The sequence below is a fragment of the Microtus pennsylvanicus genome, chromosome 1 (assembly GCF_037038515.1).
Source record: "Microtus pennsylvanicus isolate mMicPen1 chromosome 1, mMicPen1.hap1, whole genome shotgun sequence".
Classification (NCBI taxonomy): Eukaryota; Metazoa; Chordata; class Mammalia; order Rodentia; family Cricetidae; genus Microtus; species Microtus pennsylvanicus.
The window spans coordinates 138,400,010-138,472,098 of NC_134579.1; the positions used below are offsets into that span (position 1 = coordinate 138,400,010).

General features: G+C 42.7%; 1 pseudogene; it reads left to right on the forward strand.

The window, feature by feature from the left end:
* Nucleotides 1–22,565: 22,565 nt before the first annotated feature.
* On the forward strand, nucleotides 22,566–51,031 carry LOC142841489 (cell adhesion molecule CEACAM1-like; annotated as a pseudogene).
* Nucleotides 51,032–72,089: the final 21,058 nt, after the last annotated feature.

Consider the following 72,089-nt stretch of genomic DNA (forward strand, 5'->3'; position numbering starts at 1 on the left):
TACTGGGTATCTTTCTGTACCTTATTGTATTTTAAGATTTATTTTTACTTATATGTGTATGAATGTTTTCCCTGCATGTATGCATGTGTATCACATGCATTCCTCCTGTTTGCAGAAGTCAGAAGATGGTATCATATCTCTGAAACTGGAGAGATGGTTATGAGACATCATGTGGGTGCTGGGAGTCAAACCTGGGTCATCTGCAAAGTAATAAGTCTTTTCATCATGGAGCCATCTCTCCAGCTCCTCCACTTTCCCTTTTGAAGCAAGGTCTTTGAGCGAACCCAGAGGTCACTATTTTAGTCAGATTGTCTCACCAGTGGGTCTATTGGTCTGCCTGTCTTTGCCCCCCTCCCTCCCCCCTGCCGGCATCACAGGTGCACAGGATCTGAACTCAGGACCTTATGCTTGCATGGCAGGCACTTTACAGACTGAGCTGTCTCCCTCAGAATTGAATGTTGTTATCCTAAAAACAATGCTAACTGTTTGAGAATATGAACATGTTTAATTGTGTTTGAACATTGTACAGTGTTTCAAAAGATGGTATGCTACCCCATTATTCTGCACAATTTTATTACTTTGTATTGATTAAAAGTAAATTTTATTTGAAAGAGCCCATGATTTCAAGAGGAAGCTGGGGTATGTGTATTTTATAGGAAGGGCTTGAGGGGAATAGGGAGGGGAGAAATGATTTAAATATATTTTAATTATTTAAAATTCAGTTAAACGATTTAATAAGCAAAGCTATAAGTAAGCAACAAAATTTGCTGACACTTTGATCTAGTATCTCCTGAGCTATAATGAGAATGAACTCAGTTGTTAGGGTTGAGTTCTAACTCACTGTAAGAGCCCTATCATATGTGAGCTCTTGTGTCTCATCTTTAGAATTGTGAGTACAACATGCACTTGTATGTACACAGACTCTCTGTTTCTTAATTCTGCAGTTATTTCTTTGTTTGGGTTTTTTTTTTTGAGACAGTGTCTTGCCATATAGTTCTGGATGACTTGGTCTCACTATGTAGAACTGGATAACCTGGTAATTTTAGTAATTTTCCTGCCTTTGCCTCTCAAGTATTGAGATCATAAATGAATACCACTATACCCAGATGTGTGTACTCTGGCATGACAGAATGTTGGTCTCCTGTTTCATATTACATTACAAAGTTGTTTGGCTTTCTTGACCTGTTTTTTTTAGACCAGGACCCTGAAAGAGCTCCTTCACAGCAGAGCTGTGTATAAGGTGTTGTACTGCATAGAATCCTCAGCTGGCCCCTCTGCCTGAAACTACAATGTGTGCAGATTCCACCTCATGCCCATGATTACATTATCTTGTGGCAATCAGTATTTGGAAAATGTATTTGTAGTCACAAATCAGTAAATTTTAATTTACCTAAAGGAGACTGCCTGTATGGATATAATCTAGAGACATAAGTTCTCCTTTTCTTAAATGTAGGTGACCATAGACAAAACAAGACCTTGGATGTGTCTCCAAGTGTAATCATGGAAAAGTCAACCTCAGTCTATCACTGTAAGGAACTGAATTGGTGAACCAACAAGTGTTGTTTAAGCATCTACAGTTGGTCACATAGTGCTGGCTGTGTAGCTTAGTGGGTAGAGAGTCAGGCTGGCATACTAGAGACCCTGAGTTTGATCCCCAGCACTATCTAAAATAAGACAGTGGAGGTATATAGGCCTGTTATCTTAACTATTCCTGGGTGGTACCTGGATGATAATGAATTCAGGTTCACCTGATCTCTAAATAATAAAAAGAAATTTTTATGTAAATATGATAATTTTTACACAGCAATGGATGTGAGTATTGGTGTTCTATATCTCATAGATTGAATTAGATGCACATTTTATCATTAATAATTGGGCTAGGGGCTGGAGAGTTTGCTTAGCCATTAAGTGTACAGACACAAACTGCTCTTCCAGAAGACTCCAGTTGGTTTTCAGGATGCATATGAAGTAGCTTCCAGTAGCCTGTAACTCCAGATCCAGAGGTATATGATATTTCTAATCTATGAAGGCATCTGCACTCAAGTGCACATAGTCTACAGCCCAAGCTCATTTATACATAAATAATATTGAGACTGAGAACAATCAAGCCTGATGACCTGAGTGGATCACTGGAGCTCACATGGTAGAAGGATAGTGCTGAGTCTCACAGTTGTTCTCTGGCCTGCACATTAATTGTATGGCAATGCACACACATCCCAACTTGAATATGTGTATATAATGAAGAAATGAGATGAAATTCAAATCTATTGCTGTGTACCTGGGCCTTAGTATACGACTTTGCTTGTTTGATGCTGACCTTACTCCCCAAGGCTTCATCATATTAAGCCTGCATTCTGTCTTGGGGATTCTCTCTACTCTGTGGTTTTCCTTCAATTGGGTTAAGGATATTGCTATTTAGCCTATACTGGTCTTAAACTCATGACTCAAGTGATCCTCCTGCAACAGTCTCTGTTGCTGGATCCTAACATATTGCTCAGAGGAGGAAGTGAAAAGGTATGACATCAATGAACACAGACCCTGGGAGTCAGGTAGAAGGCCAACAAGAGACTTGTTAATTTAACAATGGGGGAAAACTTATAAACCTTCCCAGCCCCCAGGCATTCTTATCCATTGACAGTTGATATTGCATGGTCATCACGCATTGTCTTGGGATGATCAGGACCTCTGTTGCTAGGTACTCAAGAAACATCACTTGATTGCCCCTCATTGGCTAGGCACAGTCAGGAACTCTGACAGTGCCAGGCAGACCCTAGGTAGGTTCCTTTTGGCATTATAGGCCTTAACTTATATATCCACCCTTTTATTTATTAGGGCACTCAGATAAAGCCAGAATTATTTGCTCAGGCCTTGTTAACCCCCACCTCAGGAGGGTTCAGTCACTGGAATTGTGTCTGACTTATGTTGGACTGTGCCTGTCTTAGGTTGGCCTTCCAGACAAGCTCTTACCCATCATTGACTAACAGCCCTCAAAGAGCATTCTTTCCTGGAGAGCTGCCAGAGTGTGAGGAAGGGTCTAGGCATTAGCCTTTTGAATTATAAATAATCAGGCATGCATGGCCTCCTGTGGAGGACTGTGAGAAGGATGCCTAAAATGTGAAGAGTCAAATTAGTTGTTATCTGCTGGCATTGGATCTACTGCAGGAGACCTTTAAGAACAATAAGGATTAACAATACCACCCCACCAATTAATTCATATGTGATCATCCATATGCAGGCTGCCATTGGAGGAAGATGGGATCTCTCCATCTTACCAGGGGCAGGGGTGTATTCCTTGACAGAGATGCCCAGTACTTCTAAACTGGGCTGAGCTCCTTGTCATCAAAACAGAGAAAGTTCATTTGGAAAAGGACTTTTGTTAAGGCCAGATAGAATCGCTCCTAGCCTTTGGAGAGATAGTCCTGGCCAATAGCTCCATACGAGCTCTGCTTGTCCTCTCCACAATGGCTTATCCCCATAGATTGCAGGGGATGCTGGTGGTATAGGAAATCTTCCAAGAGTCCAGAAAGTTATTGAATTGTTGAGAGGCATAGGGAGGGCCATTATCAGTCTTAAGTTACCAACATACCCTCATAACTACCATGGCCAACATAAGGGCCTTGAATGCTTTGACAGCTTTCTCTTCAGAAAGGCCAAGAGCATAACTTTTATTGCATGACCATATTTAAGATTGTTAAAGGGGGCATAGTGTGTAACATTCATCTGCCAGTTGGTGTTAGGTAACAAACTCCAGGGATTAACCTCTATGTGTTGAAGTGGTACTAAGGGTCAAGAGGGGAGCAAGTGGCACATGTCCAGGACAAATGTTTACATTGGGAAACTGGTAACTTTGAAAGAAGTCTATGCAAATTCTGTGGAGATAGATGAAACTGTTGCTGAAGAGCCCTGATTTGCTCTAGGAGATCCAATCTGGATGTTAATATAATGGTATCTGTGACTTCATTTTCTCGACTCAATATTCTGAGTAATTTGGAATGAGATCTAATATGTGACAAGTAACAGGGCTCAGTCCTTGGATTTAAGACATCTTTTTATGAGCAACACAGTGCTGGTAATGGGGTGTCAGTGGTCAGAGAGTCTTTGACTCAAGGCCATCACATGAACTGCCTGTACAGCGTATTGTCAGAAAAAAAATTAATGGGCTCTGACACTCCACTAGAACTTTGAGGGGGGGCCAAAAGTTCATCCAATTGAATGAACCAGGGTTAGGGATAGCATATGTAACACTTTTGGAGCCGGGATGCTGGATAAGAATACCATATCTGATTTTATTGGACTCTGAAAAGGCCAGGGTGGCATGAGGGATGGGAGTGGAGGAAGGGGCTGCATGGGGATGTATCTTTATTGGAAGTGTAGGGAGCCCTCCTAAGATTTTGTTTTTTTGGCAAGTGATTGTCAATAGCTCCTGTGAATTCTGCACCATTTCCTCAAATGAGATAGAGTCTGACAGAGGGACTGGGACTTAGAGGTGAATTTTTCACATATCAGGATATACTTGATGTATCCATAATAGGGGCCCAAATTACCACAACATTTCCCAAGCCCCTTGGTGTCCAGATGATCATTGCCAACAAGGGTCTCTGAAGGTCATGGAATTGAAGGCTGGAGGTAGTGAGGATGTCCACAATCTCTTGTAGTAAATCTCTAGCCTCATGAATAAGCCTAACCTTGATGGATGGGCGGTTGGGGCCGTTCAGCAATGAAAAGAGCTGTCTCATCTCTTGATCAAGAATGGGCAGAAATGGCTTAAACCAATTAACTCTGCCATATAATTTTTGTAATTCTGAGAGTGAGTAGAATTCCTCCATTTCCAATTTAAATGAAGGGGGGCAACCTGCTTAGCAAAGGAAAATCCTAAAAAGGCAAAGGAAGGGTACCATTTGAACCTTATCTGGCATCACCATTAGATGTAACGATGTGAGATCTTTTAGCACATTTTCAGCAGTCCTTTGCAGACAGACTGCATCTGTATGTGCCAGGAGATTATCTATGTAATGCATTAAGAGGGCATCTTGGGAATATTCACCAAAACCTGAGAAACATAATTGGCAGAATGTGAGGCTATTTGTCATTCCCTGAAGTAATACAATCCATTGATATTTTTTGTCTGGCTTATGCATATTAGGCTCCCATACTATAAAGGCAAAGTGATCTCTATCCTGTGGTGCTAGGGGAATTTGAAAAAAAAAAAGCAATCCTCAGTATCTAATACTAAAATATAATAAGAACAAGGAATAGGAAATAGGAAGCATGGTTGCATGGACCCTATTTTTTTCCACTTGATCATTAACTGCATGGAGATCCTGCAGGAGGTGGTAGTGTCCCCAATCTCTTGGGAATAATAAATGTTGGGGCATTGTGTTTACTTGTAGCTGGTTCTATGTGCCCCATCTTTAGCTGTTCTGCAAATAATTCCTTTAGGATTGACAACTTTAGTTCAATTGTAGGCCACTGTTCCACCCAGATGTCCTGATTCAAGAGCCGTGTAAATGGAGTGAGGCTAGGAGGCTCAATCGTGGTGGATTTCTGAGGGACAGTGGCCCTTAGAGTTGGGGGTATGACTCATACATAGGATTGCAATTTGCTAAACCTCTTTTTCCATGGATCTTAAGGTTATCAAAGGAAACTGTCTCATCAGTAGTCAGGACAGCAACAGTATCCTCTAGGATGTGTCTGCCCCAGAGGTTTCTCAGTGCTATAGAAAAGATAGGGTGACTGGCTCCCTGGTTGCCATCAATGTCTCTCCAGTGGACTGGATGGGTGATAAGTTTTGAGTCTTGCTGGTGTCCTGCTTCACTAATGGGAGGAAGCAGAGTGCCTCCATTTCTGTTAATATGGTGACCTCCACCCCCATATCCACCAAGCTCTGACAGCTTGCCTAACAAGATATATGATCAGCACAGGGGAGCATGGAAAAATGGGCAGTGTCCAATATACTTTTTGATTTCCAGAGCCTCCTCTTACTGGTGGGACTGAGGAACACCCTGCTGAAGTTTAAAGGAGCAGGCACTTCAGCACATTGTGATCTGTAACCCTTTGCTGAGTGAAATCCCTTATTGCATCTGGGGCATTGGGTCCCAGGTTAGCCCAGAGACAGTCAACTGCAGATGGCCTTGTTTGCCACATCTTCAGCAGGATTTATCTACCTGGGGGCCCTTGGGTATATTGTTGGTCTGCTGCCTGTCCACAAGGAGGGCATCCAGTGAAGCAGTGAGGGCAGCAATGGGACTGCTACAGGGGTCAAAATATCTTGTGGCCAATACCCACTTGTGAATGTCCTCATTTATAGACCACTGTGACCACATTGTGGGTGGAGGCATTGAGCTCATCCAAAGCTGATTGCTTGGTTAACATTTCCCTAGTGGGGTCCAGTTCTACTCTCTGCTCCACTACCTCATTCACACATGTGAGAAAATCAGCAAAAGTTTTCCTGGCTGTTGAATAAGATTGCAGAAATATGCCGAATGGTTCCATGGAGTACATACCTTAGGAGCTTTGAAGGCCAGTTAGAAACCTGTTGGTAATAAGCTTGGTAGCCAATCAGTGCTGGGCCCTAAGGTCTTCCTTGGGGGAGGGGGTGAGAAGGCAGGGCATCAACAAACAGAGACACCAGGAGTCAGGTAGAAAGCTTACAGCAGGCTTGTTTATTTAACAGCAGGGGTGGAGGACTTGCTTATAAACCCTCCCAGCACCCAGGCATTTTGATCCCTGGATACTTTACATTGCATGGTGGTCCTTCATTGGTTAGGCATAATCAGGACCTCTGACCACACCTGTTGCTAGGCACTCAGGAAACACTGCTTGGTTGCTCCAATCTTTCCTTAAAAGACTCATTTTAATTATGTTTAGTGTGTATATGTGTGTGTATGTATTTATGTATGTATGTATGTGTGTGTGTTTGCAATGTATGTGTGCACATGTACACAGAAGGCAGAAGAGGTTGTTTCATCTTATGGTACTGTAGACACAGGTCATTAAGAGCCACTTGACATGTGTGCTGGGAACCAAACTTGGTCCTTAGCTAGAGTAGCAAGTATTCTTAATTCTGAAGATATTACCACTTCCTTGTCTTCTATTTCTTGAGATGGGATTGTGCTCTGTTCAGGATGGCTTAGACCTTCTGGGTTCAAGTGCTTAGGTGTGTGCCACATTACCCAACAGGATTCATATATTTTCTTTGACATAGTTATCTCTTTAAAAGTAGATGAGTATTTTATCCAATGGACACATGATGATCTGTTCAGTTTCCCTGCTAATGAATTTTTTAAATTTTTGGTTGATATGAATTATGAGACTGTGAACAATCATGGACAACTCTTTATGTATATGTTTATGTTTTGTTTTTGAGAAATACCTAGGGATCTGTTCAAATGTCTGGGATGTAGAAGTGTGTGTTTGATTTCCTCTAGAAAGAAACTTTCTACTAGAGTGGTTGTGCATGAGCTAAATCTAGGCTCACACATAAAGGATATTGGGCCCTTATCCTTCATGTGATTGGAATTGTTGCTTGTGATGGACTTGGGTAGCAGTGCAGTGCAGATAAGAAGATTGCCTTGTGGGCTACTTCTGATTCTTGCACAGGCCCCTTTTCACCAGACATAGTCTTTTAATTCCTTGCCAATCCAGATCCTCAAAGAATCAGGGAGGAAGCAAATTACAGGCAGATGGAGTAGCTGAGCTCTCAAAGACAATGGGGCCTCCTGTGTTGTGTATGGGAGAAGCAAGGGCTTTCCCAGGAGTGAATTGAGCTGCAGTGTGTGGTGATGGACAGACTCGAGACTTGGAATCAGAGACCTCATGTTATCTCCTTGCCCTCACTGACACATTGCATGTCTTGGGACACTATGTGTGAGTCCCTCCAGCTGCCCTGACCTCCACTGCTCAGTGAGGACCAGTACCCTCCATGCCTTTGCTGCTCAGGGCTCTCCTACAGATAGGTCATGATTAGTCTTCCCATTGAGCTTCCCTGAGGACCCTGACAGCCTGACAGAGATTGCACACAGATCAGGATCTGGCTGGCATTCAGGTCAGGCTGGGCTTCAGCTGGGCCATACTTGTCAGGAGTTTGATGTTGACTGACATGAATCAGGGGACCCTAATATAACCCCGAGTCTATAAAATGATCTAGAAGACTGAAGGGCAGGTAATAAGATCTCCATGTTTGGGAGACTGAAGATGTGGCTATGGACAGGTAGCTTGTGCCGTCCATGGCCTATGTGACCCTAACTCAGTGACTGTAGCATGAGGGCCTGCTAGTTGGGGTTTCCATAAATTATAAACTAACTGGCCCATTATCTCAGGCTTCACATTAGCTCTTATAACTTATATCAACCCATCATTCCTATATATGTTAACCACATGGCTTGGTACCTTTTCTCAGCGGGGCAGATCGCATCTTGCTTCTTCCATGTTCTGAGCAGGACTGGAAGGAATGGATGTCCTCCTTCCTAGAATTCTCCTGTTCTCATTGCCCCACCTCTACTTCCTGTCTGGTTGACCCACCTATACTTCCTGCCTGACCAATCAGTGTTCATTTAAAACATGATTGACAGAATACAGACAATTCTTCAGCACCAAGTGACTGTGTTTCCTTTCTCAGTTTCCTTAATATAGGACAAAAGGTAAATGATCACTGTCATGCCTCCAAGTTCACCTTAAAGGTGAGCAATGATCTGACCTTCCACCAAGCGGTTTCTCTTACTTTTTTCCTTGCAGAAAATAATCCCAGGGCTAGACCCCCGAAGAACAAGGAGCTGCGACTTGTATAATTTTCCTGCCATCTCTTTAGGGCTCTCCACCTTCCTGCGAGGTCTCAGAAGACCATCAGGACAGCTGGCTGGTTGTCTTTCATACCCCTCCACCTATGCTGAGCACACTGAGTCTCAGGAGGAGATGCCCAGGAGTCCTGCTTCAGACATGGCTCTCACAGGCTGAGGGTCAGCAGGCTACCAGCCTACAATCAATCATTGTCCCCTGCCAGCTCTAACAGGAGGTCAAATTCAAACACAGTCTACAACTGTCTCGGGATTCCTGGTCCATTATGGGATGGAGGTTTGGAGCAAAGTTCCAGGTGCTCATGTCTCTGTGAGAATCTCATGGTTTTTTCAGCCAGGTCCTGTATGAGTCCCGAAGGGTCTTTCTTGAGGCCATGTTCATGATGAGCATCGAAGACCCTCGGCAGAGTCTGACATGGCTGGGCTGAGTTATTTCACCCCCTCTCTTTGAGTGTGGATTCAAGTGAGGCAGCCTGATTTATTGCTGTTTCCTCCACTCCGTGTCCTTTACTAAATGCTTGAACCACAATGTGGGGACCATAACACAGTCATCCAGGACTGACAATTCTATGTGTGAAGTAGGATTAGGTCCACCTATGACCCAGAGTGCTGGACTTCAGGTCCAATGGTGTTCTGTGCCACCCTTGTGTGTGGTGGTAGAGAATGAAGAGTCTGACCCCTGGTTGTCTTTCAAAATGATGCTCCCGAGCAGCTCAGGCTGTCTTTAGTTATACAAGTTCTAATGCATTAAATTATGAGTATTTTCTAACTATTTCTCTTTAATCATTTTTCAAGAATCCTTAGCATTTATTCATTTTAGGTTATCTCCCTAGTCCCTCTCCCTTGGCATCATTGACCTTAACCTCATGTCATTATAGTGCAAGCAAAATGTTTATACCCGGCTACTTTTATATTTTTGAAATCAGATGAGATATTTTCATGCCTAGAATATCATTTTCAGGTATATCCCCATTTCAAAGTATTCTTATATTACTTTTATGTGGACTATAATTATAATCATATTCTCTATAAATTCTCAAGGTAGTAATGATTAATACCTAACTCTTTAACTGCTGGGACTAAATTTATGTTCTTCCTGGCAATTTCTGCATGCACTTTTCTTTTAAGGGTACTGTTAGTTTTAGATTACTTTGTTGATATTTTGGCATTGGAAAAATATCTGAGTGTTTGTGGCCTGGTGCCAGAGAAATATCTCACCTTTCATATCCTATATCTTTTCCTTACAATTCCTATAAGTTTTTAATGTCATCTTTTTTAATTTATTTATTTTTATTGAGAAAAGGAAGAAAAAAAAAACAAGTTTCCACCTCCTCCCAGCCTCCCATTTCCCTCCCCCTCCTCACACCCTTCTCCCCCTCCTCCCACCCTTTTCCCCCTCCTCCCACGCTTCTCCCCCTCCTCCCACCTTTCTCCCCCTCCTCCCACCTTTCTCCCCCTCCTCCCACTCCTCTCCCCCTCCCTCTCCAGTCCAAAGAGCAGTCAGGGTTCCCTGCCCTGTGGTAAGTCCTAGGTCCTCACCCCTCTGTCCATATCTAGGAAGGTGAACATCCAAACTGGCTAGGCTCCCACAAAGCCAGCACATTGCATAGGATCAAAACCCCGTGCCATTGTCCTTGGCGTCTCATCAGCCCTCATTGTTCGCCATGTTCAGAGAGTCCAGTTTTAACCCATGCTTTTTTAGTCACAGTCCAGCTGGCCTTGGTGAGCTCCCAGTAGATCAGCTCCACTGTCTCAGTGGGTGGGTGCACCCCTCGTGGTCCCGACTTCTTTGCTCATGTTCTCCCTCCTTCTGCTCCTCATTGGGACCTTGGGAGCTCAGTCCAGTGCTCCAGTGTGGGTCTCTGTCTCTATCTCCATCCATCACCAGATGAAGGTTCTATGATGATATGCAAGATATTCGTCAGTATTGCTCTAGGCTAGGGTCATTTCATGTTCGCTATCCTCAGCTGCCCAAGGAACTAACTGGGGACCTCGGCTTGGGTACCTGGGAGCCAACTAGGTTCAAGTCTCTTGCCAACCCTAAAGTGGCTCCCTTAACTAAGAATTGTGGTTCCGTGCTCCCCTATCCAACCTTCCTTTATCCCAATCCTCCTGTTTCCCCTAGTTCCCCCATCCTCCCCTTCTACCTTTTCTCTCCCCATCTCCCCTTACCCCCATCCCACCCCACCCCCAAGATCTCAATTTTCTCTCCGGCAGCTTTGTCTACTTCCCATAGCCAAGAGGATAACTATATGTTTTTCCTTTGGTTCACCTTCTTACTTAGCTTCTTCAGGATCACCAATTGTAGGCTCCGTGTCCCTTATTTATGGCTAGAAACCAATTATGAGTGAGTACATCCCATTTTCATCTTTTTGGGTCTGGGATACCTCACTCAGGATAGTGTTTTCTATTTCCATCCATTTGCATGCAAAATTCGAGAAGTCATTGTTTTTTACCGCAGCATAGTACTCTAATGTGTAGATATTCCACACTTTCTTCATCCATTCTTCAATTGAAGGGCTGTTTCCAGGTTCTGGCTATTACAAATAATACTGCTATGAACATAGTTGAACAAATGCTCTTGTCATATGATAGGGTATATTCCCAGGAGTGGTATTGCTGGGTCCAGGGGTAGGTTGATCCCAAATTTCCTGAGAAACCGAAACACTGATTTCCAAAGTGGTTGCACAAGATTGCATTCCCACCAGCAATGGATGAGGGTACCCCGTCCTCCACAGCCTCTCCAGCAAAGGCTATCATTGGAGTTTTTTATTTTAGCCATTCTGACAGGTGTAAGATGATATCTCAAAGTTGTTTTGATTTGCATTTCCCTGATTGCTAAGGAGGTTGAGCATGACCTTAAGTGTCTTTTGGCCATTTGAACTTCCTCTGCTGAGAATTCTCTGTTCAGATCAGTGCCCCATTTTTTAATTGGGTTAATTAGCATTTTAAAGTCTAGTTTCCTGAGTTCTCTATATATTTTGGAGATCAGACCTTTGTCTGTTGCGGGGTTGGTGAAGATCTTCTCCCAGTCAGTAGGTTGCCTTTTTGTCTTGGTGACAGTGTCCTTTGCTTTACAGAAGCTTCTCAGTTTTAGTAGGTCCCATTTATTTAATGTTGCCCTTAATGTCTGAGCTGTTGGGGTTACACATAGGAAGCGATCTCCTGTGCCCATCTGATGTAGGGAACTTCCCACTTTCTCTTCTATCAGGTTCAATGTGTTCAGCCTGATATTGAGGTCTTTAATCCATTTGGACTTGAGTTTTGTGCATGGTGATAGATATGGGTCTATTTTCATTCTTCTACAGGTTGACGTCCAGTTATGCCAGCACCATTTGTTGAAGATGTTTTCTTTCTTCCATTGTATACTTTTGCCTCCTTTATCAAAAATGAGGTGTTCATGGGTTTGTGGGTTAAAATTCGGTTCTTCTATACGATTCCATTGGTCGACTTCTCTGTTTTTATGCCAGTACCACACTGTTTTCATCACTGTAGCTCTGTAATAGAGTTTGAAGTCAGGGATAGTAATGCCTCCAGACAATCCTTTATTGTATAGGATTGTTTTGGCTATCCTGGGTTTTTTTGTTTTTCCATATAAAGTTGATTATTGTCCTCTCAAGATCTGTGAAGAATTTTGATGGGACCTTAATGGGGATTGCATTGAATCTATAAATTGCCTTTGGTAGAATTGCCATTTTTACTATGTTGATCCTCCCAATCCAAGAGCAAGGGAGGTTCTTCCATTTTCTGGTATACTCCTCAGTTTCTTTCTTCAATGCCTTAAAGTTCTTGTCAAATAGATCTTTCACTTCCTTGGTTAGAGTTACCCCAAGATATTTTATGCTGTTTGTGGCTATCGTGAAAGGTGAAGCTTCTCTGATTTCCCTCTCTGCTTCCATATCCTTTGTGTATAAGAGTGCGACTGATTTTTTGGAGTTGATCTTGTATCCTGCCACATTACTAAAGCTGTTTATCAGCTGTAAAAGTTCTTTGGTGGAGTTTTGGGGTCGCTTATGTACACTATCATATCATCTGCAAATAACGAATGTTTAACTTCTTCCTTTCCAATTCTAATCCTCTTGATCCCCTTATGTTGTCTTATTGCTATTGCTAGAACTCCAAGCACTATATTGAAGAGGTATGGCGAGAGTGGACAGCCTTGTCGTGTTCCTGAGTTTAATGGGATGGCTTTGAGTTTCTCTCCATTTAATTTGATGTTAGCTGTCGGCTTGCTGTATATAGCTTTTATTATATTTAGGTATGACCCTTGTATCCCTAATCTCTCCAATACTTTTATCATAAAGGGATGTTGAATTTTGTCAAATGCTTTTTCAGCATCTAATGAGATGATCATATGGTCTTTTTCTTTCAGTTTATTTATATGATGGATTACATTGATAGATTTTCGTATGTTGAACCAGCCCTGCATCCCTGGGATGAAGCCTACTTGATCATAATGGATAATTTTTCTAATGTGTTCTTGGATTCGGTTTGCCAGTATTTTGTTGAGGATTTTTGCATCGATGTTCATGAGTGAGATTGGTCTATAAATCTCTTTCTTGGTTGAGTCTTTGTGCGGTTTTGTTATCAGAGTAACTGTAGCTTCATAAAAGGAATTTGGCAGTGCCTCTTCTGTTTCTATATTGTGAAATACATTAAGGAGTATAGGTATTAGGTCTTCTTGGAAGTTCTGGTAGAATTCCGCATTGAAACCATCTGGTCCTGGGCTTTTTTTGGTAGGGAGGTTTTTGATAACCTCTTCTAATTCTTCGCGACTAACAGGTCTATTTAGATTGTTCACCTGGTCCTGATTTAACTTTGGTAAATGACATTTATCTAAGAAAGTATCCATTTCCTTTACATTTTCCAGTTTTGTGGCATATAGGCTTTTGTAGTAAGATCTAATGATTCTCTGAATTTCCTCTGTGTCTGTGGTTATGTCCCCCTTTTCATTTCTGATCTTATTAATTTGCAAATTCTCTCTCTGCCGTTTGATTAGTTTGGATAGGGGTTTGTCAATCTTCTTGATTTTCTCCAGGAACCAGCTTTTTGTTTCATTGATTCTTTGGATTGTTCTCTGTGTTTCTATTTTGTTGATTTCAGCCCTCAGTTTGATTATTTCCAGTCTTCTACTCCTCCTAGGTGAGTCTGCTTCTTTTTTTTCTAGAGCTTTCAGGTGGGCTGTTAAGTCTCCAATGTGAGCTTTCCCTGTTTTCTTTAAGTGGGCACTTAGTGCTATGAACTTTCCTCTTAGGAATGCTTTCATAGTGTCCCATAAGTTTGAGTATGTTGTTTCTTTCTTTTCATTGAATTCCAGGAAGACTTTAATTTCTTTCTTTATTTCTTCCTTAATCCAGGTATGGTTCAGTAGTTGGCTGTTCAGTTTCCATGACTTTGTAGGCTTTCTGGGGGTAGCATTGTTGTTGAATTCTAACTTTAATCCATGGTGATCTGATAAGACACAGGTGGTTTCTAATATTTTTTTAACTGTGGATGTTTGCTTTGTTACCGACTATGTGGTCGATTTTCGAGAAGGTTCCATGAGCTGCAGAGAAGAAGGTATATTCTTTCCTATTTGGGTGGAATGTTCTATAGATGTCTGTTAAGTCCATTTGCTTCATTACCTCCATTAATTGTCTTATTTCTCTGTTAGGTTTCTGTCTGATTGACCTGTCCATTGGTGAGAGAGGAGTGTTGAAGTCTCCTACTATTAGTGTGTGCGGTTTGATGGCTGCCTTGAATTTTAGCAATGTTTCTTTTATGTACGTGGGTGCTTTTATATTAGGGGCATAGATGTTCAGGATTGAGACTTCATCCTGATGAACTGTTCCTGTTATGAATATAAAATGCCCCTCTCCATCTCTTCTGATTGATTTAAGTTTGAAGTCAACTTTGTTAGAGATTAGTATGGCCACACCTGCTTGTTTCTTAGGTCCATTTGCTTGATAGGCCTTTTCCCAACCCTTTACTCTGAGTAGGTGCCTGTCTTTGTGGTTGAGGTGTGTTTCTTGTAAACAGCAGAATGTTGGATCCTGTTTTCTTATCCTATCTCTTAGCCTGTGCCTTTTTATAGGTGAGTTGAGTCCATTGACATTAAGTGATATTAATGACCAGTGGTTGTTAACTCCGGTCATTTTTTTTTAGTCGTAGAGTTTGTTTGTTTCCCTTCTTTGGTTTGTGTTGATGAAGGGTCTCTAGATGTCTGAGTTATTGTGGTCATTGTTGGACTCCTTGGTTAGTGATTTTCCTTCTATTACTTTCTGTAAGGCTGGATTTGTGGCTGCATATTGTTTCAATTTGATTTTATCCTAGAAACTTTTATTTTCTCCATTTATAGTGAACGAAAGTTTGGCTGGGTATAGTAATCTGGGCTTGCATCCATGGTCTCTCAGTTTCTGCAGTACATCTATCCAGGACCTTCTGGCTTTCATGGTTTCCATGGAAAAGTCAGGTGTAAGTCTGATAGGTTTACCTTTGTAAGTAATTTGGCCTTTTTCCTTTGCCGCTCTTAATATTTTTTCCTTATTCTGTATGCTTTGTGTTTTGATAATTATATGGCAAGGGAATGTTTTTTTTTGATCCAGCCTATTCGGTGTTCTGTATGCTTCTTGCACCTTCATAGGTATATCTTTCTTTAGGTTGGGAAAGTTTTCTTCTATAATTTTATTAAATATATTTTCTGGACCATTGAGCTGCACTTCTTCTCCTTCTTCTACTCCTATTATTCTTAGGTTTGGTCTTTTTTATTGTGTCCCATATTTCCTGAATGTTTTGTGATGAGAGTTTGTTGGACTTGCTGTTTTCTTTGATCATAGTGTTTATTTTCTCTATGGTATCTTCAGAATCTGAGAGTCTTTCTTCTATCTCTTGTATTCTGCTGGTTATGCTTGTTTCTGTAGTCTCTATTCGTTTACCTAGATTTTCCATGTCCAGCCGGCCCTCTGTTTGTGTTTTCTTCTTTGCCTCCATTTCAGTTTTCAAGTCTTGAACTGTTTCCATTATCTGTTTGATTGTTTTTCCTTGGTTTTCTAGGGTATCATTCACTGATTTATTCAATTCTTCAAAGTTTCTGTTATATTTCTCATCCATTTCTATAAGGGCGTTTTTTACATGCTGTTTAAGGGTGTCAATCACTTTCATGAAGTCAATCTTTTCTCCTTCTTGATTAAGGTGTTCATGTCCTTCCGTTGTGAGGTCGCTGGTTTCTGGTGGCTTCATGTTGCTTTTCAGTTTGTTGGGTGAATTCTTGCCTTGGCGTCTGCCCATCTCTTCTTCCAAATGCTCCCTTATGGATCTTCTTTTACCAGATCAGGTCTCCTTGCCTACCCAACGCTGCCTCCCCAATGTTGGCTCTCCTGCCACCAAGGGATCAGGTCTCCGTGCCCAACACTGGCTCGTCTAGCACGGAGAGATCAGGCCTACGTACTGGTTGGGCAGCTCGCAAACAAAGCGCCTACCCTGCTTGGTGCAGGCAGGCCACAGAAACAAAGGAACTGGAGCCCGCCCGGGCACCCAAGGACTGGGAACTAGCGCCCAGACAGGATGGGCTGGGCGATGCCATGCACCGAAAGAGGGCGGTGGGGCCAAAGTGGGGGGGCTCTGGACGGAAGCTGGGTGGGCCAGGCAGAAAGAGGCAGTACCCAGGGAATAGAGGTCCTGCAGAGAGCCCAAGAAGGACAGGAGGCCAAGGAACCCCCGAGCTCCCCGTCCCTGGCTGGCACCGCGGGCCAGAAACTCACCCCATCACTGGTTCTCCTGGGGCCGAGAGATCAGGCCTCCGTGCTGGTTGGGCAGCTCGCAAACAAAGCGCCTACCCTGCTTGGTGCAGGCAGGCCACAGAAACAAAGGAACTGGAGCCCGCCCGGGCGCCCCAAGGACTGGGACCCAGCGCCCAATGCCACGCGCCGAAAGCGGGCGGTGGGGCCGAATTGGGGAGGGCTCTGGACGGAAGCTGGGTGGGCCAGGAAGAAAGAGGCAGTACCCAGGGAATAGAGGCTCTGCAGAGAGCCCAAGAAGGACAGGGGGCCACGGAACCCCCAAGCTCCCCGTCCCCGGCTGGCGCCGCGGGCCAGAAACTCACCCCAACGCTGGTTCTCCTGGGGCCGAGAGATTAGTCCTCCGTGCTGGTTGGGCAGCTCGCAAACAAAGCGCCTACCCTGCTAGGTGCAGGCAGGCCACAGAAACAAAGGAACTGGAGCCCGCCCGGGCGCCCCGAGGACTGGGAACTAGCGCCCAGACAGGATGGGCTGGGCGATGCCACTCGCCGAAAGAGGGCGGTGGGGCAGAAGTGGGGGGGGGCTCTGGATGGAAGCTGGGTGGGCCAGGCAGAAAGAGGCAGTACCCAGGGAATAGAGGCCCTGCCGAGGGCCCAAGAAGGACAGGGGGCCACGAAACCCCCGAGCTCCCCGTCCCCAGCTGGTGCTGCGGGCCAGAAACTCACCCCAACACTCGTTCTCTTGGGGCCGAGAGATCAGTCCTCTGTGCTGGTGGGCAGCTCGCAAACAAAGCGCCTACCCTGCTTGGTGCAGGCAGGCCACAGAAACAAAGGAACTGGAGCCCGCCCGGGCGCCCCAAGGACTGGGACCTAGCGCCCAGACAGGATGGGCTGGGCGATGCCATGCACCGAAAGAGGGCAGTGGGGCCAAAGTGGGGGGGCTCTGGACGGAAGCTGGGTGGGCCAGGAAGAAAGAGGCAGTACCCAGGGAATAGAGGTCCTGCAGAGAGCCCAAGAAGTACAGGAGGCCAAGGAACCCCCGAGCTCCCCGTCCCTGGCTGGCGCCGCGGGCCAGAAACTCACCCCATCACTGGTTCTCCTGGGGCCGAGAGATCAGGCCTCCGTGCTGGTTGGGCAGCTCGCAAACAAAGCGCCTACCCTGCTTGGTGCAGGCAGGCCACAGAAACAAAGGAACTGGAGCCCGCCCGGGCGCCCCAAGGACTGGGACCCAGCGCCCAATGCCACGCGCCGAAAGCGGGCGGTGGGGCCGAAGTGGGGAGGGCTCTGGACGGAAGCTGGGTGGGCCAGGAAGAAAGAGGCAGTACCCAGGGAATAGAGACCCTGCAGAGAGTCCAAGAAGGACAGGGGGCCACGGAACCCCCAAGCTCCCCATCCCCGGCTGGCGCCGCGGGCCAGAAACTCACCCCAATGCTGGTTCTCCTGGGGCAGAGAGATCAGGCCTCCGTGCTGGTTGGGCAGCTCGCAAACAAAGCGCCTACCCTGCTTGGTGCAGGCAGGCCACAGAAACAAAGGAACTGGAGCCCGCCCGGGCGCCCTGAGGACTGGGAACTAGCGCCCAGACAGGCTGAGCTGGGCGATGCCACTCGCCGAAAGAGGGCGGTGGGGCAGAAGTGGGGGGGGCTTTGGACGGAAGCTGGGTGGGCCAGGCCGAAAGAGGCAGTACCCAGGGAATAGAGGCCCTGCCGAGGGCCCAAGAAGGACAGGGGGCCACGGAACCCCCGAGCTCCCCGTTCCCGGCTGGTGCTGCGGGCCAGAAACTCACCCCAACGCTCGTTCTCCTGGGTCCGAGAGATCAGTCCTCTGTGCTGGTGGGCAGCTCGCAAACAAAGCGCCTACCCTGCTTGGTGCAGGCAGGCCACAGAAACAAAGGAACTGGAGCCCGCCCGGGCGCCCCAAGGACTGGGAGCTAGCTCCCTGGGCGATGCCACTCACCGAAAGAGGGCGGTGGGGCCGAAATGAGGGGGGCTCTGGACGGAAATGGGTGGGCCAGGAAGAAAGAGGCAATACCCAGGGAATAGAGACCCTGCAGAGAGCCCAAGAAGGACAGGGAGCCACGGAACCCCCAAGCTCCCCGTCCCCGGCTGGCGCCGCGGGCCAGAAACTCACCCCAACGCTGGTTCTCCTGGGGCCGAGAGATCAGGCCTCTGTGCTGGTGGGCAGCTCGCAAACAAAGCGCCTACCCTGCTTGGTGCAGGCAGGCCACAGAAACAAAGGAACTGGAGCCCGCCCGGGCGCCCCTAGGACTGGGAACTAGCGCCCAGACAGGCTGGGCTGGGCGATGCCACTCGCCGAAAGAGGGCGGTGGGGCAGAAGTGGGGGGGGGGCTCTGGACAGAAGCTGGGTGGGCCAGGCCGAAAGAGGCAGTACCCAGGGAATAGAGGCCCTGCAGAGGGCCCAAGAAGGACAGGGGGCCACGGAACCCCCGAGCTCCCCGTCCCCGGCTGGCGCCGTGGGCCAGAAAATCACCCCAACGCTGGTTCTCCTCTGGGGTACAGTTTTAAACAGAGAATTATCAACAGAAGACTCTCAAATGGCAGAAAAACACTTAAACAAATGCTTAACATTCTTAAGTCACCAAGGAAATGCAAATCAAAACCATCTTTCACCTGTGAGAATGGCTAAGATCAAAGACACTAATGACAGCCTATGTCACAGAAGAATTCTCCTTCACTACTGATGGGAGTGCAAACTTGTGCAACCAATAAATATCCTGTTTCTCAGAAAATTAGGAATCAATCCACCTCAAGACCCAGCTGTACCAATCTTGGGCATATCCCCAAAACAGGCACCATCACACCACAAGGATATTTGCTCAACTATGTTCATAGCAGCATTGTTAATACTTGCCAGAACCTGGAAACAATCTAAAGATGGATAAGGAAAATATGGTACCTTTACACAGTGATGTATTACTCAATGGTAAAAAAAAATGACATCATAAAATTTGTAAGCAAATGGATGGAACTAGAAAAATAATCCTGAGTGAGGCAACCCAGACCCAGAAAGACAAACATAATATGTACTCACTCATAAGTAGATACTAGATGTAAAGCAAAGGATAACCAGGCTACAATCCACAGCCCCAGAGAAGCTAGGTAACAAGGAGGACCTGAAGAGGGGCACATGGAATTCCCTAGGAAGGGGAAATAGATGAGATCTCCTGGGTAAATTGGGGGTACCCTGAGGAGTGGTGGAGAGGGGATGGGAACATGAGGGATCGTGTTGGTTGAGTTGGGACCAAGACAGAGTGGGAGAGTAATAAAAGAAATACCTTGATAGTGGGGACCACTTAGGGATTAGGGAGAAACCTGATCCAGGGAAACTCGCAGGAATAGACAGAGATGTCTCCAGTGAAGACTCCTAGCAAGAGTATAGAGGGTGCCTGAAATGGCCTTCTGCTATCAGATAAGTGGCTACCCTGACAGTCATCATGGAACCTATATCCAGTAACTGATGGAAGCAGATGCAGAGATCCACAGCCAAGCACTGGCCCGAGCTCTGGAAATCTAGTTGAAGAGAGGAAGGAGGGATTGTTCAAGCACAGAGGGTCAAAATCATGCTGGAGGAACCCACAGAGACAGCTGACCTGAGCTAGTGGTAGCTCATAGACCCTTGACTGACAGCTAGGGAGCCTGCATGGGACCACCTAGGCCTTCTGCATTTGTGTGACTGGGAGAAGATCTTCACCAACCCTGCAACAGACAAAGGTCTGATGTCCAAAATATATAAAGAACTCAAGAAACTAGACTTTAAAACACTAATTAATCCAATTGAAGGTTACTTTGATCCTCTCCCAGGAACTGAGTCAACACCTAAGGGTTATCTTGCACCTATTCATAACTGAGTTCTATTTGGAGAACATTCACAAGGACTCTGGGAGACGGAAAGTTCCAAACATTTCAGTGCGTGCATGTATAGTTGTTAGGTCCTTGGTTCCCAGGAGATGGGGGAGCACTACTGCTGAGAGGCCTCAGAGTTGTCTTAAAGTTATAAAATATGAAATAGATATTTCACTGGGCATATACACAGAGATCCTGTACCCCGCAATAGAGATATTTGCACCCCCATCAATACTGCTGTTCTATTCACTATACAAGGAGATGGAGCCAATCTAGATGTCCATCAACAGATGAATGCATAACGGAAGTCTAGTGCATATACCAAATGAAATATTATTCGTCTCTAGAGAAAAATGAAACCACAAAATTTAAGGAAAGTTGGTAGACTTAGAATGTATAAAGTTAAGTGAGACCACCGAGTATCAGGGGAAAACACATGTTCTTTCTTGTATGTGGATCCTAGCCTATGATGTATGCATGTACACAGTAATAAAATATGCTGAGGTACAGTGCAACATTGAGGAAGGAGAACATGAAATTTTAAAGAGACAAAACACTCCCTGATGAGTTCACATACATGCTGTACTTTGTGGGTCCTCTGAATGCGCTCTCAACATGTGCACGGTTCAGATGTAAAACAGGCCCTTAACAAGCAATATCCACATGTGACTCTATGCTGCCACCTTACTGGGAGGACCATGTTTGAAGGTATGGTTTTCATCCTTTAAATGTCTCTGTACAGTGCAATTCTTACAAGTACTGCCAACTTAGGTGCATTGTACTCTAAACAATAATTCTAGCTATAAAAACTGTAGAGAGTGAAGGCTGTCCAAACTAGGCTTACATCATCATAATCAGGGAATTTTGGAGAACTCCTGAGAATGCAGACTTACTGGCCCTGAATTTGGAAAACTAACACTCCAGGAATTACCAACACTGAGAAGCTTGCACGATTTGGTTTGCTTTGATTTTCATTATATTTTATGTAATATTACTGAAATGTGGTTTCTGGGTGGATGAATGTACTTCCCTTTAAAACTTAAGTCATAACAAAGCTATTTTAGAGTGAGCAAAGGCCTTGGATATTCCTGTCCCTGAACGAGAAGTACAAAAAGCCAATAAACATCCGGGAAAAGGGGTTCAACACCATCAGCCTTCGGGGAACTGCACATCAAAGTGGCAGTGAGTCTCACCTCAGCTGTTACAGTCTCGAGCAAAAGTCTAAGTATGTCCTCAAAGGCAGCTGCACACTGGGACCTTCCCTGGGAAACTTGGTGCTCAGCTCCACTACAGCCTTTGGAGCTTGACTACCATCCTTGTGACAGCACAGACATGAGCTGCAGGACTCCTCATGGACACCAGGGGGCGACAAGAAACCACATAATCAAGAGGGAACATCCCTGAAACCTGAACATATCTTGCAGCTTTGACTCCATCCCAGTTCCAACAGACCTGAACTCCCTCACATAATCATTTCCTGTGTCTCTGAGAACCCAACTCTACAAGGAGACCCTATGTAGTCCCCTCCCCCTCACAACACCCATGAGGAAAGATGGGGAGGTCACAGGGCCTTCACCAAGGAGAACAAAGGCATCCCAGATGGGTCAGGGAGGGCATGGGAGACCTGAATCACATTCAGACAACACAGCAAGCTGGGGTGTGGGGTGTCTCCCTAGGGCTCTTCATAAGGAGCTGGAGCACAGAGTGCTCTTTCTAGGACACAGAGGTCACCTCCTCCTGCATGTGGGATGTCAATCCCTGAGATAAATTGTATCAGACTTCTGACTGTTGACAGCAATGACCATGGATCTTATCCGTCCCCAATCAACACTCAGACCTTTTCCAGCCCCTAGAAATAACTGCCACTACTTCCCTGGAGTAACTCCCACTTTCCCTGAGCATTGAGATCACAGGACAGACTGGGCTCTGCTGGGTTTTAGTGTCACAAGGAAATACACTCTTGGCTGTAGGAAATGCAGGGACAAGCCCCTGGGGTGAGCTGCTGTTCAGTAGGGGCACAGGACACTTCTCAGCCTATGGCTCCAAGCATGTTCTAGAACACTGAAAGAGAATGGAATAGAAGGATCGGAGGCAGCACTGACACACAGCAACCACCCCCAGCCCATGTGACTCCAGGAGGCTTCCTCCTCTGAGAGGAGGCTCAGTTCTGGGAAGAAAAGCAGACACCAGGGAAGCCAGGCTTGCCAGCAGCCCGAGAGGCAAACCTCCTTTCCAGAGGAAGAGCCGAGGCCACAGCAGAGACATGGAGCTCTCCTCAGCCCCTCTCCACAAAGGACAGCTACCCTGGAGGGGACTCCTGCTGGCAGGTGAGGAGACATTCCTCAGGGGTGTGGACAGCAGGGGAGCTCAGAGACTGGATGGGGTCTTCTGGGAGGGGGACAGTGCCTGAGAGGAGACATCTGGCTTCTGCTTGAAGCCTGAGAGCAACAGGAAGCTCCCAGTGAATGTGAATTGGTAAGTGAGGAGGAAAACTCAGGGGTTCCCCACTGCAAGGGGGTACTGGCCTCTGTACCCTGAAGACTGACTCCCACAACTGTGTCAGGGTGACTCTCCAAGTAAAACTCAAACTGGGGCCAGTAAACAGGGTCATTTCATACATACGACCCTGAGGAATCTGCACATAAACCCCAGGCTCTGGGACAGTGATTTGCTCACAGGTGTCTGAACCTGTTCTGGGCAGTGGGGTTTAAACCAAAATCAAACCAGTTCTCCACACATAGTCCTGGGCAGGAAGACAGAGCAGCAAGGAAATCTAGAAGGTGGGGTTGGGGTTGACAAGGACTTCAGAAGAAACAGAGCTGGAAAGATCAGAAAATGAAGGCTGGAGTCTTTAGAGAAGGAGGTCAGAGAAGACATGCCTATACTCACCAAAGATTCTGATTGTTTGCAGGGATTTGAGGGAGTGAGGGGTTTGCTGTGCAGACACCCAAGAAAATAGTTTAATTCAGTGGAAATATTCAGGGGTACTGAGGAATTGGAGTGATGTTGCTGAACTCCCGCAATACGACAATAAGACACACACACACACACCAAGGCTGAGAGTTGAACACACCTAGGTCTCAATTTCTACCAAATGCAAAGATCTAATATTGATAGATTTTTCTCTCTTCCCTCTTAGCCTCACTTTTGATCTACTGGAGCTCTCCCACCACGGCCCAAGTCACTGTGGAAGCAGTTCCGCCCCATGCTGCTGTAGGGGCAAATGTTCTTCTACTTGTCCACAATCCGCGAAAGACATTCCAAAGCTTTTACTGGTACAAGGGAACATATACACATAAGAGTAATGAAATTGCACGTTTTGTGGCGTCAACTAATGTAAATAAAACAGGGCCTGCATACAGTGGCAGAGAGACAATATACCCCAATGGATCCCTGCTCTTCCAGAACGTCACTCGGAAAGACACTGGAGCCTACACGTTGAATATGCTAATGCAAAACTTTGATTATATTGAAAAATGGGTGCAGTTCCACGTCCACCGTAAGTAATTCTCTGTAATCTCTGGGGCATGGGTGGACTTAATCCTACTTCACACATAGAATTGTCTGTCCTGGATGACTGTGTTATGGTCCCCACATTGTGGTTCATCATTTAGTAAAGGAAACGGAGTGGAGGAACCAGCGATAAATCAGGATCCCTAACTAGAATCTACCCTCAGAGAGAGGGCGGGAGGTAACTCAGCCCAGGCATGTCAGACTCTGCCCAGGGTCTTAGATGCTCATCATGAGCATGGCCTTGAGAAAGACCCTTCAGGACTCAGGCAGGGCCTGACTGAGAAAACCATGAGATTTTCACAGAGACATGAACACCAGATTTGTTTCTGACCTCCTTCCCAGACTGGACCAGGAATGCTGAGAAGCTTATAGACTGGGTTTGAATTTGACCTCCTGTTGGAGCTGACAGGGGACACTGATTGATTGCAGGCTGGTAGCCTGCTGACCCTCAGCCTGTGAGAGTCATGTTTGAGGCAGGTCACCTGGGCATCTCCTCCAGAGACTCAGTGTGCTCAGCATAGGTGGAGGGCTATTAAAGACAACCAGCCAGCTGTCCTGATGGTCTTCTGAGACCTCGCAGGAAGGTGGAGAGCCCTAAAGAGATGGGAGAAAAGTGTACAAATGGCAGCTCCTTGCCTCTGGGGGTCCAGCCCTGGAATTATTTCCTGCAGGCAAATAGTAAGAGATACTGCTTGGTGAAAAGTCAGGCCATTGCTCACCTTTCAGGTTAACTTGCAAGCAACGTTCATTTACTCTGTGTCCTATTCTAGAGAAACTGAAACAGGAAACAGTCACTGAGTCAGGGTCACAAAGGCCACGGGTGGCACAAGCTATCTGTCCAGAGCCACATCTCCAGCCTCCCCACCATGGAGACTCTATTAGGTGCCCCTGAGTCTTATAGATCATTTCCTAGACTCAGGCTTCTTTTATGGATCCCTGATTCATGTCAATCAACATAAAACTTCTGACAAGAATGGCCCAGCTGAAGCCCAGCCTGACCTGAGTGCCAGCCAGATCCTGATCTGTGTATGATCTCTGATGGGTTGTCAGTTTCTCAGGGAAGCTCAATGTGAAGACTAATTATGACTTATCTGTAGTAGTCCCCTGAGCAGCAAAGGCTTGGAGGGCACTTGTCCTTATTGAGCAGTGGAGGTCAGGGCAGCTGGAGGGACTCACACATAGTGTCCCAAGACACGCAATGGGTCAGTGAGGACCAGAAGATAACATGAGGTCTCTGATTCCAAGTCTCGAGTCTGTCCATCACCACACACTGCAGCTCAATTCCCTCCTGGGAAAGCCCTTGCTTCTCCCATACACAGCACAGAGGCCCCATTGTCTGAGTGCTCAGCTACTCCATCTGCCTAGTTTTTTGCTTCCTCCCTGATTCTTTGAGGATCTGGGTTTGAGGGGAGATATGAGACAATCTCTGTTGAAAGAGGCCCTTGGAAGAATCAGAGGTACCACACAGGACAACCTTCTCTCTGTTGTCTGCACACACAGCACTGCTACCTAAGCCCAGCATCACAAGCAACAATTCCAATCCCATGGAGGGTCAGGACTCAGTAGCATTAATGTGTGATCCAAAGACTGAGAATACAACCTACCTGTGGAGGAGAAATGGCCAAAGCCTCTCAGAAGGTGACAGGCTGAAGCTGTCTGAGGACAACAGGACTCTCACTTTACTCAGTGTTGTGAGGAATGACACAGGAGATTATGAGTGTGAAACCCGGAACCCAGTGAGCACCTCCCAAAGTGACCCATTCACTCTGAACATTACCTGTGGGTATTGTCTGCTTCATCCTGGCTACGTATGTCTATACAAAAGGCTAGAGCTAGGAAACTGGGTCCCCTTGTGTTGATGACACAGACCCACCACACAGATACCTAGGCTGACCAGGGCCTCGTGGCACAGCACAAGCAAATGCATCCAGGCCAAGCACTGAGCTGGAATGGGCTGGAGAAACTTCTACCTACAGAGGCTCAGAGTGATGGAGACAGGGGACAGATCAGTCTCAGGCTCAGTGCACACGTGAGTGTGCAGCGGGGATGTTTGTGTGCTGTGTTCGAGATGGATCAGGGCTTGTGCCTGCTACATGAATACTCTTCTACTAATCTACACCCAAGCTCCTTTTGGGACCTGCTCAGATGAGGTTATAGCACAGCTCAGAGATACTATGGCCTTGAACAGACCAGGATTGCCCTTCCCTCTGCTGATGTCACATGTGCCTTTGCTGTGTTTTCTCATGATGGTCCAGATGTCCCAATCATGTTCCCCTCAAATACTCATTTCCATTCAAGGACAAACCTCAGCCTCTCCTGTCAAGCAGCCTCTAACTGACTCGCACAGTACTCTTGGTTTGTCAGTGGAGAGATCTAGTCATCCTCCCAAGAGCTCTTTATCCCCAACATCACTACTAATAATAGTGGATCCTATACCTGCTTCATCTATAACTCTGTCCCTGGCCTCAATAAGACCACAGTCAAGAACATTACAGCCATTGGTAAGTGGATCTCTGAAATATCAGCGCCAGGTTTGGAGTGGAGTCTTTTGGCTTTCTGGGAAGGCACAGGAGAATTTAATTTCCAGCCCTTGTCTATGAGAACAAGCACAACTCCATTCTCTCCTGAGCATTCTGCTCCATCCCTATGTCTGATCTTCTCCTGCTGCTCTGACTTCTCCTTGCTGATAGGGATGGAGCTTGGAGTGTGAGAAGGAGCTTCTCCCAGCCTTGGAAACCTCAGGTTGTGGGAGGGACTTCCCAGGGGAGGGAGAGCCTTAAGGTTAAGATTTCTTTCTGTCACTAACAAAGGCCTTCCTGTCCCCTCCATTTTCTTCTTATGACCTCCATGACATAGAGGAACACACAAAGCTTTACTGTGCTCACATTCCTTTCCCCCAAATGTAAGAAGAAAACTCCCTCTCCACAGATAGGGACCCGCAATTCAGAGCTCTGCTCCCAGCTCTCAGGAGTGACTTGCTTAGCTCTGACTTACACAGGAGGGGAAGGGAGGGTGGAGAAGGCACCTGGGACCCTGGTTCTGACTCAGGGTAAACCTAGTGACTTACAACTTGATGATGCTTTCTTCCTTACTCTTCTCAAGTTTTAAAAAACAAATGTTGAGCTGGGCGGTAGTGGGCCATGCCTTTAATCCCAACCCTCGGGAGGCAGAGGCAGGCAGATCTCTGAGGGTTCAATGCCAGCCTAATCTACAAGAGCTATTTCCAGGACAATTAAAACTGTTACACAGAGAAACCCTGTCTAGAAAAACAAAAACAAAATCAAAAGTCCACTGAGTGTGGTGGTAAATACCCTTAATGCCAGTACTAAGGAAGGAGAAGAAGGTAAACAATATGAGTTCAAGGCCAACCTGGTCTACATAGCAAATTCCAGGTCAGTCAAACCTACAAGTGAGACCCTCCCTGGACAGAAAAGAAAAAAAAGAAAGAAAAGAATGGGAAAAAGTAAAATAAAATGTCATTGATGTACATAGAGCCCTTGAGGTCAGGAACGGGAAAGTGGAAAGGTGGCCTTCAGGTTAGTTGGCTCTGAACTGCGTCTGGCCACCAGCGCAGGAGATGACCGCTGAGAACAGTGAAGTGCACTTGCTTGGAGAACAGAGACTCCTCTGTCGAGTCACCATGCAGAGGAGTGCACAAGGAAAGTGTCCAGAGATATCTATGGTGAGATCCAAGGATGTCGGATCATATTCCTAGCATCTGGGAGGTTGACACAGCTGGATCTCTTTTAGTTTAAGGCTAGCCTGGGCCACATAGAAAGTTCCAGGCTAGCAAGGACTGTAAAGTGATACCCTGTCCAAAAAGGAGCAGATGTGTCTCACTGTCATGAAAAGTCATAATTTTCTAAAACATTTAAATATCATATCCTGAAGGTTTCTGAAAGATTTGAAGAATACACATCTAACTGAAATCTAATTCTATATGTCTAGAAAATCTAACTATTACAAGCTAACTATTGTAGATGATTATCTATTAACTTATATTTCTTAATTATACATTATATTTTTAAATGAGCTACACAAACATAATACCTTAATCAAGATCAGAAATACATATACATATAACACAATTGACCTTAAATTTGTATTAATAAACCAAGGTTCATGCCAATGCAAATCTCTATTTAAATATAAACAATCATTTATAGACACTATTTGGGAATATGGGCATAGTTTTTTTCTCCAAACTTCTTTATGCTGTTTATTGGGTAAAGTAATTTTTGAGGGGTGTATATTATTATTATTATTTTATTACATTAAAAAATACCAATAAAAATTCCCACTCCCTCCACACACCCTCCCATCTCTCCCTGCTCCAATCCTAAGGGAGGACAAGGCACACTGTCCTGTGGCAAGTTCAAGGCCCTCCCTAATACATCCAGGTTGAGCAAGATATGCATCCAAAGAGAATAGGATAACCCCAAACCAGTAAATGCTGTAGAGAAAAATCCCAGTGCTACTGTCAGTGGCCCCTCAGTCTGACCCAACTCTCAACCACATTCAGAGGGACTAGTTTGATCCCATGCTCATTCACTCCCAGTCTAGTTGAAGTTGGTGGGCTCCCATTAGATCAGGCATACTGTCTCAGTGCGTGAACCCTCATTGTCTTGACCTTCTTGCTCAAATCCTCGCTCCTTCTACTCTTTAACTGGACTTGGGAGCTCAGTCCTGTGCTCTGATGTAGGTATCTGCCTCTGCATCTGTTGTTGGATGAAGGGTCTATGGTGATATTTAAGATAATCATCAGTCTGATGTTGTAATATGATCAATGGGCTATGTTCCTGGCATCCAGCCACCCGCATGGCTAATTACATTGAAACTGTATTCTTTTAAACACTGCTTGGACCATTAGTTCCAGCCTCTTATTGGCTAGCTCTTACATATTGATCTAACACACTTCTAATAATCTGTGTATCCCACAATGTGGCTTACCAGGGAGGATCTTAACCTTCGTCTGTGTCCAGCGGGAGAATCATGGCGACTGCCTGACTCGGCTTCTTTCTCCCAGTATTCTGTTCTGTTTACTCCGCCTACCTAATTTTCTGTCCTATCAGGCCAAGCACTTTTCTTTATTAGTTAACCAATGAAAGCAACAGATAAGATACAAGACCCACCTCCATCAGTCTGACTACAGGGAAAGGCCAAGTCAGGAACCCTCTCCTCTATTGCTTAGGGTCTTAACTGGATTCATCTTTGTGAATTCCTGGGAATTTTTCTAGAGCCAGGTTTCCAGATAACCCTATAATGGCTTCCTCAATCAAGATATCTCTTTCCTTGCTCTCACATCTGTCTTTCCTCCATTTCGACTATCCCATTCCCTCAAGTTCTCCTCAACCCTCCTCTTCTCCCCTTCCTTTTACCCCACAACTCCCTTGCTCCTAATTTTGTCAGGCAACTTGTCTGTTTCCAATTCCCAAGTGGGTCTATATATGTTTTACTTTGAGTTCATCTTAATACTTAGCTTCTCTAGGATTAGGAACTATAAGCTCAATGTCCTTTGTTTATGGCTAGTATCCACTTATGAGTGAGTGCATACCATATTCATTTTTTTTGGTTCTGGGTTACCTCATTCAGGATAGTGTTTTCTAATTCTATCCATTTGCATGCAAAATTCAAGATGTCATTTTTTTTTACCACTGAGTAGTACTCTAATGTGTAAAATGTGCCACACTCTTTTTGTTATCCATTCTTCAGCTGAGGGACAATGTTGTTTTCAGGTGTTGTCTATTACAAATAATGCTGCTACGAACATAGTTGAACAAATGCTTTTGTAGTATGATTGAGCATCTTTTGGGTATGTTCCTAAGAGTGGTATCGCTAGATCCTGAGGTAAGTTGATTCCCAGTTTTCTGAGAAAACGTCATAATAATTTCCAAAGAGGTTGCACAAGTTTGCATTCCCCCCCAGCAATGGATGAGTGTTCCTCTTACTCCATATCCTCTCCAGCATAACATATCAAGGGTGTTTTTTATGTTAGCCATTCTGACAGGTGTTAGATGGTATCTCAGAGTTGTTTTGATTTGCATTTCCCTGATAGCTCTTTTGGCCATTTGAAATTTTTCTGTTGAGAATTCTCTGTTTATTTAGTTCAGTAAACAACTTTTTATTTGGGTTATTTAAAATTTTAAGGTCTAATTTCTTGAGTTCTTTATATATTTTGGAAATCAGACCTTTGTTTGATGTGGGGTTGGTGAAGATCTCCCATTCAGTAGGTTGCCTTTTTGTCTTATTGACTGTGTCTTTTGCATTACAGAAGCTTTTCAGTTAGAGGAGGTCTCGTTTATTTACTATTGCTCTTATTGTTTGTGCTATTGGGGTTATATTTAGGAAGTGGTCTCCTGTGCCCATGCATTGAAGGCTACTTCCCACTTTCTCTTCTATCAGTGTGGTCAGATTTATATTGAGGTCTTTAATCCATTTGGACTTGAGTTTTGTGCATGGTAATAGATATTGATCTATTTTTATTCTTCTACAGGTTGACATCCAGTTATGCCAGCACCATTTGTTGAAGATACTTTCTTTTTTCCATTGAATAATTTTAGTTTCTTTGTCAAAAATTCGGTGTTCATAGGTGTGTGAATTAATATCCGCGTCTTCAGTTAGATTTCATTGGTCAATATCTCTGTTTTTATGTCAATACCAAGCTGTTTTGGTTACTGTAGCTCTGTAATAGAGTTTGGTATGAGAGATAGTAATGCCTCTGGAAGTTCCTTTATTGTTTAGGATTGTTTTGGCTATCCTGGAGGTTTTGTTTTTCCATATGAAGTTGATTATTATTCTTTAGAGTTCTGTGAAGAATTTTGTTGGGATTTTGATGGGGATTGCATTGAATCTATAGATTGCTTTTGCTAGGATTGCCATTTTTACTATGTTGATCCTTCCTATCCAAGAGCATGGGAGATCTTTCCATTTTCTGGTGTCTTCTTCAATTTCTTTCTTCAAAGACTTAAAATTCTTGTCAAAAGTTCTTTCTCTTCCTTGGTTTGTGTTACTCCAAAATATTTTATGTTGTTTGTGGCTATTGTGAAAGGTAATGTTTCTCTGATTTCCATCTCAGCCTGTTTATCTTTTATGAATAGGAGGGCTATTGATTTTTTTTAGTTGATCTTGTATCCTGTCATGTCACTGAAGGAATTTATCAACGGTAGGAGTTCTCTGGTAGAGTTTATGGAGCTACTTATGTACACTATCATATCATCTGCAAATAACAAAAGTTTGATTTCTTCCTTTCCAATTTGAATCCCCTTGTTCTCCTTATGTTTTTTTTTATTTCTATTGCTAAAACTTCAAGAACTATGTTGAAGAGATATGCAGAGAGTGGAGAGCATTGTCTTGTTTCTGATTTTAGTGGAATCATTTTGAGTTTCTCTCCATTTAATTTGATGTTATCTGTATGCTTGTTGTATATTGCTTTTATTATATTTAGATATGATCCTTGTATTCCTAATCTCTTCAAGTCCTTTATCATGAAGGGGTGTTGGATTTTATCAAATGATTTTTTAGCATCTGATAAAATGATATTAAGATTTTATTTCAGCTTATCCATATGATGAATTAAATTGATGGATTTTTGTATGTTGAACCAGCCCTGCATCTCTAAAATGAAGCCTACTTGATCATTAAGGATGATTTGTTTTGATGTGTTCTTGGATTTGGTTTGCCAGTATTTTATTGAAAATTTTTGCATTGATGTTCATGAGTGAGATTGGTCTGTAATTCTTTTTTTTTGGTTGAGTCTTTGTGTGGTTTTGTTATCAGGGTAACTGTAGCCACATAAAAAGAGTTTGTCAAAGACCCTTCTGTTTCTATTATGTGGAACACTTTAAAAAGTATAGGTATTAGCTCTTCTTGAAAGTTCTGGTAGAATTCTGTACTAAAGCCATTTGGTTCTAGGCTTTTATTGGTTGGGAGGTTTTTGTGACAGCTTCAATCTCCTCGTGGCTTATAGGTTATTTGAATTGATCAACTGGTCTTGATTTAGTTTTGGTATATGGTATCTATCTAAAAAAATTGTCCATTTCTTTTACATTTTCCAATATTGTGGAGTACAGGTTTTTGTAGTAGGACCTAATGATTTTCTTAATTTCCTCAATTCAGAGGAATTGTCTGTTCTTATGTCTCCCTTTTCATTTCTGATTTTATTAATGGATGTTCTCTCTCTGCCTTTTGATTAGTTTGGATAAGGGTTTGTCAATCTTGTTGTTTCTTTCTCAAAGAACCAGCTCCTTGTTTCATTGATTCTTTGTATTGTTTTCTGTGTTTCTATTTTGTTGATTTCAGCCTTTAATTTGACTATTTCCTGTCTTGTACTCCTCCTGGGTGAGTCTGCCTCTTTTTCTTCTAGAGCTTACAGGTGTGTTATTAAGTCACTAAAGTGAGCTTTCTCAATTTTCTTTATGTGAGCACTTAGTGCTATGAACTTTCTTAGCACTGCTTTCATCATGTCCCATAGGTTTGGATATGTTGTACCTTTATTTTGATTGTATTCAAAGAAGACTTTCATTTCTTCATTTATTTCTTCCATGACCAGTTCAGTAGTTGATTGTTCAGTTTCCATGATTTTGTAGGCTTTGGGAGTAATATTGTTGTTAAATTTTAACTTTACTCAATGGTGATTCAGTAAGACACAGAAGGTTACTCCAATTTTTTTCATATCTGTGGAGGTTTGCTTTGTTATTGAATACGTGATCAATTTTAGAGAAGGTACCATGAGGTATATAAAGGTATATTCTTTTTTTGTTTGGGTGGAATGTTCTATAGATGTCTGTTAAGTCTATTTGATTCATGACATCTGTTAGTTCTCTTATTTCTCTATGAAGTTTCTGTCTGGTTGACCTGGTGAGAGAGGGGTGTTGAAATCTAGTATTATTGTGTGGGGTTTGATGTGAGATTTAAATTTTAGTAATGTTTCTTTTACATGTGTGGGTGCTCTTATATTAGGGACATAGATATTAAGGATTGAGACTTTGTCTTGATTAATTGTTCCTGTCATGAGTATAATGTGCCCTTCTCTATCTCTTCTGATTGATTTTAGTTTGAAATCAATGTTGTTAGATATTAGGATAGCCACACCCACTTGTTTCTTAGGTCCGCTTCATTGGAAAACCTTTTTCCAAGCCTTTACTCTGAGGTAATGTCTGTCTTTGAGGTTGAGGCATGTTTCTTGTAAACAACAGAATGCTGAATCCTGTTTACATATCCATTTGCTTAGCCTGTGTCTTTTTATTGGTGAATTAGGTCCATTGATATTAAGAATTATTAATGACTACTGGTTGTTAACTCTGGTTATTTTTCAGTAGTAGTATTTGTGTGTTTCCCTTCTTTGAGTTATGCTGCTGGTGGTTATCGGATGTCTGTGTTATTGTGGGTATAGTTAGCTTCCTTGGGTTGAGGACTTCCTTCTAGTATTTTCTGTAAGGCTGGGTTTGTGGATACATATTGTTTAAATCTGTTTTGGCATGGAATATCTTCTTTTCTCCTTTGATGGTGAATGAAAGCTTTGCTGGGTATAGTAGTCTGGGCTTGCATCCATGGTTTCTTAGTGTCTGCAGTACATCTATCCAATACCTTCTGGCTTTCATGGTTTCCATTGAGAAGTCAGGTGTAATTCTGATAGGTTTACCATTATATGTTACTTGACCTTTTTCCTTTGCAGCTCTTAATATTCATTCTTTGTTCTGTATGTCTTGTGTTTTGATTGTTATATGGCAAGGGTTTTTTTTTTTGATCCAGTCTATTTGGTATTCTGTAAGCTTCTTGTACCTTCCTAGGGATATCCTTCTTTAGGTTGAGAAAGTTTTCTTGTATGATTTTTTTGAATATATATTCTGTGCCTTTGAGCTGGAGCTCTTCTCCTTGCTCTACCCCTATTATTCTTAGGTTTTGTCTTCTCATGGTGTCCCAGATTTCCTGAATGTTTTGTGTTAAGAATTTGTTGGACTTAATGTTTTCTTTAACCAATGAATCTATTTCCTCTATAGTATCATTAGCGCCAGAAATTCTTTCGTCTATCTCTTGTATTGTGTTGGTTATACTTGTCTTTGTCATTCCTGCTCATTTACTCAGATTTTCTATATCCAGAATTCCCTCGGTTTGGGTTTTCATTATTATCTCTATTTCAGTCTTCAAGTCTTGAACTGTTTCTATCACCTGTCTGCTTTTTTTTTCTTTTCTTGGGTTTCTTTGAGGGATTTGTTAATTTTTTTCCAACGTTTTTTTCCCCCTCTTCCTTTTCTTTAAGGGAATTTTTAACTTCCTCTTGAAAGGTTTCCATCATTTTCATAAAGTTACATTTAAAGTTGTTTTCTTCTACTTCTTCTGGGTTAGGACAATCAAGTCTTCCTTTTGTGTGTCTGATGGGTTTTGGTGTTACATGATGCTTTTTAGGATGTTGGAGGAATTCTTGCATTGGCGCCTACCCATCTCTTCCTTCAAATGAGGCCGTCAGTGTCGTGGCATATTGGTTAATGCTTCTTATGGCTGTTTCTTAGGTCTCCTCAGTATAGGAACAAGCTCCCAGGTACCCTCAGTATTGAATGAAGCAATCTATATTCCTGGGTTCCACTGAGCTCAAGGGGAAAAGGCAGGTGTGGGGAGGGGTGGGTTTGTAGATAGCCCAGCCACAGGAATACTCCCTGCTGGCTGGCTAAGAAAGACAAGAGAGTTGGGGAGGGGCCCCTGGGTTTTGTCCCACTGGGAAAGTCCCAGAGAATGGGGCTTCTGGCTTCCAGCCCTGTGGCTGTTGACTTACCTCCCAGCTCCCCTCAGTATTGGAGCAATCGATGTTCCAGGGTTACAATGAGCTCACAGGTGAACAGGGTGAGGGCTGTGTTTTTGAGGGGTATTCAAGGCAACATTTCAGGAGGTCTTGTTCCATGAAACCATATTGGTCTGGAAGCAATCCATAGGTTCTCATCTTGGGCAAAGCACATCTATCTCCAGCAGTGGATCCATAGATGTATTTTGTTGTTTTGAGACAGGGTTTCTCTGTGTAACTTTAGTGTCTGCCTGGAACTCACTCTGTAGACCAGGTTTCCCTTGAACTCACAGAGATCCACCTGTCTCTGTCTTCTGAATGCTGGGATTCAAGGCATTTGCCACCACAGCCCAGCTCAAATAGAAATTACTTAGTTTGGGATTTCACCAAGCCCAGAAGTGTAGGCTTCAACACCTTTAAGATTAGCTGGGCCTATGGTGATATGCAAGATATTCATCAGTATGGCTATAGTATAGGGCCATTTCAGGTTCCCTATCCTCAGCTGCCCAAGGAACTAACTGGGTACATTGCCCTGGGCACCTGGGAGCCCCTCTAGGTTCAAGTCTCCCTTAATTAAGATATATACTTCCCTGCTCCCATGTCCACCCTTCCTTTATCCCAACCATCCCATTTCCCCAAATTCCCCCCATCCTCCCCTTCTCACTTTTCTCTCCATCTCCCCTCACCCCCATCCCACCCACCATCATGATCCCAATTTTTTCCCGACAATCTTGTCTACTTCCCATATCCAGGAGGATAACTATATGTTTTTCTTTGGGTTCACCTTCTTATTTAGCTTCTTTAGGATCACAAATCATAGACTCAATGTCCTTTATTTATGGCTAGAAATCAATTATGAGTGAGTACATCCCATGTTCATCTTTTTGGGTCCAGATTACTGTTGAGGGAGCTGTGGGCTGCGTTCCTGCCACCCAGCTCCCGGCCACCAGGCTAGCTTATACCCAGAAATAACAACACACAAATTGTATTCTTTTAAACACTGCTTGGCCCATTAGTTTTAGCCTCTTAATGGCTATTCTTTACATCTTGCCTAACCCATATTTAGTAATCTGTGTAGCACTAGTCTTACCGGGAAAGGTTTAGCATGTCTGACTTGGTGGCTTGCTTTATCGCATCTGCCCCAGAGAGCAGCAGCATGTAGTCTCTGTCCTTACTTCCTTTCTTCCCAGCATTCTGTTCTGTCTACTCCACCCACCTAAGGGCTGGCCTATCAAATGGGCCAAGGCAGTTTCTTTATTAATTAACCAATGAAAGCAACAGATTAGAAAGAAGTCACTCCCACATCATTTCCCCCTTTTCTGTTTAAACAAAAAAGAAAGCTTTCATTTTAACATAGTACAATTACATATAGCAAAAACAGTTATAAAGCAAGAATTACAGTTATAATATTTATATCTATTTTATCTTTTATCATAACTAAGTATAACTATAACTATAATTAACCATTTTTTAACTCCATCAAAGACTCCAGAAGGATATAATATTACCTAAGCAAACAAGAAGTCCAAAACTCTAAAAATGACAGAGACATCTCGCTGTCTGTACAGTCACCCAAAGTTCTTTTGTACCATTGGGGCATCCATCTTCAGCCTTCAGGCCCATTGTATTCAGCAGACTTTTCCATGAAGCAGGAAATTTTAAAGGCAATTCAGTCACTATCTGATGTGTCCTGCAGAATGTCTTGTGAATTTTTTTATGAAGCAGGATCCCCGAAAGACCATCTCATCTTTAGGCAAATTTAGCAGTCCTCTCTCTGAGGGTTCTTTGTGTCCAGTTTATACAACAGTCCAGGCAAGAGCAGTTTCTTGCCCAAATGGCTAACCAACTCTATAAGGAGCCTCTTCGATGCCCATCTTCCTCTCGAAGTAGATTGGTGCTGCCAGCAGCAGACGTGTCTCATTGTCATGAAAAACCCTAATTTATTAACACATTTAAATGCCATATTCTGTAGTCTTTGAAAGATATGATGAATGCCTATCTAACTGAAATATATCTCTATATATCTAGAAAATCTAACTAACATGACTACAAGCTTTACTATCATCAATGATTATCCATTAGCAACCTATATTTCCTAATTATACATTACATTTTTAAATGAACTACACAATCACAATACCTTAATCAAGATTATAAATACATATACATATAACAAAATTGACCTTAAAATCCATACTAATGCTGTGAGGGATGCCCTCTAAAAACAGAAGGCAGAAGATGAATTGAAGGCCTCAAAAAGGAAAAGAGTGAAGAGAGTACAAAAAAAGAATAAAAAGAGTACAAAAAGAATGAAAAAAATGACAGAGTATATCCCCAGAGACAAAGGAAAGAGTAAGTTTAAAAGAGACTGTCAGACCATTACAAATAATGCTGCTATGAACATAGTTGAACAAATACTTTTGTAGTATGATAGGGCATCTCTTGGGTATATTCCCAAGAGTGGTATTGCTCAGTCCTGGGGTAGGTTGATCCCGAATTTCCTGAGAAACCACCACACTGATTTCCAAAGTGGTTATATCTTGCATATCACCATAGAACCTTCATCTGGCAATGGATGGAGATAGAGACAGAGACCCACATTGGAGCACCAGAATGAGCTCCCAAGGTCCCAATGAGGAACAGAAGGAGGGAGAACATGAGCAAGGAAGTCAGGACCATGAGGGGTACACCCACCACTGAGACAGTGGGGCTGATCTATTGGGAGCTCATCAAGGCCACTGGGCTGGGACTGAAAAAGCATGGGATAAAACCAGACTCTCTGAACATGGCAGACAATGTGGGCTGATGAGAAGCCAAGGACAATGGCACTGGGTTTTGATCCTACTTCATGTTCTGGCTTTGTGGGAGCCTAGCCAGTTTTGATGCTCACCTTCCTAAACCTGGATGGAGTGGGGAGGACCTTAGACCTTCCACAGGGCAGGGAACGCTGACTGCTCTTCGAACTGGAGAGGGAGGGGAGAGGAGTGGGGGGAGGGGGAGAGGAGTAGGAAGAGGGGGAGGGAAATGGGAGGCTAGGAGGAGGCAGAAATTTTTTTTTCAAAAAAATTTAAAAAAACTACAAAAGCGTAAAAAAAAAGATTAGCTGGGCCATCTGAACCCCATGATATATTATTTAATAAAAAAGAAACAGAAGCGTATGTTATAATGGAGGGACCTGACTATTCACACTCACAGAAAGTGTGAACAAGAATTTGCACAAAAATCAATGGGGAAAACATCGCCCACTATGAGATTTGTGGTCATGTGGGCTAAAGGGTCTCCTAGTGTGGAACCTGCACACATACCCTGAGTGGAGGGTCACTGTGGGTGATCTGGGTAGGAAGAAGATTCAGCTCTCTCTTCACAGGTTGTATCTTGAACCTAAACATGCTATCTTCCAGAGGGCCATGTCATTCTGTGGGCCCTGTGAGCTGGCTAAGATCTCTAAGGTTGAAGGACTCTCAGCTGTCCCCTCCACTGTTTATCCACAGAGCCAGTGACTACACCACCCTCCATCCAAGTCAGCAACACCACAGTCAAAAATCAGGTCTCTGTGTTCCTGACCTGCTTCACAAAGGACACTGGGATCTCCATCCATTGGTTCATCAATGGCCAGAGGCTGAAGCTTAACCATAGAATGAAGCTATCCCTGGACAACAGCACCCTTAGCATAGATCCTGCCAGGAGGAAAGATTCCGGGAAGTATCAGTGTGAGGCCTTCAATCCAATCAGTTCCAAGAGGAGTGATTCCATCCAGCTGGACATAATAGGTGAGTGACCTCCCCTCCCTTCTTACCCCATAGTGTTGGGGGTGGAGCAAATTCTTTATCAGCATTGTGCAAAATGGGCAAAAGTCATCAAAAGAAAAACATGGCTAAAGATTCAAATACATTTAGCTTAGTGGTGGATGCATGTTAATCTCATGATAAACACCACACAAGCTGCATGCCTTGAACCTCAGCCAGCACACCAGAGACAGAGACAGGTGGATGTCTATGAGTTCCCACTCGCCCTGGTCTTTGTAGTGAGTTCCAGGTTAGCCAGAGCTGCATAGTAAGATCATATGGAGAGAGAGAGAGAGAGAGAGAGAGAGAGAGAGAGAGAGAGAGAGCATGAAGCAGGAGGAATAGGAGCACAAGGTCAGCCCAGGTTACATTTTGAGACCCTGTCAATGATAACACCAACAATAGATTGATCAGTACAGCAATAGAAATTCAAAGTGATTAAGAATTTAGGGTCGCCAGGCAAAAATTGGAAACTTGGTGGTGGGGGTGGGGTGGGGGTAAGGGGAGATGGGGAGAAAAACGTGAGAAGGGGGATGGGAGAGCTTTGGGGAATGGGATGGTTGGGATGGAGGATGGGTGGATATGGGAGCTGGGAAGCATATATCTTAATGAAGGGAGCCATTTTAGGGTTGGCAAGAAACTTGACTCTAGAGGTGTCCCCAGGTGTCCATGGAGATGTCCCCAGCTAGATCCTTGGGCAGCTGAGGAGAGGGAGCCTGAAATGGCCCTATCCTATAGCCATACTGATGAATATCTTGCATATCACCATAGAATTTTCATCTGGTGATGGATGAAGCTAGAGACAGAGATCCAATCCAATGTGGATTGGAGCCCTGGACTGAGCTCCCAAGGTCCAAATGAGAAGCAGAAGAAGGGAGGACATGAGCAAGAAAGTCAGGACCGTGAGGGGTGCACTCACCCTCTGAGATGGTGGGGCTTATCTAATGGGAGCTTACCAAAGCAAGTTGGACTGGGACTGATGGAGCATGTGATCAAACCGGACTCTCTGAACATATCGGACAAGGAGGGCTAACTGAGAAGCCAAGGACAATGACACTGGATTTTGATCCTACTGCATGTACTCCTTTGTGGGAACCTAGTCTGTTTGGATGCTTACCTTCCTAGACCTGGATGGAGGGTGGAGGACCTTGGACTTCCCAGTAACATGAAGTGGTCAGGCCTGCTTGTTTGTTGTTGGGGTTTCTGTCCTGCCCATACCCCAGCTGTTTAGTCCCAACAAAAATTCACACAGAGATCTCTATAAATTATAAGCTGATTGGCCCATTAGCTCTAGCCTCTCACTGGCTAACTCTCACATCTTGATTAACCCATTTTTCTGATCTGTGTTAGCCATGTGGCTCAGTAACTTTTTCAGTGGAGCAGATCACATCCTGCTGCTTCAGTGATCTGGGCAGGAGTGGGAGGAATCAACTTCCTCCTTCCCAGAATTCTCTTGTTCTCATTACATCATTTCTACTTCCTGTCTGGTTTTCCTGCCTATATTTCCTGCCTGGCCAATCAGCTTTATTTATAACATAATTGACAGAATACAGACAATTCTCCTTCACCACTTCCCCCTCTTTTAAAAAAAATAAAGAAAAATATCTATAGTCCATTTTTTGGGAATGTGGGTGTAGTATTTCAGGCTACTTCCAGCTGGTTGGGGGCGCTGATAGTCTTATGGGGACCAAAAGAAAATTTAGAATTATGATCAAGTCCTGACTGAAGTATCTGGTGAGTCTTGATCATCTCAGGAAGCAGTCTTGAACCTGTTCTGGATGAAGAACTCAGACATCTGGGCCATCTGTTCCTGTCGGAGATTTCTCAGGTGACCTCCCTTGATCAAATTGGATTTTTCTTAACTCTGAATAAATCCAAAGCCTCTCATTTTCTATGGAAACTAAAGCAAAATCTCTTCTCCAAAGTAACATACCTTTTGACTTCAATTTTAAAGCCAAGGTATTTTCAAAATATCTATCTTGGAATAATTCTGCAGCATTTATAAGCAAATACCTTTTAGCAGCTGTTATTTCTTCCTCAGCATTCAAACAATTCAAAGAGAGCATAATAACTACAGTATCAAGATTCTCTGTGTATTTTCCATCTTTATGTGATTTTATTCTAACCTCTATTTCTTTTATTTTTACTTTTAACTTTTGGCTTTTTGAAACAGGTTCTCTGTACATCTTTGTCCTGGAATTCCATCTGTAAACCAGGCTATCCTTGAACTCAAAAAGATCCATCTGTCTCTGCCTCCCAGGCTCCCCTCTTTCTTTCTTTCTTTCTTTCTTTCTTTCTTTCTTTCTTTCTTTCTTTCTTTCTTTCTTTCTTTCTTTCTGAACTTTAATCTTTAGCCTGTATACATTTTTAATACACTGCAAACCATTTAGAGGTTTTCTTACTCTTTGAATCTCTCTTTACTATATATCTTTCTTTTTCTGACCACATGGGTCTTTAATTTGCTAAGGAATATGGAGAAGTGTTTTGCCACAACTCGATGGTGTTTTAAGGTCCTTGCCAGGAAGCAAGCTGCAACAGTGTGTAAACAAAACTGAAAAGCTCCCAGGCCTGTTTATGTCATACTTCCCACAGGGCAGGGAACCCTGACTGCTCTTTGGACTGGACAAGGAGGGAGAGAGGGATGAGAGGAGGGGGAGGGAAATGGGAGGAGGGGAGGATGTAGAAATCTTTAAGTAAAAATAAATAGATAAATAAATGGAAAAAAAAGAATTTAGGGTCTAAGCCAAGCACACAGTCAACCCTCAGAATGTAGTAAAATATTCATGTTACTCTACAACCCTCCCATACATTCAAATCTTCTTTCAATTATTTCTTACACCTAATAAGAATACTGCAGACTCTGGTCTAGCCGGGCGATGGTGGCGCACGCCTTTAATCCCAGTACTCGGGAGGCAGAGGTAGGCGGATCTCTGTGAGTTCGAGACCAGCCTGGTCTACAGAGCTAGTTCCAGGACAGGCTCCAAAGCCATAGAGAAACCCTGTCTCGAAAAACCAAAAAAAAAAAAAAAAAAAGAATACTGCAGACTCTGGTCTTATTGTGTTCAGTAAGGGACAAGGACAGGAGGAAGCAATATATTTTTCACTCTAGACATATTGTTTCCAAGTACTTTGCTTCCAAGGCTTGTTTTTATCCATAAATGTAAAATCCATAGATAGGAAGGACCTGTATTAAGTCATACTCTTTCTGCATATTTATACATTTCGGGTGCATGTTCCACGCCCATGAGTGGAGGTCAGAAGGCAATTTGTGAAAGCCAATTCTCCAGGGACTGAGAACTGAACTAAGGTGGGTGAGCAAGTCCTTTCTCTGCTAACGCATTTCACCAGACAAAATTTGTTTGTACATTTTATTTATGTGTAGTATTTGGGAGTAGATACTCTGGGGGGGGGAGTATGGCAGGCTCTCATACATGATGGCCCATCTTGTTGGCCCATATACTCAGTTTCTGATCCTCATGCTGATATTTACACCATGAGCTCCTTGCACAAGCCTCTTTTTCTATTAACTTTTTTTGGTGTTGCGTAATATATGTGTGTGTATCATATATATGTCTCTCTCTCTAAATATATATATATACACACACATATATGAATACCCATATATATATATATATACCCATATATATGTATATATATGTGTGTGTGTGTGTACACACACACACACACACACACACACATGTGGACTGGAGAAATGACTCAACAATTAAGAGTACTAGCTGCTCTTTCAAAGGACAGGTTCAATTCCCAGCACCCACATGGTAGCATATTACTGTCTGTAACTGAGTTCCAAGGAATTCAGTACCTTCTATTGTCTTCCTCAGGTACCAAGCATGCATGTGGTGCAAAGACATACAAGGCAAAACACCCATACATAGAAATCATTTTTAATTTTTAGATATGCCATTGTAGACTTTTGAAATGTACAGCTCAGTGGCAGAAGGTATATTCATATTGCTGTGTAAACACCATCATTGTCCATTTCCAAAACTTCTTGTAATCTATCCCACCCCCTACAATCCTGGATTCAGTTACTGAGTTGAATGCAATTCTCTACTCTTTTGAGGAGCCACAGTGCCGTGTCTCATGGTTACATTTTACCCTCCCATTGAGTGATGCCCCAGAGCTCTAATATCTTTATATATTCCAACTCTCTTGCTTCCTGTCTGTGATTTTAATGGTGTGCGTCCTAAGAGATGTGCGCGCTGCTTTATTGTGACTTTGATTTCCCTTTGGTCAGTGACTGAGAAGTGAAGTGGAGCCTCTTTCCCTGTGCTTCTTGGCCATGCACACACTTTCTATCAAGTCCATACCTTCCTACTCTTGTCCTCTGTATTTCAGCTGGGTTCTTTGCTTTTGTTTCTCTGTTTGCTATGTTGGAGTTTCTTACACACTCTGAACATCAGCCTCTTGTCAGATGGTTTATTTACAAGTATTTTCTGCTGTTCTGAAGTAGACTTTTCACTTTCTTGTATAGTTCTTTGTTTATTGTTCTAATGGCTTTTAAATTGATGTCATAACAGAATATGTTTAAGAGAAACAATATCTAGATACAGTTTGGAAGGATTAGTTCAACTTAATTAACACACCTGTTACTTCCCTTATCCTTCTATGCTAAGACATTTGAAATTTATTGTTCATTTCGTTGCAATCCATTATAGTGGACTATAATCTGCCTGCTATGTCATACCTCTCAAAACTTAACCCTCTGGTCTGTCTCAAACCTTGTGCCCTTGGCCAGAAACTCCCCCATCCCTCCTGCTGCCACTCAGTCTCTGGTAACCTTCATTCTTCTCTCTTTGTCCGCAGGGATTGTGAGATTCTCCTGAAAGAGATCATTTGCCTTTCTGTGCAGGGTTTATCTCACTCAGCATCATGTACTCTAGGATCTTTCACATAACCACATTGACAGAACCTCCTTCTTTTAAAAGGCGTAACAGCACAGCCATGAGAATAGACATCACATTCTTTTTACTTACTCATCCATGAATACACATTTACTGTCCTTGATTATTGTGAAAAATGCCGCAAAGACCTGCTGGGTCACATGACTGATAACATCATCTGATGCACATTTTCAATTTTGCTTAAATCCAATTTATCTATTTTGTTGCTGCCTATGCAACTGGCATCATAACAAAGAAACCAGGCCAAGCCCAGTTCAAGATGCTTTCATCTTGTCCCCTGAAAGTCTGATGGTTTTCGGCTCTGATCCATTTTACGTCTTTGATCCACTTAGAGTTGACTTTTATATAATGTTAGCTGAAGGCTTAACTTCACTCTTTTGCCTGAATATCCCATTTCACCAACATCTCTTGTTTAAAAGATCATTCTTCCATCATAGAACAATCTTAGCATCCTGATCAAACCTCATCTGGTCACAGAGGTGCAGTTGGACAGCAAGAATGCCTTCCAAGTCCTGCAACTCAGCAGGACAACCCTGTGTGACACTGACCAATTCAAAGGAGCCAGCAGAGACAAATGTCCTTAACAAATGTGAAAATGGCAAATGAAGTGATGGATGTGCTACCTGCTCGGGACTGACAACACATTAGATGTGCAAAAACTGTGCTCCACAAACACATTCATAGTAACAACTAATCTTTAATCTAATCATTGGCCAGTGTGCATGAGCAGTTCTGGGCTTTCCAATTCTACTTCACTGATCTGTATGTCTGCCTTTATTTTATATTTTGATTATTGAAGCTCTGTACTAAAATTATGAAATCACCAAGGATGTCCTGCGATTTTGTTCATTTTTGTCAAGATACTTTTAAGGCACTCACCTCTAACCCCACCTCTTAGGGGTAGAGACAGGTGGATGTCTGAGAGCTTGAGGTCAGCCTCGTCTATGTAGTGAGTTCCAGGACATCTAGAATGGATTTTCTATTTCTGTACAAGATGCTACTAGGATTTTGATCTGATGTGCATAGAGCTGATAGTCTATTTTCAGCAATATTATCATCTACTAAAAAAAAGGCTTTCAGGCAAGCTAATTCATGCTGATAATTCCAGTCACGCAAGAAACTGAAGCAGGAGTACCATAACTCTAAGGATGTCTAACAAAGCCAATTTAAGTCCAGCCTGATTAATTTAGTGACGTCCTGTTTCAAAATCAAAATTAAAAAGGCATAGCTTGGACTATAGTTCAACAATAGAGCATCATTCACCATGCACAAGGCCTGGGGTTCGATCCCCAGCACTGCAAACAGCAATAATGAGATGAAGTTTTCCCACCTGTAAACCCCACTGGCTTTCATTCCTTGTCTTCTTTCATCTTTTCTTATTGGGTAGTTTTCTGGGTGCAAGTTCTTTATCTCTTTGGTGGAGTCAATTCTAAGTATTTTATCCTTTTTTGGTGAGCTCATAAATAAAATACTTTCTTGATTTCCTTTTCAGTTGTCCAATGTTCAGACTGGGGCTCTTGCTCAGTAACTGAACACTTGCCTAGCATGCATGAGAGGCCCTAGGTTCAAGCCACTACTGACAGGAAGAAAAGGAAATCTAACAGTTCACGGTCAATATTAGTATACAGAGATACAGCTCATCTGGGCACGTTCACTTTGTTGTCCAACAATTTTGCTGGTTTTGTTCATTTAGTTCTGAGAGTTTCTGTAGAAGGTTAAGGATTTTCTACAGTCAAGCTCGTGTGTTTTCAGATGTGTATTTTACCACCTCATAATCGGGCACCTTTTATTTCATTGTCTATCTAGCCTGATGGTTCTGTGTGGTGTGTGTCCTAAGAGTCTCTTGAACAGAAGTGGTCACAGCAGCATCCTTTGTGCTTCCTGATCTCAGAGAAAAAACTGCCAGTGTCCTACGGAATATGATGCTGGCTGTGGGTTTCCACGTGTGACCTTTGTTAGACTAAGCTGGACTTCTACCCAGTGTCAGTGTTTTTGTCATTAAGTCTGTGAAATGTTGTCAAATGTTTCCATTCAATCTTGCTGATTATACAGCTATCTATTTTGTTTATTTCTGTCTCTGAAGCATCAGGGATTCCAGGAATTTGTCTGCTGCATCTCAGCCACCCAACAGCTAGCTCATAACTATTGAGTTCTCTTGAAATTCTTCTTTCCGTCAGAATGACAGAATGAGCTCAAATTTTAGTAAAAGCCATCTCTTTTATCCAAAGTTAATTTGGGAAAGGGCTGGCAATATTGCTAAGCATTTTTGAAGAGTCAACATCTGGTGCATCATCTTTCTCTCCTGGTACCATTTGTTCATCTTCATTCTATTCTTTATTCCCCTCCCCCACCACTAGCTTGTGGGAGCTTTTAGGGAGGCAAGGATCTTATTATATAACCCAGACACACCTCAAACTCACAAGTCTCCTGCCTCAACCTCCTATGCTAGGGTTCTAGGTTACATCATATTCTTCACCTGCCTTCTAGTAAGTTTTTGGTTTGGGAGATTTATTTTACTTTATTTATTTATTTTGTTTTTTAAGATAGGATTTCTGTATAGCTTTGGAGCCTGTTCTGGAACTGTCTCTTTAGACCAGGCTGGCCTCGAACTGACAGATCTGCTTACCTTTGCCTCTTGAGTGCTGGTATTTAAGGTATGTGCCACCATCATCCATCCCTCAGAGTAATTTTTAAGGACTTAATATAATAATCAAATACCCTTTCTGGCAAAATATCACACACTGAGAAAGTGAAATAAATGTTAGCTGCAATTATTCCCAGCACTCATGTTAGCCGTGAAGTCAGGTAGCCAGGTCTGTCTCTGGTCAACCATACAGATTCAAGTACTTTTTACAAACCACTGTAAGCCTCAGTTTTTTTTCATCCTTTGAATGGAAATAATTTCTATGTGACAGACTCATCATATAGATGAAACTAGATACAAATACATGGCGAGCCACATCATAAATGCCATACCACAATGGCCAACATTTGCATTAATAATACATTGAGCAGACTGGTTAGAGTGGAGCCTCAGATGGCTACAACAAGGGGTAAAGAGGTGAGGAAGGTTTTATTACATGAGGGATGTGGGGAGTCCCATGTTATCCAAGAAGTGAAACCCCTATAGCATGGTTACTAAATAAATATGGGAGGGAAAAAAGGAGGGGGTGTCTGATGCAAAATTCCAAACCTGGTAAGTTACTAGTTTTCATCCTCCAAGATGTGGCCATGATGGGCTCAGATGAGCAAGGCATTAGTGGGGGATACACTTGTGAAGGTGAGCACGAGATAGCCCTCAGACCACATGGAAATATGATCCCTGTGGAGGCAGAGAAGGAGTCACGTCTTAGATCGCGTTGCAGTTCCAGCAGAGTTTCTGCAAGGTTGAGACTCAGTTCCCCGCAGTCACCAAGCAGAGGGACAGGGTCTTACAGAGTATGCCTGGCCTTTCTACCCCTGCAGAAACCATGGTCTCTGTGGAGAGGAGCTGGTACATTGAGAGTCACTAGCCTGGCCTCTGTCACTTAGATCACAGCCACAAGAGACCATTTATTCATGACTGCCACAGCTGAGACCCTGAGAAAAGATGAAAATGCTGGGAATTTCAACACAAAATAGCAGTCGCCCTGTCTCACATTCCCATGGCTTTACATGATTGCCTGGATGAAATTGATGGAATCGGGGATTAGAAGGAAGAGGGAGAAACCAACTTAGAAACACAGCGAGGGTGGAGAGATACTTGCTAAGAGACCCTCACTTCAGCTGACACTTCAACTTCCCACAGAAAACAGATTCCCCAAGAGGGTAAACAGAAATCATCTCATGCTAAGAATTCCCCGGGCACACCACTGGAAAACAGTTTTACTTCATTCCTTCTTGTCTTTTCCTTCCCAATACAAGGGAATTCTGGCCTTTCGGGGTATGCAATTGCCGGCATCGTCGTTGGATCTGTGGCTGGGGTGACTCTAATAGCAGCCCTGGCATATTTCCGTTATTTCAAGAAGAAGTAGGGTAAGACAGTCTTTCCTCTTTTGTATTCTCCAAGTCTTAGTGTAATGTTTGGGAGTGGGCAAGGACTTCTCTCCCTCTGCCTCTGAGCTGGATCTCTTTACCTCTCTCCTAACTCTCTGCTTCTCAGCACTGACCCTTTGGGTTCAGCCTCCCTGTCTTCCTGCTCCCTGTACTCCTGTTTCTTGGAGTCCATTCCCACATAGATAGGAAGCAGATTGAATTATACCCCTTTATTCTTCAGACAGGAAGTCAAGGTCCAAGAAGAAAGGAAAGTGAAGGAATCCAAGGAGCAACAGGAAGATGCAGGTTGCATGCCACACTGACCACAGCAGCAGCAGGGGGAGTGTTATAGGGAGGAGGGATCCTAAGATAAAGCAACAGAAGCATTAAAGTCCTCTTGATCAAGAAAATGAATAAAACAAAAAGCTGGGCGGTGGTGGAACATGCCGTTAATCCCAGTGCTCAAGAGGTACAGGCAGGCAGATCTCAGTGAATTCAAGACCAGCCTGTTTTACAGAGCGAGTTCCAGGACAGCCAGGGTTACACAGAGAAACTCTGTCTCAACCCTCACCAGCCCCCCCCCAAAAAAAAACAGAAAGAAAGAAAGTAGGGAGAAAATTAATATAAAAAAACCAGAACCATCCTTAGAAAATAGAACAGGGCAAGTGTTACATAGGACTGGTGCAATGCATCAAAATAAGAGAGCTACCCACCAGGAATACATTCACTAGTAAAGCACCAGTCCTGGGTGTGGTCGCAGCACCAGGGAACAAAGTAGGGCAGATTCAGAGTCCAGCAAAGACAAAGGACACCACTAGCAGGGATCACACCTAGATTAAGGAATGAAGACTCAGGGGCTGGAGAGATGGCTCAGCGGTTAAGAGCATTGCTTGCTCTTCCAAAGGTCCTGAGTTCAATTCCCAACAACCACATGGTGGCTCACAACCATCTGTAATGAGGTCTGGTGCCCTCTTCTGGCCTTCAGGCATACACGCTGAAAGAATATTGTATACATAATAAATAAATATTTAAAAAAAAAGGAACGAAGACTCAGGAGGGAAGGCAGTCTCAAGAATGGGGTGATGGAGATTCAGTGACAGCAAGGAGCCCAGGAATGAGCTGCCCACAGCATCCTCCCTGACTCCAGGAGCAAAGGCCCATGTGTGGGAAGAGTGGTCACAGTGTCTGATATTTATTTAGGGGAACTGACCAGCGAGATCTCACAGAGCACAAACCCTGAGCCTTCAACCACAGTAAGTAAAGGCACTCACAGAATGAGAACTGGTTTTCTGCCACATATCTTGCTCTTCCTGGAGATCCTGGGCTCAAAGACCACACCTTCCTTTCTGCATGTTTGCAGAAGGGATCTGGACTTCCCTGCACTGAGGATCCCATAAATCATAGCCTTCCTAACTACAGAGGAGTTGCCTGAGAGAACCCTGAGAAGCTCATTCCACCAGGTTAGGCAGGCCTAAAGAAGTCATGTTTCCAGAGGTCTCCTGATGCCTTCCTTCCTGCCTCAATTATAGACATAGACATCTCCTTTTGGGAAAGTTTCTTGGTCTTATGGAATAGCTGGGTGCTGTGGCCTCTATGTCCCCCTTGCCACTCGCGCATGCTGCTGAGAATCACCTCTGGGCATCCTGTGAACTGGGCAAACAGAAGGCTCCATCCTGCTCCTCCTCTGATACTAACACAGTGGGTCTGAGCAGCCTCTGAGGGAAGCTAATTCCTGAACTGACCATGGCCACCTGCCACCTGCCAAAATTCAGGAAACCTTCAGTCAGCTTTGCACTTCTGTGCACTGACAACTCTCTCTTGCTCCCCTAGATCTGGGCCCCTCTGACGACTCTCCTAACTTTCACTGGCTGTTTGCTCATGGAAATGTCTCTGAAGAATGTGCGCTGTCTGTATTGTTTCGGTTTATGTGCTTCTTTGTTGGGAGAGGGTCACAAGGAGCAGCCCTGTCTACCCTTGAACTATGTAACCCAGGCTGGCCTTGAACTCGTGACCATCCTCTTGCCTTAGCCTCGTGTGCTGGGATTACCAATGTGCGCCACCACACCAGGCTGAGAATGAGGTATTCTTGGAGACATAACTGTGAAATTCAGCTTGGGTCTGCATTCCTTAGGGCTGCAGCAAAGATTGGTTAATAGGCCCCAAGAGTCTAATGCAAGAGTGTGTTTGGAAAAATCCCTGCCCTGTGCTTAATTCCTGACCATGATTCCTAGTATTTGTGGCCCTTGACAAGGAACTTGAACGTTTTGATCCTCTGTCTTGTCACCTGTGAAACAGGTATTCTGCCCACCTCAGAAAAGAGACTCAAGGGAATAAACGAGTTGACACATGCACAGCAGTATGCACACAGAAACCACAGCACATCTTTCTCTTCTGATCTGAACCTGCTCTGACCATAAAAAGGATGGATTCCATTCTAATGGGTTTGAGACCCTGTTTCTTCCTTATATAACAATTTTACCAAAATTTTATCATTGCAACCATTCACGCAAGTACACTCATAGGCTGAAGAGTGCTTTAAATCATAAGGACACTTTCACAGTGTGAACTCTCGCAGGTTGAACACACTCATAAGCAGCAGGCAAGCTAAGTTACTTCAAAACTACCCCCACCCCGCAAAAACACACTTTGATGTCACTTCCCACAAAGAGCAGTGGCGGTCAGGATGGTCCACATCCTCGCATACTGTTCTGTGGCCCATTTGGATATCTCTGTTGATTCCGCCTCTGTCCCCATGGCTGTCTCACCCTCTTCCTCAACCTGTCTCCTCTAGTGACCACACATCAGACTGTCAGACAGTGAGTGACAAGTGTCCTCTCCCATGGCTCACCCGGCACAGAGGCCACAGCACAGTGGGGCTGGACCACCAGCAAGGTGAGGCTCTGCCCTGCGGGACTGATGTCACCGACCAACACTCATGCTTTCAGGGGGATCACGTGGTATACACCTTCCTGAACATCAACAGCCAGACACCCAAACCACCAACTTCAGCCTCCCCATCTCCAAGAGCCACAGGAACAGTTTATTCAGAACTAAAAAGGAAGTGATCATGGCCTGTCATGCTGGCTATACCAATGATGCATTTCCAGAATCTCTCTCTCACTAGGAGATCTCTGTACCACGAGACGAGGGAACATGTGCACATATGCACATGCACACACACACACAGCTCCAGTAGGCAGCCTCTTCAGTATCAATAGAAGGAACAATGTATTCTGGAGCCTCCGGGAAACCCAACCTTTCTTGGAATTGAAACTTGGCTGAGAAAAGGGCATCAAAGCTGCTCACCCTTCACTCCCCTAGCCATGGCTTGTTTTAAATTGACCTGTTCAGAGCACAGTCTTTCTCCCCAGCTCCAGTCCTGTCCTAGCATAGTCTGACTTGAATTCCCATAACCTTGGATATCACCTAAGTGCTTATGCCAAAAAACAAAGGACAAGCAGGAAATGGGGTTTCCTGCATCTTTAAAGCCTGATGTGAAGCCGTGGTACACAGGAAGATCAAGGCTCAGCCAGAGGTCTCAGGAAATCTCCACGCCGACAACCATCGTGCTTGCCTGGCTGTGGCATCAGGGTCTCTGTATGTTGTGCATTTACACCTGAGCCCACCTCCGAGCCTTTCTCCAAAAAACCCACTCAAAGCAGTGAAGAAGAATGCTCAAACGAAATCCCACAGTAGCTCAGAATTGAGTATAATAAAGGGTTATTTATTTAGAGGTAGACTCACAAATGACAGTCTTTTGCTCAAATGGGAAACAGCCACCGAATCCCGCAGCCAGTAAAGAGAGTCTGGCAGTTGCTTTACATTGGCATTTATAGTACAAAAGGCCACCCCCAAGTGGGTGGGTAACTTAAAGGCTGCTGCCTGAAGGAATTCCTACAGGACCTCCCACTTTGTTTAAATAAGGAAGTTCTAAGCCTAATACAAAATTATATACAATAAGAACAAATATCAGGTATAAAAATTAGAACTACAATCAGCATAAATAATATCAAACAAGAAACATGTGATAAATGTTTCAGTAATTATGCTATCCTAAGGAGTTTAAATCTTATATAATAAATAATTTGGGCCAAGTCATGAGAGGAAGGTAACTACAACTATCTAGTCTTCAACCCCATCGAAAACCCAAGAAGGAAAATAATACTGCTTGAGTAAACAGGAAGAGCAATCAAGCAATTTCCAAAATGTGCAACAAATGACAGAGACTACTAGCTACCTGGGCAATCACCCAAAGTCTCATTTTCAACTTTCGAGCAACCAAGTTTGGCTAAGACCTAGAGTAACTGACAGATGATTTTCAGAGGCAGGAAAATTTTCAAACCATCTTCGCAAGATGTCTCACGTCAACAGACTCCTAAGTTGTTTAAATGCCATATTCTATAGCTCTTTGAAGTGGTTGAAGATTACCTATCTATGCAGAATACAATCTCTATGTATCTAAAGAATCTGATTAGTCTATGACAAGCATAGATGACTATTGACCTATAAGTCTTAATACCCATATAACTTAAAGACTAAGACTTCATATTAGATTATTAAATGATCTTTAAACAACTGTGTAACAAATGAGGATAATGACCGCAAAATGTAAACAATGTATTGCAATATGACAAATATATCCTAAAATGGTATCGATATACAAAATGTCTTAAGCAGAGGTATAAGCATGCATGACAAAATAACTTTGCCTAGGTATACAAATACTGTAGACCAAAAATAGGAACATATTCAATACAATTTAAGTTTGTATAAATATACAAGAATCTATACCAATGTAAATTGCCTATAAATAACAGCTCACAAGTGTTCATTCTATTACTCACTATTATTATTAGTGTGAGTAAACTCACACTAATTTATTAACCAATCCATTTTCCCTTTTTTTATTAAAAAGAGATCCCTGATTTACAAAATTTTCTCCCAATTCCCAAGCCTATAACAATTATAATCAACCCCTAAATGATGTCACTAACCCTGAGGACAAACATTGTTGGGAGAGGGGATGTCATTTTCTAGAATTACTTCCAGCTGTCATGGGTGCAATGTTCTTTCTATGGGATCCTGTGGAAGTGACATCATGGTTCAGTTCCAAGATTATTGCCTGGTATAGTTGCAAATAGTCTCTCAATATTCAATAGGGTTTTTCTGAGGTTTCTATTTGAAGATCTGGCCAGAACATTGTAAAAAAGTACACCATTTTAGCTAACAAAGTTGGAAACATCTTGAGCATCCTTTACCAAAAACAGATCTTTATAGTAGTGCTAGCAGCATCAGGTATCAACCAGGTAGAGTTGTTGTGGGGACCCATCTTCTTCCTGGAAATTTCAAATTTTACTGTAGGAAAATTCATTGCTCATTGTGGAAAACTTAGACATTTATACAGATATATACAAACATATATACTCTGATATGGGAGTCCCTCTGTGTGTTGCTTGTATTGGTTAATGAATAAAGAAACTGCCTTGGCCAGATAGGGCAGAACTTAGGTAGGCAGAGAAGACAGAACTGAATTCTGGGAGGAAGAAAGCAGAGTGGGGAGACGCCAAGGACCCACCACCAGAGACAGACATGCTAAAACTTTGCTAGTAGGCCACAGCCTGGTGGTAATATACAGATTAATAGAAATGGGTTAAATAAATATATAAAAGTTAGCCAATAAGAAGTTAGAGCTAATGGGCCAAGCGTTGATTTAATTAATACACTTTCTGTGTGATTATTTTAGGGCTAATCAGCTAGGAACCAACAGGTGGCTCTCTTGTCCTACAGGGTATTTTCCATCTCTTTCTGTTTGTTTGCCATATCCTTTGTAGTTCAATTTGATCTTTCTATAACTGCCTAACCTGTAGGATTGTGTGGTATACCTGCAATGTGCTTAAATATTATAGTAAAGAAAACACTGCTTCATTTTCTTAGAGATAAATGTTGGACTATCATCTGTCTTTATTTGTGCAGGTATATCCATAATGGCCATAATTCTAATAAATGTGTGATTACTGAATCAACCATTTCTGAGCTCAAAGCATTTGCTCATTGAAAAGCTGAATAAGTGTCAATGGTATGGTGTAAATATTTTAATTTTCCAAATTCTGAAAAGCGGAATACATCCATGTGCCAGATTTCATTCCTTTGAGTACCCTTTGGGTTAATCCCTGCAGGTACCAATGTTTGGATATAGAAAGAACAAGTAGGACATCTCTATATAATCTCCTTTGCTTTTGCCATGTAATAGAAAACTTTTTCTTTAAACCTTTGCTATGGATATGATGTTTCTTATAGAATTCTGAACTAGAGAAATCTTTTGGCAGCACCCACAGCACATTGTAAAACAGAGTGCAGGTGCAAAGACAGCATCTCTAGCCTCTACCAGCAAGGAGTCCAGGAAAGCACGGCTGGTGGCTTTGAACTGACAGTCTCCTGGAAACTGATAACAGAACAGAAAGATACCCTGTGTGGAGCACTGAGATTGTTTTAAAGGAAGCCACATTTGGAGGTACTGGAGTTTTCTTCTCTGTAAGACAAGCCACTATTTGAATTTTTGTACCTGTTGACTTTGCTCAGTGTGTGAGCTGATAGATCTGCCTTAGGGGCAAGAAGCCACTGAACCTCTGGCTCCCTTGGCCAGGATCAAAAGGCCTCTCAAGCCCTTTTAATGAAGAGTTCCAAACCAAAAATAAATAAATGAATAACAAGGCAACTCACTTGCAGAAACACTGCCTAGTGTCAAGCTAAGCCTCCTACTTCCTTGAATTCCTCAGAAAAGCCTGACATTTCCTTTCTCCTTGTCTTCACCTTTATTGTTGGGTGTAGTAATATGAAGCAGTGGTGGGGCTGCGTCCCCAACACCCCAGCCGCCTGCTCGGCTAGCTTTTGCCCCGAAATAACAACACACAAACTGTATTCATTTAAACACTGCTTGGCTCATTTCTATCTAGCCTCTTCTAGGCTAACTCTCGCACCTGGACTAGCCCATTTCTAATCATCTGTATAGCACCGGTCTTACCGGGAAGATTCTAGCCTAAGTCCATCCTGGGTCGGAGCTTCATAGCGTGCATCTTCCCTGGAGCGGGGAGCATGACGTCTCTCTCTGAGGCGTCTGCTCCCGAGAGCAGAGCTGTGGAGTCTGAGCTCACTTCCTCTTCCTCCCAGCGTTTTGTTCTGTTTACTCCTCCCACCTATCTTTTAACCAATGAAATGGGCCAAGGCAGTTCCTTTATTAGCCAATGACCTTCCTCCATCATTTCCTCTTTTTCAGTTTAAACAAAAAAAGGCTTTAACTTTAACATAGCAAAATTACATATAACAAAACAGTTATCAAGTAAAAGTTACAATAATCTTTATCATAACTAAGGAAAACTATAACTATAACTAACTATTCTTAACTCCTTCAAAGACTCCAGAAAGATACAATACTACCTAAGCAAACAAGAAAAAAGCAACTTTTAAAACTCTAGAAATGACAGAGACCATCCCGCTGCCTGGACAGTCACCCAAAGTTCCCCTGTACCGTTGGGGCATCCATCTTCAGCCTTCAGGCCCATAGTATCCAGCAGACATTTCCATAAAGCAGGAAAATTCAAAGTCAGTTCAGTCACTATCTGTTGTGTCCTGCAGAATGTCTCACAGACTTTTTCATGAATCAGGAACCCCGAAAGATCATCTCACCTTAGGCAAGTTCAGTAGTCCTCTCTCTGTGGGTTCTCTGTGTCCAGTTTATGCAATAGTCCAGGCAAGAGCAGTTTCTTGCCCAAATGGCTATCAAACTCCATAAGGATCCTCTTCGATACCCATCTTCTTCTTGAAGTAGATTGGTGCTGCCAGGAGCAGAGTGTCTCATTGTCATGAAAAGTCCTCAGTTATTAAAACATTAAATGTCCTATTCTGTCATCTTTGAAAGACATGAAGAATGTCTATTTAAAATATATCTCTATATATCTAGAAAATCTAACTAACATGACTACAAGCTTTACCATTATCGATTATTATCCATTAACAACCTATATTTCTTAATTATACAGTACATATTTAAATGGACTACACAATCACAATACCTTAATCAAAATCAGAAACACTTATACATATAACAAAATTGACCTTAAATGTCTATCAATAAAGCAAAATCTATACTAATGCAAATTATTCATATCTATATCATATCCCCCTTTAAATGCAAAAGAACATTTATAAACATTTTTTGGGAATATGGGCGCAGTTATTTCTCTCCAAACTGCTTCCTGCTGAATGGGGGCGTCGTTAATTAGGTCTTTTAGGGTATAACCTGTGTGCTAGTTTCATCTCAGTTGGCAGTTGAGCAAAACAATTTTCTGAAGATGCTCACAGCAATCCTTCAGGAGGACGTGGTCCATCATACCAAATCGGGATAAATGCAATCCACAAGGTCTGATCCTCTGTGAAAACAAAAGCAGAATCTCTTTTCCAAAGTATCATATCCTTAGATCCAAATTTTGAAATCATACCCTTATGATATTCGTTCTGGTTCCACTTGGCAGCCCATATAATGAAATGTCTCTCCTTCACAGTCAAAAATTTTAAAGAAAACACAATGTACATAATCCAGACTCTCTGTGAATTTTCCATTTTTACGTGGCTTATTTTTCTTTATTTCTTTTAATCTTTTAACTATCTGTACTCTGTCTCTTTAAAGACTTTACCTTTTTTTTAAACCATTAACTTTATTCTCTATATTCTTTTTCTTCTCTCTCCCAAGCCTACGTACATTCATCCAACAGTGTGACTCATTTAGTGGTCTGAATCTGTCCTATTGTGAATCTGCAAATTTTTGCTATCCAGGAGCACTTTTGATTTGCGCCTTTAAATCACTAGGCACTTAAGAATCTCAGCTGTGACATTCCTAGGTTAACTTTTTGCTTTTTGAGCGTATATCTTTGACCTGGAATAACCCTGTAGACCAGGCTGTCTTTGAACTCTCAGAGATCTGCCTGTCTCTGCCTCCCAGGCATTGGGATTAAAGGTGTTTGCTACTACACCTTGAACTCACAGAGATCTGTTTGTCTCTACCTTTTAGGCACTGGATTAAGGGCGTGTGCTAACACACCTTGAAGTCACAGAGGTCTATCTCCCTCTGCCTCCCAAGTGTTGGGATTAAAGGTGTGTACTATGACACACAACAACTCTCTTCCTTTTTTCTTGTTTTTTGCTTTAAGAACTTCAACTTTCAGCTTGCATATATTTTTAACACACTTTATAAATTTATTTATTTATTAAAGATTTCTGTCTCTTCCCTGCCACCGCCTCCCATTTCCCTCTCCCTCCCCTAATTAAGTCCTCCCCCCCAGCCCGAAAAGCAATCAGGGTTCCCTGTCCTGTGGGAGGTCCAAGGAACCCCCACCTCCATCCAGGTCTAGTAAGTTGAGCATCCAAACTGCCTAGGCTCCCACAAAGCCAGTGCATGCAGTAGGATCAGAAACCCATTGCCATTGTTCTTGAGTTCTCATTAGTCCTCATTGTCCGCTATGTTCAGAGAGTCCGGTTTTATCCCAGGCTTTTCCAGACCCAGGCCAGCTGGCCTTGGTGAGTTCCCAGTAGAACATCCCATTGTCTCAGTGTGTGGGTGCACCCCTTGCGATCCTGAGTTCCTTGCTCATGCTCTCTCTCCTTCTGCTCCTGATTTGGACCTTGAGATTTCAGTCCGGTGCTCCAATGTGGGTCTCTGTCTCCTTTCATCACCTGCTTAAGGTTAATATTCAGGAGGGTGCCTATATGTTTTTCTTTGGGTTCTCCTTATTTAGCTTCTCTAGGATCACTAATTATAGGCTCAATGTCCTTGGTTTATGGCTAGAAACCAAATATGAGTGAGTACATCCCATGTTGCTCTTTTTGGGTATGGCTTACCTCACTCAGGATAGTGTTTTCTATTTCCATCCATTTGCATGCAAAATTCAAGAATTCCTTGTTTTTTATTGCTGAGTAGTACTCTAATATGTATATATTCCATACTTTCTTCATCCACTCTTCCATTGAAGGGCATCTAGGTTGTTTCCAGGTTCTGGCTATCACAAACAATGCTGCTATGAACATCGTAGAGCATATACTTTTGTTGTATGATAGGGCCTCTCTTGGGTATATTCCCAAGAGTGGTATTGCTGGATCCAGGGGTAGGTTGATCCCGAATTTCCTGAGAAACCGAAACACTGCTTTCCAAAGTGGTTGCACAAGTTTGCATTCCCACCAGCAATGGATGAGTGTACCCCTTTCTCCACAACCTCTCCAGCAAAGGCTATCATTGGTGTTTTTGATTTTAGCCATTCTGACAGGTGTAAGATGGTATCTTAAAGTTGTCTTGATTTGCATTTCCCTGATCTGTCTCTGCCTCCTAGGCACTGGGATTAAAGGCGTGTGCTACCACACCTTGAAGTCACAGAGGTTTACTTTAAGAATTTTAACTTTTAGTCTGCATATATTTTTAACACACTTTAAACCATTCAGAAATTTTCTCTGTCTTTGAATCTCTCTTTACTGTATATCTCTCTTTTTCTGACCACATGAGTCTTTAATTTACCAAGCAATCTCAGTAGGACTAAAGGCGTGGCTTTGACGGCCTGATGTAGCCCATTCCTTAGCTTTCCAGCCTCATGGCTGAGGTACTGGCTGTAGCCATGTTTATAGCCACACCTCTATGGCGTTTCAAGGTCCCTGCCAGCCAGTGAGCTACAACAGACAACACTCAAGTCCTCTCTCTGTAGCCAGCCCTCCTGCCTCAAACAGTCAGAGTTTTCCCTGGCAGGATGGCCCAGAAAGCTGGCATTTTTAAACGGCACAGCTTTTTTCCTGCTACAGCTGAAAACCGAAAAGCATGTGTTCAGCTTTTCGCCAACACTGTTTAAGTGTTTCGTGGCAGGACCTCTTAATGCGCTGCAGGGAGGAGAGCTGTGGAGTCTGAGCTCACTTCCTCTTCCTCCCAGCGTTTTGTTCTGTTTACTCCTCCCACCTATCTTTTAACCAATGAAATGGGCCAAGGCAGTTCCTTTACTAGCCAATGACCTTCCTCCATCAGTTGGGCACTGGCCAGAGCCTACACAATATGACAGTCTGGGCTTCCTTATTCTCTCCCTGGAGCTCTCCCGCCTCCACCCTGTGCAGGCCACTAGCTGAACTCTTGCCTGACTCAAAGGCCAGCCATTCCTCCTCCACTCCAACCCCTCTTCAGGCTGATGCTGAGATTTCCAGCTTGTCTGCCTTGCTGTTTTGCTTTTTAAATCTAACTAAATGTGCTCATCTTCAAAAACGAACAACAGGCTTTTGTCATTCCCATCCCGCTCCTGGAGATCCAGGACCAGCCTCCAAGTACCCTTCCGCAGTGTTTCTGCCTCGCATTGTTTGCCCTTTCTTTGGCTTCTCTTTAGGATTTTTTTTGATACAGAGTTTTAGTAATGTGCAAAACAATCCTGTAACATGATGGGCCAGGCTTGCTTGTTGGGGTTTCCTGTCCTACCCCGTTCCCCACAACTGTTTAGCCCCAAAGAAAATCACACATAGATCTCTACAAGTTATAAAGCTTATTGGCCCATTAGCTCTAGCCTCTCATTGGCTAACTCTCACATCTTGATTAACCCATTTTTCTGACCTATGTTAGCCATGTGGCTCAGTACCTTTTTTCAGTGGGGCAGATCACATCCTGCTGCTTTGGTGGTCTGGGCAGAATTGGGAGGAATCAACTTCCTCCTTCCCAGAATTCTCCTGTTCTCATTACATCATTTTTACTTCCTGTCTGGTTTTCCCATCTATACTTCCTGCCAGGCCAATCAGCATTTATTTTTAACATGATTGACAGAATACAGACAATTCTCCCATACAATCCCACACCAGTTTGGATTCAAAGGGGTATTTATTTTAGGGGAAAAACTTACAGAACACCGACATCCAGAAAAGGAGTCTGGTTGCTGGAGCAAGAGCCGAAAGCAAGAGAGCAAGCAGAGGGTTGCTGCTCTTTTTTTTTTAAAAGAGAAATAGACCACGCCCAGTGGGCTGATATCTCAGTGGCTATTGACTGAAGGAGTGGAAGGCACTCCAGCAGCACCTCCCCCTTTTGTTTAAGTAAACCTACTACAAAATTATATACAATAAGAACAAATATTCTATCCTAACTAGATTAAGTCTTGTACAATAAATAACTTGGCCAAGTCATGAGAGGAAAGTAGCTACATTTATCTAGTCTTCAACCCCATTGAAGATCTGAGAAGGAAAATAATGTTACCTGAGTAATTAGGAAGTACAATCAAACAACTTCCAAAACATGCAACAAATCATAGAGACAACTGGCTACCTGGTCAATGACTCAAAGTCACGTTTGCAGCATTGAAGCAACCAACTTTGGCTATGGCCTAGAATAACTGACAGATTATTTTTAACAGGCAAGAAAATTTTCAAAACCATCTTACCCTGTCTTGGCAAGATTTGACAGTTCTCCTTATCCATTTCTGGATACTATATATTTTGTCAGTAGTTGAGGTATGGGCAGTTTCTTGCCCAGAGGCTGGTTTTGCCAAGAAGACAAGCTCCAAGTGGAGTGTCTTTGGTGCTCAACAATCTCGGTGTTGCCAGGAGCAACTGTGTCTCACTACCACAGAACTCTAAGATTAAATTAAATGCCATTTTCTACAGCTCTTTGAAGAGGTTGACGATTATTTATACAGAATATAATCTCTATGTATCTAAAGAACCTGATTAGTCTAACTATAAATATGACAGACATAGATGACTATTGATCTACAATTCTTTTTTTTTTCAGGATAGAAATTCTCATATTTTTTATTACCCATGTATGATCACATACAAATTTACCTGGATATCTTACATTTCTAAATGCTCAAGTGGATAAATTAGTAGCTTTTTCCTCTGCTCAAGAAGAACATAAACATTTACATACTAATGCTAATCATCTACATGTCCAATATAAAATTCCATTTCTACAAGCTAAACAAATTATTTTAAATTGTCCAATTTGTCTTCCGTTACATATACATTCTATTCCTCAGGTGGTTAATCCTTGAGGATCTCAATCAAATGAAATTTGGCAAATGGATGTTACTCATATTCCAGAATTTGGACATTTATATTTCCTTCATCTGACCATAGATACTTTTTCATTATTTATATGGGCTACTTCTTTGGCTGGAGATTGCACAAATCATGTTATACAACATTTATTAGAAGTTTTTTCCATCATGGGTGTTCCCTCTCTTATTAAAACAGATAATGGACCTGCTTATACTTCCAAAAAATTTGCTAAGTTCTGTGAATGGTATAACATTGCTCATGTTACAGGTATTGAATATAATCCACAAGGACAAGCTATTGTTGAACGTGCCCATCATACTTTAAAACCACAAATTAAAAAAATTAAAAAAGAGGAAAAAGGAAGATTATGGTATGGAATTAATGTGGGATTTTCAGAATAATGTGAAAGCCATTTTACATCAAGCATTATTCATATTAAATTTCTTAAATCTGCCCCAAGAGGATATTTTAACTAGAGCAGAGAAACATTTTGTAAACACCCCAAATGCTAAACTGACAGAAAAAATTTGGGCCAAAATTGCCATAGATGCTGAACGGCAGCCTGTATTGCTAATGGTGAAAGGGAGAGGATATGGTCTTGTCTCTCTGCAGGATGGACAACAATTATGGCTCTGTGGCCACTGGATCAGGGCTCGGAAAGGAGCAGAAACTGAAGACAGGAGTGCGAGTCATCAAGATGGCCCTTTGGTCAAAGAAGACATTCCAGTATTGGCCATGGCACAATTATCTCTATGGAAGCGACATCATTTAGGGATTGGTTATAAGGAGTGGGGGGAGGGGGAGAAGGGTGGGAGGAGAGGGAGAAGGGTGGGAGGAGGGGGAGGGAAATGGGAGGCTGGGAGGAGGTGGAAACTTGTTTTTTTTTTCTCATTTTCTCAATGAAAAAAAAGATTTTAAAAAAAAGAAAAAAAAAGCTGAACAAATTATCATCATTGTGGATGAGCTGTCATTTCTCCTTTCCAAGAGGATTCTCCTCTTCAAATCGAACCTTTATTAATTTTGATGTTATCGACAATTTTTCTTCTCTTATGGAAATAAGAGCAAAACCCCTTCCCCAATGTAACACATCTCCTGGCTTCCATTGAGAGGTCAGCACATCCTTGAAATAAACCGGTTGATTTAGTTCAGCAGACTTTTCCATTATCCAATGTCTTTCTGCCACTGTTGTTCCTTTCTAATTAGTGTTAAGAAAATTCAAGGTTAATAATGCATTATGTAATCTATATCTGGGGACATTTTCCACCCCTTTTTGTTTATTTAGCATATCCTTTATAGTTCGATTTGATCTTTCTATGACTGCTTGACCTGTAGGATTGTATGATATACCTGTAACATGCTTGATATTATAATAAGCAAAAAAACATTTCATTTTTCTAGAGATATAAGCTGGAGAATTATCTGTTTTTATTTGAGCTGGTATACCCATGATGGCCATAACTTCAAATGAATGTGTGATTGCTAAATCAGCTTTTTCTGAACTTAAAGCAGTTGGCCACTGAAAGCCTGAATAAGTGTCAATGGTGTGATGTTGTGGGAAATTTTTCCGCTCCTCCAGCCAATAGCCACTGAGATACCAGTCCATTGGGGTGTGGTCTCTCTCTTTAAAAAGCAGCCACTTCCCTCCTCGCTCTCTTACTTCCTGCTCTGATTCTGGTGACTAGACTCCCTTCCTGATTGCACAGAGGGCTGTTGTCTGGGATGTTGATCTGTAAGTTTTTTCCCCTTTAAATAAATAACCATTCTATTAATCATAATTCCAAACTAATGTGGGATTGTTTGTGACTTACACCTTTGCCTTCATCTGGCACCCAACGTTTGGTTTTAGGACCCCCTCCTTCCCCTGCTCGGCTGCCTGCTGCCAACTCGGCACGAGCCCTCCCTCCCTTAGCCGCAGCCTGTGCCTTGAGGCCTGTGCCTTGTGCATGGAGCCAGCAATTTAAAATAAATTATCACACAGTGGTTTTTCTTGCTGCAGTTCTTTATATTTTCCCTTTAGACACCTCATATTGACTTCAAGTCCCCCCACACACTATCGTTTGCCTCCCCACATGGATTTAACCTCCACAGGCCCGTGTAGTCTCTGCCTGCGTGGTTTGCTCTTTTCTGAGTTGTTTTTAAATTTCCCTTGCAAGTGCAGCTCTTAAGTGGCACAAATCAGAGCACGCGGTTGCTTGTTGCCAAAATCTGCAACCCCTCGGGGTGACTCTGTCATGTGGAGGCATATAAGGCTTCCGGGTTACTCTTCTCTACCCTTGGATTCTGGGTTTATGGTTCCGTTTACGGAATTGATTTAATTACATTTACTTTGTTGAGCAACTTGCATTTCCCAGTTTTTAACAAATACTAGGCGGACACTGAAACAGGACCCCGTTTTCGTTGTGACTTGGCAACAGCGCCACCTGCTGGATAATAGGTAATATGGCAGTTTTGTTTCCAACACAAATTTTACTGTTTGGTTTACTAATACAATGGGTTATATCATGCAAGGTTTATATGACTGTGCGGATAACTTAATTTACTGGTTACTAGGTTTCAGTATTCTTTTGAATATTCAATCATTTAGGAAGATTATGGCATTTCTAAGAACCATACAATCTTTACTAGAAACTCATGCAGGTCAGGAGATTCAGGATTCAAAAGAGACAATAATAAAAAGACTTGAAATGATTGAAGAAATTATTGGAGCTGGTGAACAGGGTAAGAAGGCACAAGGACAGGATACAATGCCACCATCAGCTATTAGAACTGGCTTACTGCCTTTTGTCCCCGGCTCGCTGGGCTACCAGCCGTCCCTGTTTAGGTGCTGAGAAGCTCCATCTGAACGGGTGAGTGTGTGCTATCCAGGGGATAATTGTCCCGGAAGAGAGCACAAACTGCCCTCCTCCATATCCTTCTGCAGGGCTGTCTTTCTTACACATGACCCCCCCCCCCCAGGCCTGCGTGATCTACAAGGTCCTTTTCTCAGGAACAGATTTCTGCTCCTACACTAAGGCTACCAACCTGGAGTGGTGAGTGCCTGCCAACCTGGCAAGCGTCAAGGACCCCCAAAGGGAGCGTGGGCACCTTCAGCTTGCGTGGCAGGGTCTCCTGTGTTCTACTCGACCCCACCATGCCCCCCAAGTTCGTCCGTTTGTCTGCGGGTCATTGGATTACCAGGCATCCATGTTTTGGTGCTGCGGAGTTTCATCTGGATGGGAATGGTTCCTGCTTCTACACTGAGGAGATACACCCAGAGAGACAGTCACAGCAAAGTCTGGACCAAGACACCAGGCCTCTCCTGTCTCCATTTGAAGGAAGTGATGGGAAGGCACCAATGCAAGAATTCCTCCAAAAACCTGAAAGGCAACTTGACATCACCAGAATCCAGGGATCCCGAAATAAAAAGAAATTGTACAACCTACTCCAGAAGAATTATGAAAATAATAGAGGACCTTAAACAGGAGGTGAAAAACTGCCATAAACAATAAGAGATTACAAACAAAAAGGTACCGGAAATGAATACATCGCTCAAAGATACCCAAGAAAACCAAGAGAAACAAGAAAAAGCAATCAAACAGGTAAGGGAAGCGGTTCAAGACTGGAAGAATGAAATGGAAGTAATGAAGAAAACACAAACTGAGGGAAGGATGGAGATGGAAAATCTGGGTAAACGAACAGGAACTACAGAGACAAGTACTAACAACAGATTACAAGAGATAGAAGAAAGAATGTCAGACACTGAAGATACCATAGAGAAAATAAACACACTGATCAAAGAAAACAGAAAAACCAACAAATTCTCATCACAAAACATTTAGGAAATCTGGGACACAATAAAAGACCAAACCTAAGAATTATCGGAGTAGAAGAAGGAGAAGAAGTACAGCTCAACGGTCCAGAAAATATATTTAATAAAATTATAGAAGAAAACTTTCCCAACCTAAAGAAAGATATTCCTTTGAAGGTTCAAGAAGCATACAGAACACCGAATATACTGGACCAAAAAAAATCTTGCCATATAATAATCAAAACACAAAACATACAGAATAAAGAAAGAATATTAAGAGCTGCAAAGGAAAAAGGCCAAGTTACACATAAAGGTAAACCTATCAGACTTACACCAGACTTCTTTATGGAAACAATGAAAGCCAGTAGGTCCTGGACAGATGTACTGCAGAAACTATGTGACCATGGATGCAAGCCCAGACTGCTATACCCAGCCAAGCTTTCATTCACTATAAATGGAGAAAATAAAATTTTCCAGGATAAAAACAATTTTAAACAATACGCAGCCACAAATCCAGCCTTACAGAAAGTAATAGAAGGCATGCACAACACAAGGAGTCCAACAATGCCCATAATAACGCAGATATCTAATGACCCTTCACCAGCACAACTCGAAGAAGGGAAACACACAAACTCTACTCCAAAAAAAAAAAGAAAAAATGACCAGAGTTAACAACCACTGGTCATTAATATCACTTAATATCAATGGACTCAACTCACCAAAAAAGAGGCACAGGCTAAGAGATTGGATACGAAAACAGGATCCAACATTCTGCTGTTTACAAGAAACACACCTCAACCACAAAGACAGACATCTACTCAGAGTAAAGGGCTGGGGAAAAGTTTATCAAGCAAATGGACCTAAGAAACAAGCAGGTGTGGCCATACTAATTTCTAACAAAGTTGACTTCAAACTTAATCAGAAGAGATGGAGAGGGACATGTTATACTCATAACAAGAACAATTCATCAGGACAAAGTCTGAATATCTATGCCCCTAATATAAAAGCACCCACTTACATAAAAGAAACATTACTAAAACTCAAGGCAGCCATCAAACCGCACACACTTATAGTAGGAGATTTCAACACTCTTCTCTCACCAATGGACAGGTCAATCAGACAGAAACCTAACAGAGAAATAAGTGGATTAAGGGAGGTAATGAAGCAAATGGACTTAACAGACATCTATAGATCATTCCAAACAAATAGGAAAGAATATACCTTTTTCTCTCTAGCCCATGGAACCTTCTCGAAAATTGACCACATACTCGGTAACGAAGCAAACTTACACAGTTACAAAAAAATATTAGTAACCACCTGTGTCTTATCAGATTGCCATGGATTAAAGTTAGAATTCAAAACAATTCTACCCCTAGAAAACCTATGAACTCATGGAAACTGGACAGTCAACTACTGAACCACACCTGGATCAAGGAAAAAATAAAGAAATTAAAGTCTTTCTTGAATTCAATGAAAATAAAGACTCGACATACTCAAACCTATGGGACACTATGAATGCAGTCCTAAGAGGAAAGTTCATAGCACTAAGTGCCCACTTAAAGAAAAGAGAGAAAGCACACGTTGGAGACTTAACTGCCCACCTGAAAGCTCTAGAAAAAAAAAAGAAGCAGACTCACCTAGGAGGAGTAGAAGACTGGAAATAATCAAACTGAGGGCTGAAATCAACAAAATAGAAACACAGAAAACAATCCAAAGACTCAATGAAACAAAAAGCTGTTTCTTGGAGAAAATCAACAAGATTGATAAACCTCTATCCAAACTAATCAAACGGCAGAGAGAGAATACGCAAATTAACAAGATCAGAAATGAAAAGGGAGACATAACCACAGACACAGAGGAAATTCAGAAAATCATTAGATCTTACTGCAAAGGCCTATATGCCACAAAACTGGAAAATGTAAAATAAATGGACATTTTTATAGATAAGTACAATATACCAAAGTTAGACCAGGACCAGGTGAACAATCTAAATAGACCTGTTATTTGTGAAGAATTAGAAGTTGTTATAAAAAACCTCCCTACCAAAAAAAGCCCAGGTTCAGATGGTTTTAATGCAGAATTCTACCAAAAATTCCAAGAAAACCTAATACCTATATTCCTCAATGTATTTCACAATATAGAAACAGAAAAGTCATTGCCAAATTTCTTTTATGAAGCTACAGTTACCCTGATACCAAAACCACACAAAGACACAACCAAGAAAGAGAATTACAGGCCAGTCTCACTCATGAACATCGATGCGAAAATCCTCAATAAAATACTGGCAAACTGAATCCAAGAACACATTAGAAAAATTATCCATTATGATCAAGTAGGCTTCATCCCAGGGATGCAGGGCTGGTTCAACATACGAAAATCTATCAATGTAATCCATCATATAAATAAACTGAAAAAAAAAACCATATGATCATTTCATTATATGCTGAAAAAGCATTAGACAAAATTCCACATCCCTTTATGATAAAGGTCTTGGAGAGATTAGGGATACAAGGGTCATACCTAACTATAATAAAAGCTATTTATAACAAGCTGACAGCTAACATCAAATTAAATGGAGAGAAACTCAAAGCCATCCCACTAAAATCAGGAACACGCTAAGAATGTCTACTCTCTCCAAACCTTTTTAAAATAGTGCTTGAAGTTCTAGCAATAGCAATAAGACAACATAAGGGGATCAAAGGGATTCAAATTGGAAAGGAAGAAGTTAACCTTTCATTATTTGCAGATGATATGATAGTGTACATGAGCAACCCCAATAACTCCACCAAAGAACTCCTAGAGCTGATAAACACCTTTAGTAATGTGGCCGGATACAAGATCAACTCCAAAAAATCAGTCGCCCTCCTATACACAAAGGATATGGAAGCAGAGAGGGAAATCAGAGAAGCTTCACCTTTCACGATAGCCACAAAGAGCATAAAATATTTTGGGGTAACTCTAACAAGGATGTGAAGGATCTATTTGACAAGAACTTTAAGTCCTTGAAGAAAGAAACTGAGGAGGATACCAGAAAATGGAAGGATCTCCCTTGCTCTTGGATTGGGAGGATCAACATAGAAAAAATGGCAATTCTACCAAGGGCAATCTATAGATTCAATGCAATCCCCATTAAAATCCCATCGAAATTCTTGTCAGATCTTGAGAGCACATTAATCAACTTTATATGGAAAAACAAAAAACCCAGGATAGCAAAAACAATCTTATACAATAAAGGAACTTCTGGAGGTATTACCATCCCTGACTTCAAACTCTATTCAGAGCTTCAGTATTGAAAACAGCTTGGTATTGGCATAAAAACAGAGAAGTCGATCAATGGAATAGAGTAGAAGACCCAGATTTTATCCCACAAACCTATGAACACCCGATTTTTGATAAAGGAGCTAAAAGTATTCAATGGAAGAAAGAAAGCATCTTCAACAAATGGTGCTGGCAGAACTGGTTGTCAACCTGTAGAAGAATGAAAATAGACCCATATCTATCACCATGCACAAATCTCAAGTCCAAATGGATTAAAGACCTCAATATCAGGCTGAACACACTGACCCTGATAGATGAGAAAGTGGGAAGTACCCTACAACAGATGGACACAGGAGATCACTTCCTACGCATATCCCCAACAGCAAAAACATTAAGGACAACATTGAATAAATGGGACCTCCTGAAACTGAGCAGCTTCTGTAAAGCAAAGGACACTGTCACTAAGACAAAAAGGCAACCCACTGACTGGGAGAAGATCTTCACCAACCCAGCAACAGACAAAGGTCTGATCTCCAAAATATATAAAGAACTCAAAAAACTAGACATTAAAACTCTAATTAACCCAATTAAAAAATGGGGCACTGAACTGAACAGAGAATTCTCAACAGAAGAAATTCAAATGGTCAAAAGACACTTAAGGTCATGCTCATCCTCCTTGGTGATCAGGGAAATGCAAATTAAAACAACTTTGAGATACCACCTTACACATGTCAGAATGGCTAAAATCAAAAGCGCCAATGATAGCCTTTGCTGGAGAGGTTGTGGAGTAAGGCGCTCACTCATCCATTGCTGGTGGGAATGCAAACTTGTGCAACCACTTTGGAAATCAGTGTGGCGATTTCTCAGGAAATTCGGGATCAACCTACCCCCAAGATCCAGTAATACCACTCTTGGGAATATACCCAACAGGTGCCCTATCATATGACAAAAGCATTTGTTCAACTATGTTCATAGCAGTATTATTTGTAATAGCCAGAACCTGGAAACAACCTAGATGCCCTTCAATGGAAGAATGGATGAAGAAAGTGTGGAATATATACATATTAGAATACTCCTCCGTGGTAAAAAGCAATGACTTTGCGAATTTTGGATGCCAATGGATGGAAATAGAAAACACTATCCTGAGTGAGGTATTCCAGACCCAAAAAGATGAACATGGGATGTACTCACTCTTAATTGGTTTCTAGCCATAAATAAAGGACATTGAGCCTATAATTCGTGATTCTAGAGAAGCTAAATAAGAAGGTGGACCCAAAGAAAAACATAGTCATCTTCCTGGATATGGGAAGTAGACAAGTTTGCAGGGCAAACCTGAGAACATGGGGGTGAGGTTGCATGGGGCTAAGGGGAAATGGGGTGAGAAACATGAGAAGGGGAGAATCGGGAGAGCTTGGGGGAATGGGGTGGATGGGATATAGGAAGGGTGGACACACGAGCAGAGAAATATATATCCTAATTAAGGGAGCCATCTTAGGGTTGGCAAGAGACTTGACTCTAGAGGGCTCGCAGGTGTCCAGCAAATTGTCCCCAGCTAGTACCTTGAGCAACTGAGGAGAGGGAACCTGAAATGACCCTATCCTATAGCCATACTGATGAATATCTTGCATATCACCTTAGAACCTTCATCTGGCTGATGGATCGAGATAGAGACAGAGACCCAAATTGGAGTACCTGACTGAGCTCTTAAAATTCAAATGAGGAGCAGAAGGAGGGAGAACATGAGCAAGGAAGTCAGGACTGTGAGGGGGGCACCTACTCACTGTGACAGTGGGGCTGATCTATTGGGAGCTCACCAAGGCCAGTGGGACTGGGACTGAATAAGCATGGGAAGAAACCGGACTTTCTGAACGTGGCAGACAATGAAGGCTGATGAGAAGCCAAGGACAATGGCACTAGGTTTTGATCCTAATACATGAACTGGCTTTGTGGGAGCCTAGCCTGTTTGGATGCTCACCTTCCTGGTCCTGGATGGAAGTGGGAGGACCTTGGACTTCCCGCAGGGCAGGGAATCTGGATTGCTCTTCATTCTCGAGAGGGAGGGGGAATAAAGTGGGGGGAGGGGGAGAGGGGTAGGGGAGTGGTGAGAGGTGGCAATGTGTGTGAGGAGGGGGAGGGAAATGGGAAACGGGGAGGAGATGGAAATTTTTTTTGCAACAACTAAAAAAAAATAAACAAAAAAAATGAACTAGGTTTTAGGGAGTGTGAGGGAACTGTAGGAGGAAATGGGATGTAGTTGTGATCATTTTGTTGTATACATATATGAAATCATCAAAAATAAAGAAAAATTTAAAATAAAAAAAGGGAACAAATAAAATAACAACAACAACAACAAAAAAGAACTGGCTTACCCAGAGTTTTTGCGACATACCCTGTAATTTATTCTGAAAAAGCAGCAACTTCTAAAGGCTCAAAGGGAGTCAGAGAATCTAGATGGACGCCAATAGCAATGAATGATCTAAAAGAAATTAAACAAGCTATTGTTAATTTTGGCTTGCACTCTGCATATGTTAAGGAAATGAAAAGGACTTGGGCTTCTAATGCTAGAGCTACCCCCCCCATAATTTCCATCAGTTAGTGTCTGCAGTTTTAGATGATGGACCTTCCTTGATGTTTGGAATCTATTTCAGAGAAGAATCCAAACATATGGAACAGCAAGGAAGAGCAAAAGGTATGGAGGTTTCCCAAGATCAAATTCTTGGTGCAGGAGAATATGTTGATCCACAGGTCCAAGCTCTTTATGACTATGAAGTACTGTGTCTATGTCACCAAACAGCTTTAAATGCTTGGAAGAGGATACAAGAACAAGCAAAAAGGGTTGAATCATATACCAGGATTAGGCAGGGACAGAGAGAACCCTTTATTGACTTTTTGCAAAGATTAATTAAGGCTCTGGATAAAGGGGTAACGGATCCAGAAGCTAGACGAATACTTCTCGAATCTCTAGCTTTCGAAAATACAAACATAGATTGCAAAAAGATAATTGGGCCTTTAAGGTCTAGATCAGCACCTATGGATGAATGGATTCAGCATACGATGAATGTTGAGACGTTTAGCTATAATGATGAATCGTGGGTAAGAGAAGCAATTTCCAAAGCAATGAGGAGACATCAAACTGCCAGGTGTTTAATTGTGGTAAATTAGGACATCTGAAAAGGGATTGCAGGCAAATAATTTCTAGGAATAATATCTCTTCTGGGAATGACAGAAATAGGAGACCTTGGCCTTCAGGGATATGTAGGAGATGCGGTAAAGGCCAACATTGGTCCAATGAATGCAGGTCAACAACAGACAGACAAGGCAACCTGATACCATCGGGAAACTCCTTGAGGGGCCTCTCGCAGGCCCCCAAGCCAACAGTGGCCCAGTCATTCCCAGTCACAGTGGAGAATGTGCCTCACCAAGAAAATTAAAAGCTCCAATTTCTGCTGTAAAAAGTAATACTGGTCTAAATGATGAATTATGCGTGGAGGATGAATCAATAAACCCAGTAGGACAGAGTAAACGTATATTTTGGCAGACTTCTATTAATGATCAAAGACCAAAGCTAAGAGTCTGTATAAATGGCACTTTTATTGAAGGCTTATTAGACACAGGTGTGGATGTAAGTATCATCACTCCAGAACCTTGGCATCCGAATTGGCCTCTTCAAGAGGTAGATGTTCAGCTCTGGGAATTGGAACCCTGTCTCGGGTAAAACAAAGCACAAGATGGGTTGAATGTATAGGGCCTGAAGGGCAAATAGGAAGACTAAGGCCATATATAGCCAATATTGCAATAAATTTATAGGGCTGTGACCTGCTATAGCAATGGAATACCCAGATTAACATTTCTGTAGTTCCAGGAACTCATAATTCTGGGAAGGATATGATGAGGTATGGAAAAAGGTCACCAGCCATTCAGGCTGTACAAGAACATACAGCAAATACCAAACCTGTAGAGGTACCAACAGCCCTACCTTTAAAAAGGGTAACTGAGAAGCCAATATGGATCAAACAGTGGCCTCTAGCTGAAGATAAATTACAGGCATTGGAACAGCTGGTGCAAGAGTAACTAGATGCTCACCATATTGAAGAATCAGTCAGCCCTTGGAATTCTTCTGTGTTTGTTGTAAAAAAGAAATCAGGCAAATGGAGAATGGTGACAGATTTAAGAGTTGTCAACAAGGCAATTCAACCTATTGGCCCACTACAATCTGGAATTCCTTTGCCTTCCCTATTACCAAAAGGATGGCCTCTTATAGTTATTGATTTGAAAGATTGTTTTTTCACTATACCATTACAAGAAAAGGATAGAGAAAAATTTGCCTTCACAGTGCCTACTTATAATAATTCTCAGCCTAATAGGAGATATCAATGGACTATCCTCCCACAGGGTATGCTCAATAGTCCTACATTGTGCCAATATTTTGTATATAAGCCATTGGAAATAATTTGTAAGCAATTTCCCAAGTCCGTAATTCATCATTACATGAATGACATCTTGTTATCTGATTCAAATAAAGATACTTTATAAAGGATGTTTGAAGAAGTAAAGAAAGTCTTGCCTAGGTGGGGATTACAAATTGCCTCGGAAAAGATTCAAAGAGGAAAT